At 46.6% G+C, this 72,089-nt stretch overlaps 2 protein-coding genes across 2 annotated transcripts; both read right to left on the bottom strand.

Annotated features, from left to right (window-relative positions):
• Positions 1–11,536: 11,536 nt before the first annotated feature.
• LOC123124760 (protein ACCELERATED CELL DEATH 6) lies at positions 11,537–14,222 on the bottom strand. The gene is made up of 3 exons (XM_044545320.1): positions 13,491–14,222; positions 12,546–13,165; positions 11,537–12,438 (listed from the first exon to the last, which is right to left on the bottom strand). The coding sequence occupies exons 1-3, from the start codon at positions 14,158–14,160 to the stop codon at positions 11,710–11,712; spliced, it is 2,019 nt and encodes a 672-aa protein (XP_044401255.1). The 5' UTR covers positions 14,161–14,222; the 3' UTR covers positions 11,537–11,709.
• Positions 14,223–20,216: 5,994 nt separating this feature from the next.
• LOC123121431 (zinc finger BED domain-containing protein RICESLEEPER 3) lies at positions 20,217–23,575 on the bottom strand. Its single transcript, XM_044541396.1, has 4 exons — positions 23,419–23,575; positions 20,690–22,732; positions 20,547–20,613; positions 20,217–20,461 (listed from the first exon to the last, which is right to left on the bottom strand). The coding sequence occupies exons 2-3, from the start codon at positions 22,728–22,730 to the stop codon at positions 20,573–20,575; spliced, it is 2,082 nt and encodes a 693-aa protein (XP_044397331.1). The 5' UTR covers positions 22,731–22,732; positions 23,419–23,575; the 3' UTR covers positions 20,217–20,461; positions 20,547–20,572.
• Positions 23,576–72,089: the final 48,514 nt, after the last annotated feature.

The raw sequence follows: 72,089 nt of genomic DNA on the forward strand, positions 1-72,089 counted from the left end.
AGGAAGGCCAACCGCCGGCCTCCCATGATCCCTAGTAATGATGATTTTTTGCAAGGAACGGGGTGTTGTCAAGTCGAACGGTTGCCAAGGCAACGTGGGGAAGTGCAGGCGCCCACGTCCCATCAAGGGCCACATGTCGACCCAGTCCGCAGGCGATTGGGGCCCGCGGCGCTTTGCCCTTTCCCTTTGGCATCGCCCCGAAGCCAAGTCCGAGCACGCCTTGGACCCGGGGGCTACTGTCGGTGTTCTAGGAACCAGGGTACCCAGACTTTCCTGCCTGCAGCCCGTGGTGTGACTCCATTAACAGCCTGGTATGGCCCATCTTCAACATCGAAAAGGCAAGACCCTCATGAGGGTCCAAGCCTCGCGAGGTGGACGACGCCAAGACCTCCAGAGGGAGCGGTCTCCCTGGCCTGGCTCCTGAGGAGCGGAGATTCCTATGCAGGCGCTCACTTCATGAGGTTAAGGTGACGTAAGCCATGACGACAAAGCCAGGCGGGCGCCAGCGGGCGCGGAGCAGCAGGTTTCCTCATCGGTGCTAAGGAGGCAAGCGCAGGCGCGGAGTCCCGAGGAATCAGCCAAAGGTTTCCATTCCCGTGCTACAAGACCAAGACCGCCAGGGCGGCAGGATGGAGGTCATCGCCGAGCCCACCATGGTGTCACAAGCAGAAGCTTTGCAGGCAAAGACCACCTTTCGTCAGGATAGGATGTACTTCTTGTCCCCCTTCAAACTGGTCGTTGTGGGATCCCTTCCCGCCTTCGTTTTGGAGGAAGAGGACCGAAGCCACTATAAATATAACCTAGCCACCACCATAGGAGGGGATCGAACCCGAACACTCACTAGCTCACACCAACACAAGAATTGACCTCCTGAGGTTGTTCTTCCTCTGTACTAGTTCATCCTCAGCCCCTCGCAAGGCCAATCCACCCCAAAGCATGAGTAGGGTCTTACACGGCAAGGTGGCCCGAACCTGGGTAAATTGCTGCATCCCCTTTCCTTTCCTGTTCATTGAGCTAGGCTGTGAGAGCAACGAGTTGGTAGGCTAGAGAGGTTGAGTTCTTCGCACGCACCCCAGAGTTTTAACCTTTTCGGGTCTGCGGAGCCCTGAATCCGACACAAGTATAGTAGGACACACTCAGCAGACTATAAGCCATCACATGTCACTAGAATCCCAGCTGGAGGGGAGAGAATGGAGGAAAGATAAGGGAGCGGGCGCTTCACTAGTCGCCCGACTACAGGGCAACAAACAAGAAAATGTAACCTATATGCATAGTGGCATGAGAGCTAAAAAGCAAGCTCTTCCAATCAAATGTGTTTCCTTGCCTTCTTTTACATGCAGACATTAAATGTTACATCCAATCTACTCCCTCAGTTCTTAAATATTTGTCTTTTTAGAGATTTCAAATGGACGACCACATATGGATGTATGTAGACATATTTTAGAGTGTAGATTCACTCATTTTGCTCCGTATGTAGTCACTTGTTGAAATCTCTATAAAAACAAATATTTAGGAACGGAGGGAGTAATAGCTACCTTACAGTCAATGTATTACACTAATGGGCTTTTATGAAGGCTTTAAGTGACATGGCACTGATATATAGCCAGCAGTGGGCTTTCTTATTAGCCATGTTGTAAGCTATTCGAGGCACAGACACGAACCAAGCAGGGTGCATCCAAACTTGCCTGGTCATGCAAAAAGGAGTGCCTCCTCCGGCTACTGTCTGACACATTTTTTATTCAAGCATGTCGATTAGGTCACCAACCAAACAACCCCGGACAGATGGGAATGGATCTAGGCGCAAGCGGGTGTCGTCGTAAGTGAATCCTGAGCAACATCATCATCGGCGGTGGTGGCGGAGGTCGTACAGAGAGCACTCGATGCGGCACTACTCGACGATGTCGAGAGGTCACCATGTTGATGTAAGCTACTCCCACCATTCCCCTCAGGCCTTCCACTATGTAGTCGATGCCCAATGCATTAAAATATTACCGGCTAGGTAGCGATGCCTTGAGGATTTTATTTGGCACCATCTCACAATGTTGCGCTTGTAGCCTGATAAAAAGTGGGGCCCAGCTGCCTATTCACCTGACTTTCTTCAACCTGGTTAGCTCCTGTAGTGGGCCATGAGCTACTTGCTTTGGCTCCCTGATTTTTTTATGACACCACCTGAGCAATGGAGGGCACCGGTGCCAAATGAATCAAAAATGGATTTGGCACCACTTTTGGCCTACATAGTGAAGGGCCTTACTATGCCCCAATCACAAGTTTCGCTACATTTTTTCCGATTAGGGGTTGCCCTCCAATTTCATTACTAAAATTGATAAGACATGGTTTTACTACATCTCCTAGAAATTTTTCTATGACATGGCCCCACCTCGCTCACCGCCGGTCGTCGCGATGGGCTTCTGGCTTTTGGAAGTGGGTGTCAGGCAAGAAGGCCAAGCACGACCACGAGGCAGGCTCGTCGTCCGCCTTGTCGGGAAGCGCGACCACTCACTCCACCTCGCCGGCGGCATTTTCGATCTCCCCTCCCGCGGCTCTGAGGTGCTTCCGGTCGTGTACGTCTGCCGCCGATACTGGCAGACTGGCACCCTGTTGACGTGGTCCGATGCCCACCTCTCTAATGGGTGGTATCTGAGCATGGATCGGGTGCCGACCCCCCCCCCCCCGTGCCGGCGAGCGGCCGCGCCCGCCTGGAGGAGATCACCCGCCGGCACGCCCACATCCCGCGCCAGTACCTCAGTACCTCGCCGACCGACGCTACGACATCGACTCGCTGCTCTGGGACACTTGGTTCCAATACAAGCATGACATGCGCCACCAAACCTAGTTTGCAGGCCGTGCTCGTAGCCCGCCCCGCGCGTCGTGTCTGCGCGCGCCGAGCCCACCCAAAGTGCGCGGCCTAACTCGTGTGCGCGGACTCACGCCGACACCCTCTCCCTCCTCCTCCTCGTTGCCGCCACCGCCGGCTTCCACCATGATAGCCGAGGAGAAGCGGCTGGTGTGGGTCGTCATGGAGGACTCCGAGAGGGAGTACAAACGTTGCGAGGAGGCGCAGTGGGTGGATCTTGAGGAGATGCTGGTGCTCTCAGCCGCCAGGTATGTATACGTGTCGGAGCTGGACGTTAAGAAGGAGATGAAGGAGGAGGTGATGGAGGACCGGTCGCCCACCCCGGTGTGGAACAAGGCGGTGTACGAGCAGTTGTGGTCGTGGATGCGGCACTGCTCGACGATGCCGAGAGGTCGCTATGTTGATGCAAGCTACTCCCACCATTCCCCTTACTATCGAAAACATATAATAGAACACCTGCACCCAGACCCTCCCTATCTAGCCATCCATTCTGCGCATCGCGATTCGTGCAAACACATTTCTCTTTTTTATTTCTCTCGCATAAAACATGCTTTGAAGGTCAAACCTTTGCAGTGTGGCAAAGTTTTCTATCTAGAATCTAGGATAAATCTTTCAGATTTTTTGGTCAAATATAAATATACAAATTATGATTTTTCTAGATTAAAAAAACATATTTTGTATATTTATGTTTGACAAAAAATTCTGAAAGATTTATCCTAGATTCTAGATCGAAAGCTTTGCCACGCTGCAAAGGTTTGAACTTCAAGACATGTTCTATGTGAGAGAAGCAAAAAAGAGAAAATTTTATATAGAAAGTTAGTTGTGTTGCACAGATCTTAAAGCAATATTGAACAGCCAGGATAGCAGGGCCCGGGTGCAGATGTTTTAAAAATCCACGTCCCCTTTACTATGCCCCAATCACAGGTTCCGCCACAACTCTTTTTTCGAATTGAGGGGTTACCTTGCCCCTTAATTGATAAGACATGGTTTCACTACATCTCCTAGCAATTTCTCTGAGATCTGTCTCTTGTCACATCTCCTAGAAATTTCATTGTGAGATGTAAATCCATTTTGACCTCGGATTTCGAATTTCACCCATAAAAAAGACTCCCTTTTTTCTGAAACTGAGACGGCTACTAATTCCAGCCGGCACTGGGTTTGATCCGATTCCTAGTCTGAGTCACCGGGCTTATATATTCGCGACCGCTGCTCGTTCCAATTCTAATCAGGGCTTTCCTTGATAAGGATCTGAAGGGCACAAACATGGCAGTGCGCAACAAGAAGATCAACACTGATAGGGTGCTGCACAGGCACCGCACCATCGCGAATAAGACGGGGTTCGGGTCAGACAAGAGGTTGTGCAGGCCAGCCCTCCCTGAGATGCCAGACGAGCTTGTTTTGGAGATCCTCCTCCGTCTCCCAGTGAGATCACTCCTCAAGTTCAAGTGTGCATGCAAGTACTGGCACGGCACCATCTCAGGCCCATCCTTCATCCGGATGCACCTTGAGCGCTCCGTGTCCAGCCAGCAGCGGCAATCCTGCTACCTCATCACCCCGCATTTGCTGGATCATGCCAGCAATGATCTATGGCCGAAGACATTCTCAAACAACATCCGCTTCTACAGATGGCAGCACGAGAGTTGTCAAGCCAGCGCCAGTCTAGTGTATGCAAGGAACTTTCAGATTCGGGTCGGTCTACAGGTTTGCACATTGCGACGGCCTTGTGCTGCTGCCCACGGATAATAAGATGTATGTGATAGACCTTTGGATCGAAGTAGGCTAGTAGATCCGGTGAACCTACCTTGTCCAGCAGCGGATGAACTCGAGCCGGAGGTCATCGTGATGCTAGGGCACACGGCGATGGCAGAGAGTAGGCGACGGTGGTGGAGCTTCCCGTGAGCACCGCGCTAACCCTAGATCGGTAGGGATTGTAGGTGGGGATTGTGGCAGCGATTAACCTCGTGAGTCGTGCCCCGGCCCCCACCTCTGTTTATATAGCGCGGGTCACAGGAGCCCACCAACCATGGTTTGGTTGGGCGCCCCCGATCAGGGCGCGAGTCAGGGGCCCGTTCGACCCGTTGGGTTCGAACGGAAGAGAGATCAACCTAACATTCTCCCCCTTGATCTCAACTTTACTTTTAACTTTATACTTTCTAGTTTATCTGTTTCATCACATATTGGTACATAGAGCATGTTTCATCGTCACGGCTTAATTGCCGTTAGAATCATACAGCTACAACATACGTTATGTTCAGAAACAAATTCTGTTCCTTTTGGGTCTATCCAGAAATCATAAGGCTTTCCCTTAAACCCATGCCGGCTAAGTGTTCCTTGAACACATTGGGTGGTAAGCCTTTCGTTAGCGGATCCGCAAGCATATCCTTTGTCCTTATATGCTCGAGACTTATAGTTTGATCCTGGATTTTATCTTTCACAACATAATACCTTATCTCTATTGTTTTGGCAGCATTACTCGACTTGTTGTTGTGAGCATAGAATACTGCGGGCTGGTTATCACAGTACATCTTTAGTGGTTTGTGAATGCAATCTACCACTTTCAAGTCGGGTACAAATTTCTTTAGCCATATCGCCTGCCCCGTGGCTTCGAAGCATGCTATGAATTCTGCATACATCGTGGATGATGCAACTATCGACTGTTTGGAGCTTTTCCACGAAATAGCTCCCCCAGCGAGGGTGAATATGTATCCTGACGTGGATTTTCTATCATCTCTGTCCCCCGCAAAATCTGCGTCTGAATACCCTTTTATCTCTAGGGAATCACTTCTCCTGTATATTAGCATGTAGTCCTTCGTGCCTTGCGCATAACGCAATGCTTTCTTTACCATCTTCCAGTGCTCTAGGCCTGGATTCTCTTGATATCTACCGAGTACCCCGGTGATAAAAGCTAAGTCAGGGCGAGTGCACACTTGTGCATACTGTAAGCTGCCAACTGCCGAAGCATATGGTACTGCTTTCATTTGATCGATCTCATACTGGTTCTTGGGACATTGGAATTTCCCAAAACTATCGCCCTTGACTATTGGAGCAGGTGTGGCTTTACTCGCATGCATATTATACTTTTTAAGAACCTTTTCTAAATATGCTTTCTGAGATAGTCCTAAGACTCCATTGTTCCTATCTCGGTGAATTTCTATGCCCAAAACATATGATGCTTCACCAAGATCTGTTATGTCAAAATTTGAGGATAAGTATTTCTTTGTTTCTTGTAGTAGACTAACATCACTACTAGCAAGCAGGATATCATCCACATACAAGATTAGGAAAATATATTTCCCATTTTTAAACATTGCATAAATGCAATTATCCTCAATATTTTCTTTAAATCCAAAACTTTTAATCGTTTGATTAAACTTTAGATACCACTGCCGAGAGGCTTGTCTTAATCCATAAATGGATTTCTTCAGGCGGCATCCCATATTTTCCTTGCCTTCCATGATAAAACCCTTGGGTTGTTTCATGTAGACCTTTTCTTTTAAATCACCATTCAGAAATGCCGTCTTAACATCCATTTGATGTAACTCTAAATCAAAATGAGCAACTAATGCCATTATGATTCTGAAGGAATCCTTACATGAGACTGGAGAAAATGTCTCATTGTAATCTATCCCTTCTCTTTGTGTAAATCCTTTTGCCACGAGTCGTGCTTTATACTTTTCTATATTCCCTTTAGAGTCATACTTAATTTTGTAGACCCATTTACAGCCTACTGTTTTGGCTCCTTTGGGAATTTCCTCTAAGTCCCAAACATCTTTGGAACTCATCGATTTCATCTCGTCTTCCATTGCCTTCATCCACTTCGATGAATGAGGGCTTCTCATGGCTTCTTCATATGAGGTGGGATCTTTTTCCATATGAACCATTTCTGTGTTATAAACTTTAAAGTCAGTAGAAATAGCTGACTTTCTTGGTCTTGTAGACCTTCTAAGGGCCTCAGTTTCTGGCACATTTTGTGCCTCAACTTCTGGCACTTCTTCTAAAATTTGCTGTTGCACCTCCCTTTCATGCTCAACAACGGGTTCAGTCGGCTCCTGACGGACAGGTTCCGGGTCTTCCCCCATAGCTGTCATGGGTGGAGTTGCAACTGGTAGTGAGAAAAATGGCTCCTGAATCATCGGATTAGGTGCATGCACCCTCTTCTCCTCAAGATCAATTTTCCGAGCTACCAAGCTCCCCCTCATCATTTCGTCCTCTAAGAAGACTGCATGTCTCGTTTCTACAAACTTTGTATATCTGTCAGGGCAGTAGAAACGAAAACCTTTTGATCTGTCTGGATAGCCAATGAAGTGGCAACTTACTGTTTTGGGATCTAACTTTGCAATGTTTGGATTAAACATTTTGGCCTCAGCAGGGCACCCCCACACCCTGAAGTGTTGTAGGGAGGGCACCCTTCCTGTCCATAGCTCGTACGGTGTTTTGGGCACCGACTTGCTTGGTACTCTATTGAGAATGTGAATGGCGGTTTTAAGCGCCTCCATCCATAATCCCAATGGCAAGTTGGAATAACTCATCATGCTGCGCACCATATTCATAAGTGTACGGTTGCGCATTTCAGCTACTCCATTCTTTTCTCTCAGAGTGGGATACATTAAAAGCACATGAGTTATCATATCTTTCTCTTGCCAGAATTTCTCCCGCCATACGGGATTTTTGACATAATATTATGTCAGCTTTACCCCGTTACGCAGGTATTTTCCCAGACTTTTCCCGCCATGCAGGTTTTATCATAATCATCTTTTCCCGCCATGCGGGTAATTCCCTGTAAGGGAACATAAATGCCAGAATTAGCTCTTTTGACTGCATATTCAATCATCAAATTTAGGAATAAATCCGAATGCTCTTTGACACACATGCTTGATCCGACGTTGGTCAAATTAAACACGCATGTTGCTTGTTTCATCTCAAATCATGTTGACTGAAAAAACTTCTTCATAGAGAGTACATGAAAGACATTCATCAACCAAGACTCTCAATGATCTATCTCTTTTCTTTTGATGCCATTCTTTAGAGAGAACATACTCCCTCACGTTATGACCTTTCTTGGTCATCTTTCGGGTCACAAGTACCCAGCCATTCGCTTTCACGAATGAAAGCATGGAAAACTTTTAGTCTGAGAAAACTTAGCCAATAATCAACAATAATGGGCATAAAAATAACCCTACGTTGGTCTGGTTAAAAGAAATGCACATTAAATTTTTGAAACTTTCTTTTATATTCTAAATCACTATTGTGGCAGAATTAGAATAAACATCATCCTTATACATTAATTCCATATCACCGTTGGGCGGAAATGGAAATAATGCATATAACTTATAAACAATGTGATGATAGTATTTCTATTAAACAACTTTACTAAGAATTAATCTTCACCATCAACTTTATTGCAGCGGGAACAAGAAATATACATTTCTCTAGTTCAAGAGCATTTCTTGATCTTTATCCGTTCTCTGAAAATTGACCACTTTGATACAAAACTTATCAGAGATTTAAACTTTGAACATAAGACTCATAGAATTATAGCATTGTTATCATCAACGTTGGTCAGAAAATAACAATACCACATTTTAACTTTAAAACAAATATCTTTCTTTTGTCGTAGTGGAAACTATCTGCATCTTATTTCACCCACAGGGGAAAAACATTGCTAAGAACATTTCTTCCAATTAAATTTTCCCGTTGGTTCCAATTTAATTGGAGGATAAAACTTTTACTTTGCAGCGGAAACTTTATAATATTCTATTCAAAAATAATTCTGTACTCTTTTACTCTCTAAGCAATTTTAACCGGTTGGTTCAAAAATGCATTAGAGAAGCAACAATTTAATATCTTACTTTAGTTCGATTCACTTTTAAAAGAGCACCTTTAAATTTCAATAATAAAACATGATCATGTTATTAACAACGTTGGTCATAAAAATAACATAATCATTTTCATTTAAATAATTCACTTTAACATGCTCTTAAAAACTTAATTCTATTTAAACTTTTATTTTCTTTGTAAAAGAGCACTATTAATTATTTACGCAGCGGAAAAACATGAATAAAAATTCACGAACTTTTTACTTTTACAGAAACTTTTCTATGACCGAATAAAAAATCAAGAACTTTTTTAGTTCTACAGAAACTTTTACTTTATAAAATACATAAAATTTTCTTTTTCTGAAAATTTTCTATTCTCTGACTAAACAGTATTAGCTGCAGCAGAGAAAAATGCAGCTGGCCCGGCCTACCGCAGCCCAGCCGCCCTTGGCTCAGCGCGGCCCAGCCGCGCGGCGGCGCCCGCAGCTGCTGGGCTCGGCCTAGCGCGCGTGGCGGCCTTGCCGCAGCCGGCCTCCTGCCACTTACGGCCCAGAGGGCCCGTGGCCAGCTAGGGTTTGACTCCTGGCCGTCGGATTCAATCCGACGGTACAGCGCGCGGATCGGGCGAACAAAAACGCCCCCCGTCGATCCGGCCGTAACCCTAGCGCAGTCCGCCCCCACGCGCCTCTCTCGCTCGCTCTGGTGTGAGCACGGAGCTGCGCCCCGGCCTTCCTGTCCGGCCGCCGGCGGCGGCGGCGAAAGCCACCGCGCCACCGCGCCGCGCGCGCGTCCTCTTCCTTCCCCTTTCTCTGTTTCTCCCCATCTCCCGCAACAGAGAGCGTGAGAGAGAGCAGAGAGGCGCATGCCGGCCTTCCCGATGCGGCGGGTGGAGCCACGCCGGCCACCGGCGACGGCGTCGAGCCGCGCTGTGCGAGCCTTCCCTTTCCCCCTTCCTTTCTCTTTCTCTTTCTCTGTTTCACCCATCCACCACCTCCTTCTATTAGAGAGAGAGAGCCGTGAGCTGCGGTGCGCGATACGGCGGCGCCCTCCCTGTCACCTTTGCCGGCGTGCGCGAGCACCTCGATGGTGAACGCGCCGCCGTCAAACGGCTCGGTGGTGGTGCCTGTACTTTGCCCCTGTGGGGGGGTTGGTTCTTCGTCCCTGTCGCCTCGGCTTGCCGATGCGCGACGGGATCGAGAGGAACAGGCGCGGCCTTACGGCGGCGCTCTTTTCTTCTTTGCCCTTCTAGGGTTCTTTGGGGAAGGGGGATCTCTTTTTCTGTTTCTTTTTCTGTTTTTGTTTCTTTGTACCGAAATTAACTAGCCCGGTCTGGCTGATACCATTGATAGACCTTTGGATCGGAGTAGGCTAGTAGATCCGGTGAACCTACCTTGTCCAGCAGCGGATGAACTCGAGCCGGAGGCCATCGTGGTGCTAGGGCGCACGGCGATGGCGGAGAGTGGGCGAGGTGGTGGAGCTTCCCGTGAGCACCGCGCTAACCCTAGATCGGTAGGGATTGTAGGTGGGGATTGTGGCAGCGATTAACCTCGTGAGTCGTGCCCCGGCCCCCACCTCTGTTTATATAGCGCGGGTCACAGGGGCCCACCAACCATGGTTTGGTTGGGCGCCCCTGATCAGGACGCGAGTCAGGGGCCCGTTCGACCCGTTGGGTTCAAACGGGAGAGAGATCAACCTAACAGTATGTTGTCAACCCCGCCACAAGGGACCTGCTTACTTTGCCCGAGAGCCCCCGGCGTATGCTCGAGCCATCCTCCTTCTACCGTGGGAATGTTGGTTTCGGTCGTGACCCTTGCACAAACAAGTACAAGGTAGTTCAGTGCTTTCGCCATTCCACGGATAATGGCCTAGGGAGCTACAGCACTGGAATGGAGGTTTTTACAATAGGAAGCAACATGAACAGCGGTTCTGCAGCATGGAGGGACGCCATGCCACCGTACCCTGTTGGTAATTGGAGAAACGCGACTTTCTTCAAGGGGTCTCTGTTCTGGATCCTCCGCAAGCTCCGTCAGAGGGAGCCCCCGGAGACCCGTCTACTTTGGTTCTGCCTGCAGCCTGAAACGTTTAGCTTCACCCCGCACCCTCCGTGCCCTGCGCTTGACCACCAGAACTTTGCCATGAGTGAACTAGATGGTGAACTGTGCCTTGCTCAATATGAATCTTCACATCGGGTCGTGATCTGGATGACGAGCGATGGTGAGGATCCGAAATGGAACCGGCGATACGTCCTTGATGTGGAGCCATGCGTCACAATAGCTATTTCGCAGTCTGGACTTCTTTTGAAGAGAGTGAACCATATCATCTCACGGTACAACTTCCAGAATCAGAGCGTGGAGGATGTGGCTGGGTTGGAAGCTCTGGGGTACCATGGACCCGGGGCGCGTACTGTGGAGTACAAGGGAGCAAACTTGTTCTTCTTCGATATGATTCCGTACACAGAAAGTCTCATTCCCCTACACCATGCAAGATGAAGTGCGACACTGAATTTATGTAACAGTTATCTTGTGTATTATCCTCTCTTTTTTTCAAACATGTATGAATGGAAGTTGTATTTGAGCCACTGCGCACTAGTGGCAAATCCCTGACTGAATAAATGTTTGAGCGGCATATTACTTCTATTTACCTATGCTCATATTGATGTCCATTTAGAGTGGCAAAAGCAAAATGGACAAAAACCAGTGTGGCCAAAACAATAAATTTCCCATCACAAGTCACCTTGTAGATACTACAGGAGGTTATTATTAGCTCTGGGAGCATCGTATAAGATTGAAAAAGAAAACAAGAAAGACGTTACGGGGAAACCACAAATAATAAAATTAGTAGAACCAACCTCAACACAAGGAGTCCAAAAAACAAGCGATAATCTTGCTTATTAATATATAATATCATATTTGAGTAAAAAAAATACATAGCCTCCTCTTCTTATAATCCAGTGGCCAGCTGGGTTTTGAATGCGCTGCAACTTCTTAAAAGTAGAAATCATGCCCACAAGACCCCTTGTGGATCGACCATGCTTCAAGCTCAAGTGACCAGTTTCTCTGCTACAGGTACATAATGCCACATGTGTCGCCATGCGTATTCTTGCCATCCAAAGATTACCATGAGGGGCCAAATTGTAAGCAACATTACCTTCGGCATCTCCGATCTTAGCATTACTGGCAATATTCCTACTCTACCACATACCACTATCATGAATTTGACAAGCTTCTCAACTAATGATGGCATGTAGAGGATTTCTAATGAAGAAAACACCACCATGACCATAATAGCAGTTCCAGAAATAACTGGGGTGATCATGATGTATATAGCCAATACGAAGGCCGTCCCCAAAGATAAGACTCCATTGAAAGATAACCATATGGATATATTGTAGTGCATGTAGCGCATGGGTATTTCAACTGTAGGTGTTCCTGCAAACACAAGGCTTAGGACGGCCAAAGACGAGCATATAAATGCCAGTGCATTCGCCATCAAGAATCGTTGGAATACTTTTTCGGTAGACAGAGTTGGTGTTCCTCCCTTAAGGTGGTCATCTGCTCTGTAACCCCCAGGTAAGGCGAAAGCAGCACCAAAAGCCATTGTTGTAATTAATACTAAGCCAAGGCCGAGAAATTGCGTTGAGTTTGATATTACCGCATCAATCTTAGCGTCAGATTGGGTACTAGGTCCCTTTTTCATGATATCTCGCCGACAGATATGAAGTGTAGCATCGGCAGATATGAGAGCTTGTTGTATCAAAATCCGCGAGTGCTGCAGATCAGAAAAAAAAGAAGCAATATCAAGTTATCAACTTTCTATTTTTCTCTCTCTGAATCTAGGAAATAAGGTACTGAACGAAAGGAATGGACGTGGTTTACCAACAGGCAGTACAACCCGGTGGGAGTACTGCTAACTGAAATTTCTCGCGGGGTATGTTGCTTGTTGTTTGGTAGATTCAAATCTACTTCTTTGTTTGCGAAGAGACAAGTGAAACTCCACCAGTCCCCAACCTCCACAGCTAGATGTAGTGCAGTGTTTCCTTCATTATCTTGCTTGTTCATAATTGACGAAAACATGGGTGTCTGGCAGGCATACCGAACTATATCATATCTTTTCTTCATGACAGCAACATGGAGAAAAGTTCTTCCATGGGTGTCACGTAAGCTGGCGCAACCTGGGCACTTTAAAAGTAAGATGATGACAGATGAAAGTCTCCCCGCTAAAGCAGCGACATGTATGGGGAATGACCCTTGTTCGTCCGGTTGATATGCTGAATATGCATCCGCCTCCAATATTAGCATGGTAAGGTCCATTGGTGTTTCCACCACGTTCAGAAAACTTGTAATACTAGTTCCATTTATCACTGGCACGGCATATTGGGGAAGCATACCACGTGTCCCCGTTTCTAATGATACCGCAAAGTGTAGAGGTGTGTTTCCAAGTTGGTCTCGCTTTTTAGTAAGCTCCTTGTTCCAGTTCAGTAATAATTCTGTCATATCTGCAATTTGATCCTCTCTGTGTCAAACAGCGCTATAGGCAAAAATGCATGTGTAAAGGTACATTTGGAAATGTTTGATCATTGAGTAGAACTCTTTATTGTTATATGTAGAAGAATGACTTTGATAAATAAATATTTACCCTAGGTGTGAATAATTGCTATGCACTCAAGTGAAATTAATGCGTGTGTGAAAGAAAATCGCACACCCCTAAACTTGATCATTTTTTATGATCACAGCAGTGGCATAGAACAAACATGGCTATGCTTGATCATTTCGGTATGACGGAGGAATCTAATGCGCCAAGTTGGGAAGTGATTAAGGTACCTCTGCTTCGAAGAACTGCAGCATGAAGCGCATTCTGTCCATCTGGCCCGGAGTATGACAGCTTCTTGTCTCTCTCGTGGAGCTCCCGCGCAATTTCCTCATGTCGCAGAGAGACGGCGAGGAACAACGGCGAGGTTCCGTCGTCCGGGACGCGAGCGAGGAAGGGGTCCGCTGCCATTAGCTCAGCCACCGTGGGCATCTGACCGGCGCGTATCGCCTCGTGCAGGGCCGTCTCCCCGAGCCCGTTCTGCATCCTCACCAGCGTCTCCACCCTCCCGTCTTCGCCGGCGACCTCTTCCCCTCTCGCCAGCTCAACGAGGAGGGCGGCCATCGCGGCGTGGCCGGCCCTGGCGGCGCGGTGCAACGGCGTGCCGCCGCCGCCGTTGCGCGCGCCCAAGAGGTGCGGCGCCTTGTCGTAGACTGCCCTGGCTTTCTTCAGGTACCCGTAGGCTGCTACGATGTGGAGTGCGGAGTCCCCGTCTGGGGTGACCCCTTCCAGGAGCAAGGACGACGCCGGTGGGCGCGCGGGGCGGTCGACGTCGACGACGACCTCAATAGGCACGTCAGCCGCTCCTCCGTTCAGAAGGTTCGTCAGTTCGCTGCAGCTGCCATGGCATGCCGCCTCCAGCAGCTCGGGATGCATGCTAGGTGCGTTTGCCACAGCAGCCATGCTGCCGGTGTGTGTGTGTGTGTGTGTGTGTGTGTGTGTGTGTGTGTGTCACTGTCACCACAGTGACGACTCTAGGTAAGGAATTGCACAAAAGCAATCTAAATCAGGAGAGCATTCCTTTATGCTTGGCTTGCAAGGCCTTGTTTGCATCCGCCAACACTCAATGAATGGGCAGCAAAAAAAAATGAATGGGCAGCAAAAAAGTGGTTTATGCAGCCACTCAAAGTATCAGTCTGGCTCTGGTATGGTCATTCTGATTAATGAAAGAGCTTTGCTACACCTAGATAATTTATGACTGAGCTGGCCTGGCCTGATTGGATTGGTAGAAAAAAGGCCCAGAAAATGGTATCTGATCCAGTAACAATGCATACAGCTTCCTTTGCATGTTGTCTTCGTAACAATGGATGCTCTTTACCAAAAAGGCTTTCACCCCGCTTTATATAGACCATCTCCTCAAAATTATGCAGCTACGAGAAAACCAGCATTTGATGAACAATCACATGTCAAAGTCTGTTTCAATTAAAAAGAATCGTTCCAAAGCTCTAAAAAGGAGATGGTCAAGCAAGTTAATCACGTTAAGAAAGATGGTCGCAAGAGTGCTAATGCAGATTTGATTTTAAAAGATAAAGAGCCAAATTAAAGAATTGACATTGGTTACAAAAGGCAAAGAAGTGAAGCAATTGATTGTTGAACATCAAGATGCCAAAACTGAAGAAAATAAGTTGAGAGTGCATAGTGTCAGAAAGGAATTGTTATTGCTTGAAAAAGAATCACAGTCGAGGTGCCCACTCGGCTTATCAAATTGATGACATCAGCAGATGACGTGGCTTCACCAAAACGCAGGAAAAACCATGTAGTGGGGGCTCCTATTTAGATATAGAAGATGTCTATTCAAAGAGAAGATTCATATGATAAAACACATTATACATCAATACTAACAAATATGCAATAGTCGGCTTAAAAAAAGCAATGCACAGAGAAACAAGTAATCGAAAATATGCAGTAAAAAAATTATGGCATTCAATAGTTACTTAGTAAACCATGCAATAGATGAAGACATGTGGTACAACATGCAATATTAACATAATGAAACATATAGCAGACATATACCAGAAACACCAGACATGATATAAACCAGAGAGCAACATGAGCAGGCCCTGGCTCCTCCTCCCTTTTCGGTGGTCAGGAGGACCGCGTCTCCTACGACGACGACGACCCATTCTTCGCCGAAGGGTGGGGCGGGAGGAGGGCTCGGGCAGGCGGCCCCCGCCATCCTCTCTCCCAGCGTACCCGTTGCTATGGGTCGCACTTGTCCGAGGAGTATGGGAGCCCGCAGCCGCCTACTCCGGTAACCTTGGTTGACCCTTCGCGGGTTTCAGCGCGAGGAGTTACTAGGGAGGAGGTCGTTGCTTTTGGCAGGATCCCGGACCCGGCCTCGACGGGGAGGCGGATGAGTGCTCGCATTCAGGAGCTTCCGGAGGTCGATGACATGCAGCAGAGGTGCGCTATGAGGGCGGCCAAGCTTCATGATGCTGAGATCTCTACTGGTATGTCCGTCAACATATCTGATTCTTTATTGCATTTTTCTAATGAGGAAATTATAAATAATGCAAACCAATTAGGAGTTTCACTAGGGGCTACTGATAGTGAGATTTCCAATTCGGTGAATGATTTGTTAGATTTGGAGGCGGAGCGTGCCTTAGAGACTATTCGTAATCTTGCCGCGGTTAAACCCATGAATGATAATGAGATTGATGCATTAGGGGTTAGAGTGCTCGATAATATGTGTGTGGATCTAGCACCATCCAATCATGAGTCTGAGGACGATGATATGCCCATAGATAATGCAGTTGTTTGTTCCGCTGAGCCCGGTTATGAGGATCGGGAGTCAGGACCTAGTAAACCAAAGCGCAAGTGGAAACGGAAAATTTATCCCGATTCTGCAGTTCGTAGGAGTGCTAGGATTCGGACTACTAAAAAATTTCATGATGAGTGATGAAAGGAATCTTTTGGAATAGCAGAGGTCTGAAAGACTTGGCTAAAAGAAGGTTTCTTGCTGAGGCATCTCTGGAGCATCGTTTAGATTTTATTGCTCTATCGGAAACTGGTAGAGACAACTTTGCGCCCCAGTTTCTTTCCTCTCTTGCGGGTGGTGTTGATTTTGATTGGCATTGCCTCCCTCCGCGAGGAAGAACGGGTGGTATCTTGCTGGGTGTGAGATGCGATTCGCTTGAAGTCCGTAGTGTAGTGATGGGCGACTTCGCGGTTAAGTTTCGAGTCAGGTCTAAGGTTGATGGTTTCAACTGGGCGTTGGTGGCGGTTTATGGTGCCGCACAGCCCGAGCTTAAACCGGAGTTTTTGGCGGATCTTGTTCGGATTTGTGGGTCCGAGCAGCTTCCAATCTTAGTTGGGGGTGATTTCAATATCATTAGGAGGAGAGAGGAGAAGAATAATGATAACTTTGACGGCAGGTGGTCGTTCATGTTCAATACTATTATTGAAAGCTTGGATCTGAGGGAGATAGAGCTTTCTGGTAGAAAGTTTACCTGGGCTAATTCTTTGCCCAACCCGACTTACGAAAAGCTTGATCGAGTTCTCGCGAGTGTGGAGTGGGAACAGAAGTTCCCGCTTGTGACGGTTCAAGCTCTTTCGCGGGGTTTTCCGATCACACACCCTTGTTCGTCGACTCAGGGGAGCCGAACCACGTGGGAAACAAAAACACCTTTTCTTTCGAGATGGCCTGGTTCGAACGCGAAGGGTTCTTGGACCTGATCGCTAGGGGATGGGCGAAGGGTGTAGGAGGTAGGACTGCGGTCGAGCGTTGGCAAAATAAGATTAGGAATTTGAGAAGCTTCCTACGGGGTTGGGCTAAGCACCTTAGTGGGGTGTATAAGATTGAGAAGGACAGGCTCCTCTCTCTTATACAGACTCTGGACATTAAGGCCGAATCCACGATTTTGATGCCTGCTGAGCTCCAGGTTAAAACTGAGGCAGAGAAGAGGTTGAAAGAACTTCTCCGCGAAGAAGAACTGAAGTGGGTTTTGCGGGCTAAGGTCCGCAAAGTGGTCCAAGGGGACGCGAATACTCAATTCTTTCATCTGATTGCTAATGGTAAGCACAGAAAGAAGAGAATATTCCAACTTGAACAAGATGAGGGCACTATTTTAGGACAGGATAACCTAAAAACCTATATAACCGAGTATTATAGGCAGTTATTTGGACCTCCGGAGGATAATTGTGTATCCCTCGATGAGTCCAGGACTGAGGATGTGCCTCAACTTTCGGCTGCTGATAATGATATTCTGGTTGCCCCGTTCTCGGAGAAGGAGGTGTTTGATGCTATAGCACAGTTGAAAAATAATAAGGCTCCCGGACCGGATGGATTTCCGGTTGAGTTCTACAAGAAGTGCTGGCATATTATTAAGGGGGATTTGCTACCTATGTTTCATGATCTGTTCTCTGGACAGCTTCAATTATTTCACTTGAATTTTGGAACTATCACACTGCTTCCTAAGAAAACGGATGCTGTGAGAATTGAGCAGTTCAGGCCGATCTGCCTTCTCAATGTTAGTTTTAAAATCTTCACCAAGGTCGGGACTAATAGGCTCACACAGATTGCGCATTCTGTGGTGCAGCAATCCCAAACTGCCTTCATGCCGGACAGAAACATCCTTGAAGGGGTGGTCGTCCTTCATGAAACGCTCCATGAAATCCATTCCAAGAAATTAGATGGTGTAATTTTTAAGGTGGATTTCGAGAAAGCGTACGATAAGGTCAAATGGCCATTTCTCCAACAGGCATTGCGTATGAAAGGTTTTGATGAAGCCTGGCGCCGCCAGGTTGAATCATTTACGCAAAAAGGGAGTGTGGGAATTAAAGTGAATGACGATATTGGTCATTACTTCCAGACACATAAAGGCCTAAGACAAGGAGATCCGATGTCCCCTATCCTGTTTAACATTGTGGTTGATATGTTAGCCATCTTGATAGGAAGGGCTAAGGAGAATGGTCAAGTAGGTGGCTTGGTACCTCATCTGGTTGATGGAGGTGTATCCATCCTTCAGTACGCTGATGATACAATCATCTTTATGGAGCATGACTTGGCCAAGGCGAGAAATATGAAGCTGGTGTTATGCCTTTTCGAACAATTGACCGGGTTAAAGATTAACTTTCATAAGAGCGAGTTGTTCTGCTTTGGTAGAGCCAAAGACGAACAGGAGGCTTATAGGCAATTGTTTGGGTGCGACTTGGGGGATTTACCTTTCTCTTACCTAGGTATTCCAATCCACCATCGAAAGCTGACTAATAGAGAATGGAAGTGCATCGAAGACCGGTTTGAGAAGAAACTGAGTTGCTGGAAGGGCAAGCTCATGTCATACGGAGGCCGATTAATTCTGATTAATTCGGTGCTCACGAGTATGCCTATGTTTCTCTTATCGTTCTTTCAAGTCCCAGTTGGTGTTAGGAAAAGACTGGACTTTTATCGATCGCGTTTCTTTTGGCAGGGTGATGATCTAAAAAGAAAATACAGACTTGCAAAATGGGATATCATCTGTAGACCGAAAGACCAAGGGGGTCTTGGTATTGAAAATCTTGAAGTTAAGAACAGATGCCTTCTTAGCAAGTGGCTGTGGAAGCTTTCTTTTGAGACTGATGCCATGTGGGCCCAAATCCTTCGCAGCAAGTACCTACAGACAAAATCCTTGTCCCAGGTCACAGTCAGGCCAACTGACTCGCCTTTCTGGAAAGGACTGATGAAAGTCAAACAATCTCTGTTTAATAGGACAAAGGTTGTTATTGGCAACGGCGCTAGTACACGCTTCTGGGAGGATACTTGGCTCGGCGAGACACCCTTGGCCATTCAATATCCGTCTTTATATCGCATTGTTCAACGACGTGAGGTGTTCGTTGCTACGGTGTTTCAATCTATCCCCCTTAATATTCAGTTCAGACGGTCGTTAGTGGGCAATCGTTGGGAAGATTGGCTCCTTCTAGTTCGGAGACTAATGGATGTACATCTTTCTCAACAACCCGATGAATTACGCTGGAAACTGACTAGGTCTGGAGTATTCACGGTTAAATCAATGTATATTGATGTAATTAATTCGAGCTCCATTCCTACCTCCAAGCATGTTTGGGCTGTCAAAGTTCCTTTGAAAATAAAAGTGTTTATGTGGTTTGTCCATAAACAGGTTATTTTAACCAAGGATAACTTGATTAAGCGTAATTGGACAGGACCTACGAGGTGTAGCTTCTGTGATCGGGACGAGACGATCAAACATCTCTTTCTTGATTGCCCGTTTGCCAGAGTCCTTTGGCGGACGGTTCACATTGCCTTTAATATTACTCCACCGAATTATGTCACTACGTTATTTGGGACATGGCTCACTGGGATTGAGCCTGACTTAGCGAGACATATTCGTGTTGGAGTTTGCGCTTTGTTGTGGACTATCTGGACTTGCAGAAATGATTTGGTTTTTAACAGAACATCACGTATTCACTTTTTGCAGGTTATTTTTCGAGCCATGGCCGTGATCCGTTCATGGTCGCTACTCACTCCGATGGAGGCCAAGGAGCATTTGGTTACTGGATCTATCCGCTGCGAGATGGTAGCTCGGGATATCTTCAACCGGTTTGGATGGCGGTCATGTAATAGGATAGGCAATTAGTTTACCTATCTATCTTTAGCCAGCCGGTTGTGGCATCTTATCTTGGCTAGTTTGTGTTCTAGCCTCTTTAGCTCTGTGTGAGCTGTCTTTTTAGTACTTTTCAGTCGGAGATTTTGGAACCTTATTGGAACCTTTTATTTAGTTAATAAGATGGCCGTATGCATCACTCTGATGCAGAGGCCGGGGCGATCCCCCTTTTCGAAAAAAAAGATGAGCAGGCACGCTGGTGAATCATAGTTTCAGAAGAAGTCTGACCTTGCTCGACGAACAAGCCAAACTGGCGCACAAACCACCAAATGGTATTCTAGTCAAAGTAAACTAATATAGGGCTGGAGAAAATGGAATGAATGCAATGCGCTTGAAGAGGATACGAGTAAGCATCCAAACAAAACAGCCAAGGATAACCAGATGAAATGTATACAAGGAATAGTGCTCTAACTTTTGCACCAAAATAAATCATCAGATGGCGTACAAAGGCCTGACCACTTCCATTTGTAACTAGAACTACTAATATATGAACTTAGCATGCTCCAAAGATTCCAAGTTATCGGATGAACTTATCAGACTGCCGCAAAATTGTCTGAAGTCTAGACAAAAGTCATGTGAGAGGATTCCATTGCCGTTCTTGAATACTGCAGTGGAAAGGCAACACTGAGCCATTGCTAGTAGCACATGTTACATTCATAAATTAGGAAAAAGAGAAGGAAATCAGCTTACATGGAACATTCGGAAGGTCGGAGTATTCACTCAAAAAGAGCACCGTTTGGCATTTCGCTTAAAGAACCTATGATAACATAAAGGCTGAGGTTAGTGCAGGCCTGTAATCAGATAACAATCGGAAAAGCAAGTGTATGTCGTACCATAAGATGTGAGCCAATCCTGAGTACAGACAGTCTCCTCAACCCAGTGTTTACTAGACTGACAAATTGTTCGTCTTGCAGTCCTTATTGCTACACCGCATTCAGTACTGGCTGGTATTGCCAATATATCACGTGCCATCCGAGCGATTGTGGGGTAGGTCAGACTATGTTCCTTCCACCATTGTAGAACGGTTTGCTCAGCCGTACAGGGACCTGGCTCTTGCAAGTACTGATGAAGCTCTATCATTGGACGCGTGCTAAATGGATAGGTAATATGATGATAATATTGCATCAGCATATCATCTCCCTTCACAACAATGTTCCTGCTAGTTTTAGGCCCAGATGTGATGCTAGTGTCTTCCACCTGATCAGAATATTCATAGAAGAGGTTGATCAACATGTCATGCACTTCCTGAAAATAATCTTCTATATCCTTGTCCAATTCGTGCCTCAAGCAATAATTGTACAACTTCGGACGCAGACAAGACTTGATGCATTCCAGACGCTTTGAAGGATCCATGATCACAGGTAGACAGATATTTAAGCAATAGAGATTCCAGCATTCTGTAAATTTCTGTTGCATCTCTTTTAGCTCTTTCGAAACTGTTTTGTCCCCATAAAAACTATCCTCTGGATGTAGAGCTCGTTTTGCACCCCATAACTGGTCAAGGAGGTCGGCTGGGCAATGACAAGTGTTCATCTCATCCATGTATATATGCAACCTCTGCAATATCTTACAGATACGTTGCGCGTTGCTCCACTCTTCAGCTGAAGGTGCATATCCACAGTTCAGAAACCGTACGGCTGAAGGGATGTGGCCCTTTGTGTACTTGGAACACTTTGTTGACTTCTCCATGACTTTGTGCAGTTCATCCACCCCCACATGTATGACCTTATTAACTAGATGAGTTGGAGACCGTGCCACAAACAAGCTACGGTTTGCAGACATAGATGAGGTATGTTTTGCAGACATACACGAGCTCCGGTTTGCCAAGCGAAGGTTCCATTCTTGGAGACTGGCTTTCAGATCTGAAGCAACTGAATCGTCCAGAAATGCATCGTCCAGTGTAATGCTGAAAACCTTGTAACGAAGACCCCAATCTCCAATAGCATTCAGTATATCCTGGCTCAGTTGTTTTGCATTGCAGGAAGGATCAACAGAACGAAACCTGATGATATGTGTCTGCTTCTCCCATTCATCATCAATGTAATGAACACTCAAGCATAGGAACGCTGAGAACAGATCATAGTGCCACACATAAGCACTCAAGCAAACCCGACTGCGTAAACTTGCCAACTTCTCCTTCAGCTTGGTCTTTTCTTTGTCAAACAGTTCCCTGGAGTACCTGTACATGTCAACTTTGGCTGGCATCTTCACCATAGGATTCAAGCTAGCAACAAACTTACAGAATCTATCATGGATCTGTATCGATGGCGGGTACCCGTGGACAGAAAATATCCTGACAAGTTCCTCATGGGGCTCAATCTGACCAACCTTCAGATTCTTCTGATTCATGTTAGCGAGAATGTCCTGGTCAGGCACTGCAGGTTCCTCATGGGACTGATTCTTCCGATCTTTGTCAGTGGGAGTGTCACATGAAGCAAGATTCTTCTGCTCATGTGTCCCAAGCTCCCCGTGAGACAAATTCTGATCAACCTTCTGACTTTCCTCATTCGTATCGATGAGAATGTCAATCAGGACAGGAAACTTCTCCTGGGGCAATGCCTTTGCTGCGTCTGAGGATTTATGTTGGCCCGCCGACAAGAACGGGGGCTTGTGTTGCATTGGCCTCTTCTGGGCTCTGGGAGTGCACTTGGCCTGGTGCTTTCGCAGGTTGCCGGTGCCGCTGCTGAAGACCTGGTGGCAGTGCATGCACTCGGCCCGCGCGAGCTTCCCGTCGATGTAGATGGGCGTGAAGTCGTCCCACACCTTGGATCGGAGCCTTTTCAGCTTCAGACCCGAGAACACTGGGCCAGGGGCGCTGCCTGTGCTCTCCTCTTGTTCATCCATGGCATTGGAATTGTCAGGCTCTTCTTCCATGCCTACGCATCAAGAAAGGCAGAACCCATGAGTAACGGAGTCGCCTGAGTAAACTGTCCTAGCTTAATTGCACAGAAATGTTGCAAAGAGAATGTGACTCGCTGAACAGACAGACACAAACCAAATGCGGCGCAAGATTATTTTCCACGAGTGGGGCAACACTAATAGAATCGGTGCATATGGAGTGCAGGGGACTCGAACAGATCGGACTCATGAGGGAAGTAGACAGGTAACATCAGAACCGCAGGGCGACAGGCACTACTTACAGTATTACAGAGCACAGCAGCTACCAACGCCGTTCAAGCAGCAAACGGGAATAAACAGACATATTTGGAGAAGGCATGCTACAAAGACATGATATCTACTACGAGTACTTGCTTCAACCCGGATGCTGTAGCGTCTAGATACATCCATTTCCGAGACAAGTAATTCCGAACGGAGGGAGTAGAACATTACCATTTCACTAATGACTAATCTCTCCCCTTCCTTTCCGGCGCGGCCGGGACCGGGACCAGGACCATCACACTCCTCATCCAAACCAAACGGTTCATCGCAATTTTTCTCCAAGCGCATCGCATTCGACAGGAACGATCGAACGGAGAAACCAGAAGTACGATCCGACGAAGGGGGAAAAAAGCAAGTAGCGGTGCATTATCTAGCAAGAAAAGGGAAACTAAGAAGAGCGTACCGGTGCTCGCAATCCCAGGGTACGGGAGAGACTCCGCCGATCGGATACGACGCGACGGTATCGCTCCGCCGCGGCCTGCTTCTCCCCGGACCTCGGAATCCTAAACGAGACGAGGAGGGGGGCTGAGGGGAGGGTAATCGATTTTATTTTTTTGATCTATCTTCGTGGGGGACGAGGATCCCCTGCCGTGCGGCAGGGTGCCGTTCCGTCGCTGACTCATGGGCCCGACTGAAACTTGATCCACCTGTCAGTGGCCTAACGGCAGGCGCCGTACGTCAGAGGAGCTTCCTCCCTTGGTGGGCGGTGGCGGCAGAAACGAGAGGGAAACTGAGGGAGTGGCGAAACATTCGCGCCGCCGCTTTTCCTTTCCTCCCCGGCGAGTGCGCACATTCTGGGCTCAAATTCCTCGTGAGCCCATACCTCAAACCTTGAACAGGAAGCCCGGCACTTCGGCTCGGGCCGGACCGGCTGGACCTTGTGCTAACTGCACAGAACACAAAAAGAATATTTTTTAGAGCAACTCCAAAGGGCCGACCCATTTCGTCCGCCTGCGTCTGTTTGGGTCGGCGCGGATAAAAGTGGCGGCCCAACGCGCCGACCCAAACCCAGATCACGTCCGCGTCGCGTCCGCGCCGACGCATTTGCGGCCCAAATTTGCGCCCCAAATGCGTCGGCGCGGACGCCGAATGGACGCTTCGCGCGTCTTCTCGCTATCCGCCGCGTCCCCACATGGCGGCCGTCCAACTACCCGCTGTCCACGCGGTCAGCTTAATTTATGACGACCGGCCTACGCGTCAGCGACGGCGCTCGTCCTTTTTTAAGCCGACCGTGCGGCGGGGCCTGTTGGGGATCGTAGCAGAATTTTAAAATTTTCCTACGCTTATCAAGATCCATCTATGGAGTATACTAGCAACGAGGGGAAAGGAGTGCATCTACATACCCTTGTAGATCGCGAGCGGAAGCGTTCCAATGAACGTGGATGACGGAGTCGTACTCGCCGTGATTCAAATCACCGATGACCGAGTGCCGAACGGACGGCACCTCCGCGTTCAACACACGTGCGGTGCAGCGACGTCTCCTCCTTCTTGATCCAGCAAGGGGGAAGGAGAGGTTGATGGAGATCCAGCAGCACGACGGCGTGGTGGTGGATGTAGCGGGTCTCGGCAGGGCTTCGCCAAGCTTCTGCGAGAGGGAGAGGTGTAGCAGGGGAGGAGGAAGGCGCCCAAGGCTGTAATACTACTGCCCTCCCTCCCCCCCCTTTTATATAGGCCCCCTGGGAGGGGGGGCGCCGGCCAGAACCCATCTGGATGGGGGGGCGGCGGCCAGGGGGGTAACTTACCCCCCAAGTCAAGTGGGGCGCCCCCCCCCCCCCACCCTAGGGTTTTCAACCCTAGGCGCAGGGGGGAGGCCCATGGGGGGCGCCCCAGCCCACTATGGGCTGGTTCCCTTCCCACTTCAGCCCATGGGGCCCTCCGGGACAGGTGGCCCCACCCGGTGGACCCCCGGGACCCTTCCGGTGGTCCCGTACAATACCGATAACCCCCGAAACTTTCCCAGTGGCCGAAACTGGACTTTCTATATATAATTCTTCACCTCCGGACCATTCCGGAACTCCTCGTGACGTCCGGGATCTCATCCGGGACTTCGAACAACTTTCGGGTTTCCGCATACTCATATCTCTTCAACCCTAGCGTCACCGAACCTTAAGTGTGTTGACCCTACGGGTTCGGGAGACATGCAGACATGACCGAGACGCCTCTCCGGTCAATAACCAACAGCGGGATCTGGATACCCATGTTGGCTCCCACATGTTCCACGATGATCTCATCGGATGAACCACGATGTCGAGGATTCAATCAATCCCGTATACAATTCCCTTTGTCAATCGGTATGTTACTTGCCCGAGATTCGATCGTCGGTATCCCAATACCTTGTTCAATCGATAAGTCTCTTTACTCGTACCGCAATGCATGATCCCGTGACTAACGCCTTAGTCACATTGAGCTCATTATGATGATGCATTACCGAGTGGGCCCAGAGATACCTCTCCGTCATACGGAGTGACAAATCCCAGTCTCGATCCGTGCCAACCCAACAGACACTTTCGGAGATATCCGTAGTGCACCTTTATAGTCACCCAGTTACGTTGTGACGTTTGGCACACCCAAAGCACTCCTACGGTATCCGGGAGTTGCACGATCTCATGGTCTAAGGAAAAGATACTTGACATTGGAAAAGCTCTAGCAAACGAAACTACACGATCTTTTATGCTATGCTTAGGATTGGGTCTTGTCCATCACATCATTCTCCCAATGATGTGATCCCGTTATCAATGACATCCAATGTCCATATTCAGGAAACCATGACTATCTGTTGATCAACGAGCTAGTCAACTAGAGGCTTACTAGGGACACGTTGTGGTCTATGTATTCACACATGTATTACGATTTCCGGATAACACAATTATAGCATGAACAATAGACAATTACCATGAACAAAGAAATATAATAATAACCATTTATTATTGCCTCTAGGGCATATTTCCAACAGTCTCCCACTTGCACTGGAGTCAATAATCTAGTTACATTGTGATGAATCGAACACCCATTGCGTCCTGGTGTTGATCATGTTTTGCTCTAGGGAGAGGTTTAGTCAACGGATCTGCTATATTCAGGTCCGTATGTACTTTACAAATATCTATGTCTCCATTTTGAATACTTTCACGAATGGAGTTGAAGCGACGCTTGATATGCCTGGTCTTCCTGTGAAACCTGGGCTCCTTCGCAAGGGCAATAGCTCCAGTGTTATCACAGAAGAGAGTCATCGGGCCCGATGCATTGGGAATCACCCCTAGGTCGGTAATGAACTCCTTCATCCAGACTGCTTCCTGTGCTGCCTCCGAGGCTGCCATGTACTCCGCTTCACATGTAGATCCCGCCACGACGCTTTGCTTGCAACTGCACCAGCTTACTGCTCCTCCATTCAAAATATACACGTATCCGGTTTGTGACTTCGAGTCATCCAGATCTGTGTCGAAGCTAGCGTCGACGTAACCCTTTACGACGAGCTCTTCGTCACCTCCATAAACGAGAAACATATCCTTAGTCCTCTTCAGGTACTTCAGGATATTCTTGACCGCCGTCCAGTGTTCCATGTCGGGATTACTTTGGTACCTTCCTACCAAACTTACGGCAAGGTTTACATCAGGTCTGGTACACAGCATGGCATACATAATAGACCCTATGGCCGAGGCATAGGGGATGACACTCATCTTTTCTCTATCTTCTGCCGTGGTCGGGCATTGAGCCGTGCTCAACTGCACACCTTGCAATACAGGCAAGAACCCCTTCTTGGACTGATCCATATTGAACTTCTTCAATATCTTGTCAAGGTATGTACTCTGTGAAAGACCAATGAGGCGTCTTGATCTATCTCTATAGATCTTGATGCCTAATATATAAGCAGCTTCTCCAAGGTCCTTCATTGAAAAACACTTATTCAAATAGGCCTTTATACTTTCCAAGAATTCTATATCATTTCCCATCAATATAATGTCATCCACATATAATATGAGAAATGCTACAGAGCTCCCACTCACTTTCTTGTAAACACAGGCTTCTCCATAAGTCTGTGTAAACCCAAACGCTTTGATCATCTCATCAAAGCGAATGTTCCAACTCCGAGATGCTTGCACCAGCCCATAGATTGAGCGCTGGAGCTTGCATACTTTGTTAGCATTCTTAGGATCGACAAAACCTTCCGGCTGCATCATATACAACTCTTCCTTAAGGAAGCCGTTAAGGAATGCCGTTTTGACGTCCATCTGCCATATCTCATAATCATAGTATGCGGCAATTGCTAACATGATTCGGACGGACTTCAGCTTCGCTACGGGTGAGAAAGTCTCATCGTAGTCAACCCCTTGAACTTGTCGATAACCCTTAGCGACAAGTCGAGCTTTGTAGATGGTCACATTACCATCCGCGTCCGTCTTCTTCTTAAAGATCCATTTGTTTTCTATGGCTCGCCGATCATCGGGCAAGTCAGTCAAAGTCCATACTTCGTTTTCATACATGGATCCTATCTCGGATTTATGGCTTCTAGCCATTTGTCGGAATCCGGGCCCGCCATCGCTTCTTCATAGTTCGAAGGTTCACCGTTGTCTAACAACATGATTTCCAGGACAGGGTTGCCGTACCACTCTCGTGCGGAACGTGTCCTTGTGGACCTGCGAGGTTCAGTAGTAACTTCATCCGAAGCTTCATGATCATCATCATTAACTTCCTCCCCAGTCGGTGTAGGCACCACAGGAACATTTTCCCGCGCTGCGCTACTTTCCGGTTCGGAAGGAGTGACTATCACCTCATCAAGTTCCACTTTCCTCCCACTCAATTCTTTCGAGAGAAACTCCTTCTCTAGAAAGGACCCGTTCTTGGCAACGAAGATCTTGCCTTCGGATCTGAGGTAGAAGGTATACCCAATAGTTTCCTTAGGGTATCCTATGAAGACGCATTTCTCCGACTTGGGTTTGAGCTTTTCAGGTTGAAATTTCTTGACATAAGCATCGCATCCCCAAACTTTTAGAAACGACAGCTTATGTTTCTTCCCAAACCATAATTCATACGGTGTCGTCTCAACGGATTTCGACGGAGCCCTATTTAAAGTGAATGCGGCAGTCTCTAGAGCATAGCCCCAAAATGAGAGCGGTAAATCGGTAAGAGACATCATAGATCGCACCATATCCAATAGAGTGCGATTACGACGTTCGGACACACCATTTCGCTGAGGTGTTCCAGGCGGCGTGAGTTGTGAAACGATTTCACATTTCCTTAAGTGTGCACCAAATTAGTGACTCAAATATTCTCCTCCACGATCTGACCGTAAGAACTTTATTTTTCTGTCACGTTGATTCTCAACCTCACTCTGAAATTCCTTGAACTTTTCAAAGGTTTCAGACTTGTGTTTCATTAGGTAGACATACCCATATCTACTTAAGTCATCAGTGAGAGTGAGAACATAACGATATCCTCCGCGAGCCTCAACACTCATTGGACCGCACACATCGGTATGTATGATTTCCAATAAGTTGGTTGCTCGCTCCATTGTTCCGGAGAACGGAGTCTTGGTCATCTTGCCCATGAGGCATGGTTCACACGTGTCAAATGATTCATAATCAAGAGACTCCAAAAGTCCATCTGCATGGAGCTTCTTCATACGCTTGACACCAATGTGACCAAGGCGGCAGTGCCACAAGTATGTGGGACTATCGTTATCAACTTTACATCTTTTGGTATTCACAGTATGAATATGTGTAACATCACGTTCGAGATTCATCAAGAATAAACCATTGACCAGCGGGGCATGACCATAAAACATATCTCTCAAATAAATAGAACAACCATTATTCTCAGATTTAAATGAGTAGCCATCTCGAATTAAACGAGATCCAGATACAATGTTCATGCTCAAAGCTGGCACTAAATAACAATTATTGAGGTTTAAAACTAATCCCGTAGGTAGATGCAGAGGTAGCGTGCCGACGGCGATCACATCGACCTTGGAACCATTCCCGACGCGCATCGTCACCTCGTCCTTCGCCAGTCTCCGTTTATTCCGTAGTTCCTGTTTTGAGTTACAAATATGAGCAACCGCACCGGTATCAAATACCCAGGAGCTACTACGAGTACTGGTAAGGTACACATCAATTACATGTATATCACATATACCTTTTGTGTTGCCGGCCTTCTTGTCCGCTAAGTATTTGGGGCAGTTCCGCTTCCAGTGACCACTTCCCTTGCAATAAAAGCACTCAGTCTCAGGCTTGGGTCCATTCTTTGACTTCTTCCCGGTAACTGGCTTACCGGGCGCGACAACTCCCTTGCCGTCCTTCTTGAAGTTCTTCTTACCCTTGCCCTTCTTGAACTTAGTGGTTTTATTCACCATCAACACTTGATGTTCTTTTCTGATCTCCACCTCCGCTGATTTCAGCATTGAATATACCTCGGGAATGGTCTTTTCCATCCCCTGCATATTGAAGTTCATCACAAAGCTCTTGTAGCTTGGTGGAAGCGACTGAAGGATTCTGTCAATGACCGCGTCATCCGGGAGATTAACTCCCAGCTGAGACAAGCGGTTGTGTAACCCAGACATTCTGAGTATGTGCTCACTAACAGAACTATTCTCCTCCATTTTACAGCTGAAGAACTTGTCGGAGACTTCATATCTCTCGACCCGGGCATGAGCTTGGAAAACCATTTTCAGCTCCTCGAACATCTCATATGCTCCATGTTTCTCAAAACGCTTTTGGAGACCCGGTTCTAAGCTGTAAAGCATGCCGCACTGAACGAGGGAGTAATCATCAGCACGCTGCTGCCAAGCGTTCATAACGTCTTGGTTCTCTGGGATTGGTGCTTCACCTAGCGGTGCTTCTAAGACATAATCTTTCTTGGCTGCTATGAGGATGATCCTCAGGTTCCGGACCCAGTCCGGATAGTTGCTGCCATCATCTTTCAGCTTGGTTTTCTCTAGGAACGCGTTGAAATTGAGGACAACGTGGGCCATTTGATCTACAAGACATGGTGTAAAGATTTTAGACTAAGTTCATGATAATTAAGTTCATCTAATCAAATTACTCAATGAACTCCCACTCAGACAGACATCCCTCTAGTCATCTAAGTGAAACATGATCCGAGTTAACTAGGCCGTGTCCGATCATCACGTGAGACGGACTAGTCAAGATCGGTGAACATCTCCATGTTGATCGCATCTTCTATACGACTCATGCTCGACCTTTCGGTCCTCCGTGTTCCGAGGCCATGTCTGTACATGCTAGGCTCGTCAAGTCAACCTAAGTGTATTGCGTGTGTTCCGAGGCCATGTCTGTACATGCTAGGCTCGTCAACACCCGTTGTATTCGAACGTTAGAATCTATCACACCCGATCATCACGTGGTGCTTCGAAACAACGAACCTTCGCAACGGTGCACAGTTAGGGGGAACACTTTCTTGAAATTATCATAAGGGATCATCTTACTTACTACCGTCGTTCTAAGCAAATAAGATGCAAAAACATGATAAACATCACATGCAATCAAATAGTGACATGATATGGCCAATATCATTATGCTCCTTTGATCTCCATCTTCGGGGCACCATGATCATCTTCGTCACCGGCATGACACCATGATCTCCATCATCATGATCTCCATCATTGTGTCTTCATGAAGTCGTCACGCCAACGATTACTTCTACTTCTATGGCTAACGCGTTTAGCAACAAAGTAAAGTAATTTACATGGCGTTATTCAATGACATGCAGGTCATACAAAATAATAAAGACAACTCCCATGGCTCCTGCCGGTTGTCATACTCATCGACATGCAAGTCGTGATTCCTATTACAAGAATATGATCAATCTCATACATCACATATATCATTCATCACATCTTCTGGCCATATCACATCACATAGCACTTGCTGCAAAAACAAGTTAGACGTCCTCTAATTGTTGTTGCAAGTTTTTACGTGGCTTGTATAGGTTTCTAGCAAGAACGTTTCTTACCTACGTAAAACCACAACGTGATTTGCCAATTTCTATTTACCCTTCATAAGGACCCTTTTCATCGAGTCCGTTCCGACTAAAGTAGGAGAGACAGACACCCGCTAGCCACCTTATGCAACTAGTGCATGTCAGTCGGTGGAACCTGTCTCACGTAAGCGTACGTGTAAGGTCGGTCCGGGCCGCTTCATCCCACAATACCGCCGAAACAAGACAAGACTAGTAACGGCAAGAAGAATTGGCAACATCAACGCCCACAACTGCTTTGTGTTGTACTCGTGCATAGTAACTACGCATAAACCTGGCTCTTGATGCCACTGTTGGGGATCGTAGCAGAATTTTAAAATTTTCCTACGCTCACCAAGATCCATCTATGGAGTATACTAGCAACGAGGGGAAAGGAGTGCATCTACATACCCTTGTAGATCGCGAGCGGAAGCGTTCCAATGAACGTGGATGACGGAGTCGTACTCGCCGTGATTCAAATCACCGACGACCGAGTGCCAAACGGACGGCACCTCCGCGTTCAACACACGTACGGTGCAGCGACGTCTCCTCCTTCTTGATCCAGCAAGGGGGAAGGAGAGGTTGATGGAGATCCAGCAGCACGACGGCGTGGTGGTGGATGTAGCGGGTCTCGGCAGGGCTTCGCCAAGTTTCTGCGAGAGGGAGAGGTGTAGCAGGGGAGGAGGGAGGCGCCCAAGGCTGTAATACTACTGCCCTCCCTCCCCCCCTTTTATATAGGCCCCCTGGGAGGGGGGGCGCCGGCCAGAACCCATCTGGATGGGGGGGCGGCGGCCAGGGGGGTAACTTACCCCCCAAGTCAAGTGGGGCGCCCCCCCACCCTAGGGTTTCCAACCCTAGGCGCAGGGCGGAGGCCCATGGGGGGCGCCCCAGCCCACTATGGGCTGGTTCCCTTCCCACTTCAGCCCATGGGGCCCTCCGGGACAGGTGGCCCCACCCGGTGGACCCCCGGGACCCTTCCGGTGGTCCCGGTACAATACCTATAACCCCCGAAACTTTCCCGGTGGCCGAAACTGGACTTTCTATATATAATTCTTCACCTCCGGACCATTCCGGAACTCCTCGTGACGTCCGGGATCTCATCCGGGACTCCGAACAACTTTCGGGTTTCCGCATACTCATATCTCTTCAACCCTAGCGTCACCGAACCTTAAGTGTGTAGACCCTACGGGTTCGGGAGACATGCAGACATGACCGAGACGCCTCTCCGGTCAATAACCAACAGCGGGATCTGGATACCCATGTTGGCTCCCACATGTTCCACGATGATCTCATCAGATGAACCACGATGTCGAGGATTCAATCAATCCCGTATACAATTCCCTTTGTCAATCGGTATGTTACTTGCCCGAGATTCGATCATCGGTATCCCAATACCTTGTTCAATCGATAAGTCTCTTTACTCGTACCGCAATGCATGATCCCGTGACTAACGCCTTAGTCACATTGAGCTCATTATGATGATGCATTACCGAGTGGGCCCAGAGATACCTCTCCGTCATACGGAGTGACAAATCCCAGTCTCGATCCGTGCCAACCCAACAGACACTTTCGGAGATATCCGTAGTGCACCTTTATAGTCACCCAGTTACGTTGTGACGTTTGGCACACCCAAAGCACTCCTACGGTATCCGGGAGTTGCACGATCTCATGGTCTAAGGAAAAGATACTTGACATTGGAAAAGCTCTAGCAAACGAAACTACACGATCTTTTATGCTATGCTTAGGATTGGGTCTTGTCCATCACATCATTCTCCCAATGATGTGATCCCGTTATCAATGACATCCAATGTCCATAGTCAGGAAACCATGACTATCTGTTGATCAACGAGCTAGTCAACTAGAGGCTTACTAGGGACACGTTGTGGTCTATGTATTCACACATGTATTACGATTTCCGGATAACACAATTATAGCATGAACAATAGACAATTACCATGAACAAAGAAATATAATAATAACCATTTATTATTGCCTCTAGGGCATATTTCCAACAGGGCCATCCTTATCCAAACTCGCCGTCCACGTCTGCCCACCTTTGCTCCCTCGTCGCCGGCAAACCCTAGCCACCACAACCACAGTGAGATGGGCCTCTTCTCCGGCGCCAGCGGCAGCAAGGCCAAGGGCAAGTCCCCCGCCAACCCTTTCCTCTCAGAGTTCCTCCCACCTCCGCCGGCGCCTCGCCGGCAGAGGCAGCGCGTGAACGTGCCAGTGCACCAGGCGGAGTGGCACTGGCAGAACCGCCAGCCTCTGCCGTATCCGGACGTGACGCTGCCGCACGACTGGCATCTGGATCCAGATAGGATCCCAGTGCCGGCGGCGCCGCGGACGGCTCGTGCTCATGCGGAGGAGGTGCTGCGCCGGAGCAGCGCCTCGACAAGGCCTACGCAACCGACTCGCCCAACTGGGCGAGGTGGTTCGCCTTCGAGCACGAGGAGGCGAGGCGACGGGGCGTGCGCGAGGTCGACCGGAGGCCAACGCCGCTCGTCGTCCGCGAGGAGGACCAGGCGGCCCTTGCGGCCGTCTACCGGGAGAGCGAGGAGGACGAGCGGAGGCGGAAGAGGAGGCCCAGTACGAGGCGGCAATGGCGCAGGCCCTTGCTCTCTCCGCGGCGGGCGACAGCGTGGTGCCGCCGGTGGCCCCGCCATCCCCCATCAAGCCGGAGCCGCAGCCGGAGCCCGAGCCCATCGCGCGCTTCTCCTGGAGGGGAGTGGTGCGCGAGTGGGTGTCCGCGCCACCGGTTTGGCTGGGGGCGACGCCGGCGCAGGAGCAGGCGTACCTCGAGATGTGGCGCCAGCGCCGGCTGGCAGAGGAGCGCCGTCGCGGCGAGTACGAGGAGATGCTCGAGCGCGACCTCGAGGAGGAGGCGCGCCAGGCCGCGGCTGCACAGGCGGCCGCACACCCCCCCTGCCCCGGCACTGCCTGCGCCGGCACAGCCCGACATGGCGGCGCTCTGGAACACGGCGTTCGCCTGGGCCGGGCCGGCGACGACGCTCATCGACCTCACGGACCCCGAGGACGACGACGGCGCCGCCTAGGGCAGCGCGCCGCCTCGTAGTTTAGGCTATTTTTTTAATGTAAATGTGGACGCGTGGACTCTCGCCGGCCTTCGTGGCCGGCTTTAATGTTTAATTAATGCTGTTTTTTTTTTAATATGCATGCGTTCATTTTTTTTGACGCCGTCAAAATGGGTTTCAGGCCAGCGTTGGGCGCACGCGCCAACTCAAATGCGGAAGCGGGCATCCGTGTTCGTCTGGCCGACCCAAACGGACAAAAAGCGGACGAAATCGCTGTCCGTTTGGGTCGGGCCGTTGGAGTTGCTCTGATGTCACAATTTTTTTATTACTCTCTATTTTTCCCAAGTGTAGGAACAAATGCACGAGTTAGGTAGCACAGTGGACAGCGGAGTACTATAGTACGTAGGGACTGCGATGCACTCTAGCCGGTCAATACTACACACAGTACTACCTGGCGACACCGCCTGTCGCGCTTTCCTGGGGCAGCTCACGCTGGCAGCTGCCATGCCATTGCCACATCCATCCACTCGTCGTAGCAGTCGGCAGCTACAGGCCGAGGCTACAGCCCACACGCATCTTGATCTCGTCGCAGCAATAAAGCAGATGCGGCACCGCGGAGTACTGCACGGGGATCTGAGTCAGTCTGTCTGTCCGACGCGCGAATTCCACCTCACGTCTCATCTCCTAGTGCGCGCCCGGCCAAGATTTCCCCGGCTTTCCTGCGTACGGGCCGGCCCGTCAGCCAGCTGATTAATTAGCGTGCGCTGCATGCCATTATGATGACCTGCATCGCGGATCGGTCGACGGATTATCTTCGTGCCGGGGCTCCCCCACGGGAATCAGAGCGTCTTCAACTTTAATCTCTCGTGGCGGCCAAAGGAGCGGAAAGGAAAGGGGAAAGGGGGGGAACGAAAGCGGGGTGGCGTCGTGGTCGTGGGGTTCCGGGGTGGCGTCGTGGTCGTGGGGTTCCGGGGCGGCCTCGCCGTGCGTCTCCGACCCCGAGCGAGTGATGCCCTGATGATCGAGACGGAGACCCTTGCCTTTTGTACACCATGCCGTGTGTAGTATCGTGGTGTGTATCTTTGCTCCACTCATCTTTCTAGGTGGTTTCCATGATTGGTTCTGATGGGGATACGGGGGCACGTACTGCTACGTATTGGGCCGCACGCGCGACGGTACCGGTGCTCGTGTCTCTACGCCAGGGTGCAAAACGTGACCGTTCCTCCGGGCGTTTTGTAGTAGCCGCGGTGCGCTTAGGGCATCTACAATGCAGGCACTTACGATGGACGCCAGGGTTTGATTCCTGATAGTTTCGCTTTAATCCCGTTCGATCCCAGGATTTAGGCTGGCATCGACGCCAAACCAGTCGTTGAGCGCTTTGTTTCTTTTTTTTCCACGCTAGCCCCTTTTTGCAGCAGCGAAAGCAAATTGGAGCGTTAAAAAAAAATCAGCAAATCCAATTGGAGCGCCCGTGGAAGGCTCCCTGCGTTGGAAACTCAGACTCTTGTAGCGATGCTATGGGTTAAATATTAAAAAATAATCTTTAAGCGCCTCATTAAGCGTCTATGCATTGTAGATGCCCTTAGATGGCGATCTGGGCGACGACGGTCTGCGCGACGGTTTCCTTGCAGAACGCCGGTGAAGCCACGGCCTCCGCCCCCTCTGTCTGCTACTCTGACGGCGAATGAAGGGGGAGGATCCCATTATTCTTCCATGGTGTTCTGTAGATAGGGTCTATGAGCATAATTGGTTTGATGCCAAAAATTGGCATGCCAAATTTTGGCCAGAGATTGGTTGCTTGCCAATTTTCATTGCCAATCTTAAAAAAAGTTGTCAAATATTGGCAACTTTTGATTTTGCCAAATGTTGGCTTGCCAAATGTTGGTAGCAAACCAATTATGCTCTATGTTTCTTTGGTGGCGCTGGAGTGAGGACAACGGCGCCGCGTCAAATAAATCTGATTCGCCTTCTTCCTCTCCATGACGACGATCTTTATGACGACGTCGAGAAGCCGGTAGCCTCGTCTTCTTGCCGGCTATTTCAGACGGTGAGATCGATTGTTCTTTGTGTTGTTTGTGGCTTCCGTCTCTCGCGGCGGTGCCATCGGTCAGGACAAGATAATGATCCAGAAACAAGTTTTGTGGTCCGATGGCGGCAGTTCCAACGTTCTCCCCCGACTTTATCGGGGGGATCGATGGATCCGGGTCTAGGCCAGCATGGGGATGTTCCCCGACCTACATGCCACAGCGACAAGTGCCTTGCTGCATGCAGCAGGTCTGTTCATCGGTTTGAAAGCCATTTTGGCGATGATGCTGCCCTGGATCTTGAGATGTTGGAGGTTGTGTTTCTCTTCTAGTGAGCGCTTTGGTGACACTGGAGTGTGGAGGCAACTGTTGGTGATCTCTGGGAACTTTTTGTAAATTTTATTTTCTTGGGATCCTTGCTGTATAATTTTTGGGACATATGTCTTCGTCTAATTTGTCTAGCGGTCTTCACGTGTGTTTGTACTGATTGTACTATGTATATTTAATATAATGCTTGGTTGTCAAAAAAAAGATGCTGATTAAAACCAACCACACCAAAATTTTGGTGACGGTCAGAATTTCTCCTCTTGTTTGGATGGTTGTCAATATTTTGACGTCGATTTTCAGAACACACAATCTTGCAAATTTTCGAAACACACAATTGATTGTTTTTGGGTCGTTGCTTGATTTGAACCTAATATATGTTTGCGATTCGGAAAATACTAAAAAAATCAAATGTGTAATGATTATGAGGGTGTGACCATCAGATAAGGGCATTCCTTCCCCATCATGGTTCCAGTGACAACCCTATTGTAAACCCTACCGAGTTTCATTGCACATATATTGTTGTCAGCATATTTATCTCAGTCGAGGCACACCTTTGTCTACGCTATCGCTGAAGGAAATATGCCCTAGAGGCAATAATAAAGTTATTATTTATTTCCTTATATCATGATAAATGTTTATTATTCATGCTAGAATTGTATTAACCGGAAACATAATACATGTGTGAATACATAGACAAACATAGTGTCACTAGTATGCCTCTACTTGACTAGCTCGTTGATCAAAGATGGTTGAGTTTCCTAGCCATAGACATGAGTTGTCATTTGATTAAAGGAGATCACATCATTAGGAGAATGATGTGATTGACTTGACCCATTCCGTTAGCTTAGCAATTGATCGTTTAGTTTACTGCTATTGCTTTCTTCATGACTTATACATGTTCCTATGACTATGAGATTATGCAACTCCCGAATACCGGAGGAACACTTTGTGTGCTACCAAACGTCACAACGTAACTGGGTGATTATAAAGGTGCTCTACAGGTGTCTTCGATGGTGTTCGTTGAGTTGGCATAGATCGAGAATAGGATTTGTCACTCCGATTGTCGGAGAGGTATCTCTGGGCCCTCTCGGTAATGCACATCACTATAAGCCTTGCAAGCAATGTGACTAATGAGTTAGTTACGGGATGATGCACTACGGAACGAGTAAAGAGACTTGCCGGTAATGAGATTGAGCTAGGTATTGAGATACCGACGATCGAATCTCGGGCAAGTAACATACCGATGACAAAGGGAACAACGTAGTTGTTATGCGGTTTGACCGATAAAGATCTTCGTAGAATATGTAGGAGCCAATATGAGCATCCAGGTTCCGCTATTGGTTATTGACCGGAGACGTGTCTCGGTCATGTCTACATAGTTCTCGAACCCGTAGGGTCCGCACGCTTAAAGTTCGGTGACGATCGGTATTATGAGTTTTTGTGTTTTGATGTACCGAAGGTAGTTCGGAGTCCCGGATATGATCACGGGCATGACGAGGAGTCTCGAAATGGTCAAGACGTAAAGATCGATATATTGGACGACTATGTTCGGACACCAGAAGTGTTTCGGGAGGTTTCGGACATATACCGGAGTACCGGGGGGTTACCGGAACCCCCCGGGGAGTATATTGGGCCTAATGGGCCCTAGTGGGAGAAGAGGAGGGGCGGCCAGGGCAGCCGCGCGCCCCCTCCCCCTCTAGTCCGAATTGGAGAAGGAGGGGGTGGTGCCCCCCTTTCCTTCTCTCCCTTCCTTCTCCTCTCCTACTCCTACTTGGTAGGGGGGGGAGTCCTACTCCCGGTGGGAGTAGGACTCCTCATGGGGCGCGCCATAGGAGGCCGGCCCCCTCCCCCTGAAGGAAATATGCCCTAGAGGCAATAATAAAGTTATTATTTATATTTCCTTATATCATGATAAATGTTTATTATTCATGCTAGAATTGTATTAACCGGAAACATAATACATGTGTGAATACATAGACAAACATAGTGTCACTAGAATGCCTCTACTTGACTAGCTCGTTGACCAAAGAGGGTTGAGTTTCCTAGCCATAGACATGAGTTGTCATTTGATTAAACGAGATCACATCATTAGGAGAATGATGTGATTGACTTGACCCATTCCGTTAGCTTAGCAATTGATCGTTTAGTTTATTGCTTTCTTCATGACCTATACATGTTCCTATGACTATGAGATTATGCAACTCCCGAATACCGGAGGAACACTTTGTGTGCTACCAAACGTCACAACGTAACTGGGTGATTATAAAGGTGCTCTACAAGTGTGTACGAAGGTACTTGTTGGGTTGGCATAGATCGAGATTAGGATTTGTCACTCCGATTATCGGAGAGGTATCTCTGGGCCCTCTCGGTAATGCACATCACTATAAACCTTGCAACCAATGCAAGTAATGAGTTAGTTGCGGGATGATGCATTACGGAACGATTAAAGAGACTTGCCGGTAACGAGATTGAACTAGGTATTGAGATACCGACGATCGAATCTCGGGCAAGTAACATACCGATGACAAAGGGAACAACGTATGTTGTTATGCGGTTTGACCGATAAAGATCTTCGTAGAATATGTAGGAGCCAATATGAGCATGCAGGTTCCGCTATTGGTTATTGACCGGAGACAAGTCTCGGTCATGTCTACATAGTTCTCGAACCCGTAGGGTCCACACGCTTAACGTTCGGTGACGATCGGTAATATGAGTTTATGTGTTTTGATGTATCGAAGGTAGTTCGGTGTCCCGGATGAGATCCGGGACATGACGAGGAGTCTCGAAATGGTCGAGACGTAAAGATCGATATATTGGATGACTATATTCGGACTTCGGAAAGGTTCCGAGTGATTCGGGTATTTTTCGAAGTACCGGAGAGTTACGGGAATTCGCCGGGGAGTATATGGGCCTTATTGGGCTTTAGGGGAAAGAGAGAGGGGAGGCTGCGCGCCCCCAAGGCTTAGTCCCAATTGGACTAGGGGGAGGGGCGGCGCCCCCTCCTTCCTTCTCTTCTCTTTTCCCTTTCCTTCTCTCCTACTCCTACTACTTGGAAGGGCTCCTAGTTCTACTAGGAAAAGGGGAACCTACTCCCGGTGGGAGTAGGACTCCCCTAGGGCGCGCCATAGAGAGGGCCGGCCCTCCCCCTCCTGCACTCCTTTATATACGGGGGAGGGGGGCACCCCATAGACACACAAGTTGATTGTTCCAAGCCGTGTGCGGTGCCCCCCTCCACCATAATCCACCTCGGTCATATCGTAGCAGTGCTTAGGCGAAGCCCTGCGTTGGTAGCATCATCATCACCGTCATCACGCCGTCGTGCTGACGGAACTCTCCCTCGAAGCTCTGCTGGATCGGAGTTCGTGGGATGTCATCGAGCTGAACGTGTGCTGAACTCGGAGGTGCCGTGCGTTCGGTACTTGGATCGGTCGGGCCGTGAAAACGTACGACTACATCAACCGCGTTGTTCTAAACGCTTCCGCTTTCGGTCTACGAGGGTATGTGACAACACTCTCCCCTCTCGTTGCTATGCATCACCATGATCTGCGTGTGCGTAGGATTTTTTTTGAAATTACTACGTTCCCCAACAGTGGCATTCGAGCGAGGTTTTATTCGTAGATGTTATATGCACGAGTAGAACACAAGTGAGTTGTGGGCGATACAAGTCATACTGCCTACCAACATGTCATACTTTGGTTCGGCGATATTGTTGGATGAAGCGGCCCGGACCGGCATTACGCATACGCTTACGCGAGACTGGTTCTACCAACGTGGTTTGCACACAGGTGGCTAGCGGGTGTCAGTTTCTCCAACTTTAGTTGAACCGAGTGTGACTATGGCCGGTCCTTATGAAGGTTAAAACAACACTAACTTGATGAAATATCGTTCTGGTTTTGATGCGTAGGTAAGAAGGGTTCTTGCTCAGCCTGTAGCAGCCACGTAAAACTTGCAACAACAAAGTAGAGAACGTCTAACTTGTTTTTGCAAGGCATGTTGTGATGTGATATGGTCAAGACATGATGCTAAATTTTATTGTATGAGATGATCATGTTTTGAAACCGAGTTATCGGCAACTGGCAGGAGCCATATGATTGTCGCTTTATTGTATGAAATGCAATCGCCATGTAATTGCTTTACTTTATCACTAAGCGGTAGCGATAGTCGTCGAAGCAATAGTTGGCGAGACGACAACGATGCTACGATGGAGATCAAGGTGTCGCGCCGGTGAAGATGGTGATCATGATGGTGCTTTGGAGATGGAGATTAAAGGCACAAGATGATGATGGCCATATCATATCACTTATATTGATTGCATGTGATGTTTAACTTTTATGCATCTTATTTTGCTTAGATCGACGGTAGCATTATAAGATGATCTCTCACTAAATTTCAAGGTATAAGTGTTCTCCCTGAGTATGCACCGTTGCGAAAGTTCGTCGTGCCGAGACACCACGTGATTATCGGGTGTGATAAGCTCTTCGTTCACATACAACGGGTGCAAGCCAGTTTTGCACACGCAGAATACTCGGGTTAAACTTGACGATCCTAGCATATGCAGATATGGCCTCGGAACACTGAGACCGAAAGGTCGAGCGTGAATCATATAGTAGATATGATCAACATAGTGATGTTCACCATTGAAAACTACTCCATCTCACGTGATGATCGGACATGGTTTAGTTGATATGGATCACGTGATCACTTAGATGATTAGAGGGATGTCTATCTAAGTGGGAGTTCTTAAGTAATATGATTAATTGAACTTTAATTTATCATGAACTTAGTCCTGGTAGTATTAGCATATCTATGTTGTAGATCAATAGCTCGCGTTTAGCTCCCCTGTTTTATTTTTGATATGTTCCTAGAGAAAATAAGTTGAAAGATGTTAGTAGCAATGATGCGGATTAGATCCGTGATCTGAGGATTATCCTCATTGCTGCACAGAAAAATTATGTCCTTGATGCACCGCTAGGTGACAGACCGATTGCAGGAGCAAATTGAGACGTTATGAACGTTTGGCAAGCTCAATATGATGACTACTTGATAGTTTGGTGCACCATGCTTTACGGCTTAGAATCGGGGCTTCAACGATGTTTTTGAAATGCCACGGAGCATATGAGATGTTCCAAGAGTTGAAATTAGTATTTCAGACTCATGCCCATGTCGAAAGGTATGAGGCCTTTGACAAGTACTTTGCCTACAAGATGGAGGAGAATAGCTCAGCTAGTGAGCATGTGCTCAGAATGTCTGAGTACTACAATCACTTGAATCAAGTGGGAGTTAATCTTCCAGATAAGATAGTGATTGACAGAGTTCTCTAGTCACTATCACCATGTTACTAAAACTTCGTGATGAACTATAATATGCAAGGGATAATGGAAATGATTCCCAAGCTCTTCGTGATGCTGAAATCAACGAAGGTAGAAATCAAGAAAAGCATCAAGTGTTGATGGTTGACAAGACCACTAGTTTCAAGAAAAGGGCAAAGGGAAGAAGGGGAACTTCAAAAAGAACGCCAAGCAAGTTGCTGCTCCCGTGAAGGAGCCCAAAGCTAGACCCAAGTCTGAAACTGAGTGCTTCTACTGCAAAGGAAATGGTCACTAGAAGTGGAACTGCCCTAGATACTTGGCGGATAAGAAGGATGGCAAAGTGAACAAAGGTATATTGGATATACTTGTTATTGATGTGTACTTTACTAGTGTTTATAGCAACCCCTCGGCATTTGATACTGGTGCAGTTGCTAAGAGTTGTAACTCGAAACGGGAGTTGCAGAATGAACAGAAACTAGTAAAGGGCGACGTGACGATGTGTGTTCGAAGTAGTTCCAAGATTGATATGATCATCATCGCACACTCCCTATACTTTCAGGATTAGTGTTGAACCTAAATAAGTGTTATTTGTTGTTTGCGTTGAGCATGAATATGATTTGATCATGTTTATTGCAATACGGTTATTCATTTAAGTTAGAGAATAATTGTTGTTCTGTTTACATGAATAAAACCTTCTATGGTCATACACCCAATGAGAATGGTTTGTTGGATCTCGATCGTAGTGATACACATATTCATAATATTGAAGCCAAAAGATGCAAAGTTAATAATGATAGTGCAACTTATTTGTGGCACTGCCGTTTAGGTCATATTGGTGTAAAGCGCATGAAGAAACTCCATGCTGATGGGATTTTTGAATCACTTGATTATGAATCACTTGATGCTTGCGAACCATGCCTTATGGGCAATATGAATAAGACTCCGTTCTCCAGAACAATGGAGCGAGCAACTGACTTATTGGACATAATACATACTGATGTATGCGATCCGATGAGTGTTGAGGCTCACGGCGGGTATCGTTATTTTTTGACCTTCACAGATGATTCGAGCAGATATGGGTATATCTACTTGATGAAACATAAGTCTGAAACATTTGAAAAATTCATATAATTTCATAATGAAGTGGAAAATCATCGTAACAAGAAAATAAAGTTTCTACGATCTGATCGTGGAGGAGAATATTTGAGTTACGAGTTTGGTCTTCATTTGAAACAATGCGGTATATTTTCGCAACTCACGCCACCTGGAACACCACAGCGTAATGGTGTGTCCGAACATCGTAACCATACTTTATTAGATATGGTGCAATCTATGATGTCTCTTACCGATTTACCACTATCGTTTTGGGGTTATGCATTAGAGACAGCTGCATTCATGTTAAATAGGGCACCATCTAAAACCGTTGAGACGACACCATATGAACTGCAGTTTGGCAAGAAACCAAAGTTGTCGCTTCTTAAAGTTTGGGGTTGCGATGCTTATGTGAAAAGGTTTCATCCTGATAAGCTCAAAACCCAAATCGGAGAAATGTGTCTTCATAGGATACCCAAAGAAGACAGTTGGGTACACCTTCTATTACAGATCCAAAGGCAAGACATTCGTTGCTAAGAATGGATCCTTTCTAGAGAAGGAGTTTCTCTCGAAAGAAGTGAGTGGGAGGAAAGTAGAACTTGATGAGGTAGTTGTACCTTCTCCCTTATTGGAAAGTAGTTCATCACAGAAATGAGTTCCAGTGATTTCTACACCAATTAGTGAGGAAGCTAATGATGATGATCATGTAACTTCAGATGAAGTTACTACCGAACCTCATAGGTCAACCAGAGTAAGATCCGCAGCAGAATGTTACGGTAATCCTGTTCTGGAGGTCATGCTACTTGACCATGACGAACCTACGAACTATGAGGAAGCGATGATTTGCCCAGATTCCGCGAAATGGCTTGAGGCCATGAAATCTGAGATGGGATCCATGTATGAGAACGACTTGCCCGATGATCGGCAAGCCATAGATAATAAATGGATCTTCAAGAGGAAGACGGACGCTGATAGTAGTGTTACTATCTACAAAGCTAGACTTGTCGAAAAAAAGTTTTGCCAAAGTTCAAGGTGTTGACTATGATGAGATTTTCTCACTCGTAACGATGCTTAAGTTTGTCCGAATCATGTTAGCAAATTGCCACATTTTATGAAATCTGGCAAATGGATGTCAAAACTACATTCCTTAATGTATTTCTTAAAGAAGAGTTGTATATGATGCAACCAGAAGGTTTTATCGATCCTAAAGGTGCTAACAAAATGTGCAAGCTCCAGCGAATCATCTACGGACTGGTGCAAGCATCTCGGAGTTGGAATATGCGCTTTGATGAGTTGATCAAAGCATATAGTTTTATACAGACTTGCGGTGAAGCCTGTATTTACAAGAAAGTGAGTGGGAGCACTACAGCATTTCTCATAAATATATGTGAATGACATATTGTTGATCGAAAATAATGTAGAATTTTCTGGAAAGCATAAAGGAGTATTTGAAAGGAGTTTTTCAAAGAAAGACCTCGGTAAAGCTACTTACATATTGAGCATCAAGATCTATAGAGATAGATCAAGACGCTTGATAAGTTTTTCAATGTGTACATACCTTGACAAGATTTTGAAGTAGTTCAAAATGGAACAGTCAAAGAAAGAGTTCTCGTGAAAGTGCGTTATATCGACTAGAGGGGGGGTGAATAAGCGATTTTTATAAATTCTTCACTGAGAAATTTGTGGGTGAGGAAATTCCTTAGCGAAGAACTACTTGCAGCGGAATAAGTACTCAAAAGTATGCATAGCCGAACACAAGCATAGTCATCATGATGAAATGAAAACAAGCACATAGTACAGAAAGCGTAAACACAGGATAACACAGGATGAAGACAAACAGAGTGAGGAAATTGAACTGAGGAGATTGAGAATGTCTTCAGTCAAAGTCTTCAAACATAGATATGAACTATTGAACAACATAGGAATGAGGAAATGAAAGAGTTGAGGAAATAGAACCAGTTGGGTTGGTGAAGACAATGATTTGGTAGACCAGTTCCAACTGATGTCTCAGTTGTACGTCTGGTTGGAGCGGCTAGGTATTTAAACCTGAGGACACCCAGTCCTGGACACACAGTCCTTATCGTATTCTCCTTGAACTAAGGTCACACAGACCTCGTCCAATCACTCAGGTAAGTCTTCAGGTGACTTCCGAACCTTCACAAACTCGGTCACTCGGCGATCCACAATTTCCTCTTGGATGCTCTAGACCATGACGCCTAACCATCTGGAAGAAGCACAATCTTCAAAGGTAACAAGCGTCGGGTCCACGCAGGATCAATCTCTTCAGTGATGCTCAATCACTTTGGGTTTGTAGGTGTTTGGGTTTGGGGGTTTTCCTCACTTGATGATTTTCGCTCAAAGTCCTCGGAGGATGGGATGCTCTCAAATGACAGGTGTCAGTTTCTCTCGGAGCAGCCAACCAGCTAGTGGTTGTAGGGGGCGGCTATTTATAGGCTAGGGAGCATCCCGCATGATAAGACATAAATGCCCTTCAATGATATGACTGTTAGGTGGGTAGATATTTTGGGACAGCTGGCGCACAGCACAGCAACGGTCGGAAATTTGAGTATCAAATTCCTCAGGGCTATCATGTTCCTCACTGTGTAGGCAATCCGCACTGGCGAATTCCTAACTCCTCAGTCAGAACAAATTCCTCAGAGACCAGAAGAACTTCGTCTCTGTCACTGAAGAATATAACTGAACTGTATGAGATTTCCAATGGCTTCACTCGAAGGGATTGGTAGGTGTAGGATTTGAGTTGAGCATCACATGGAAATTTTTCCTTAGTATTTCCTCGACCCCCTTTAACAGTACGGTGTTTCCTATGACTCAAGAAAGAGAAAATGAAACTACGAAAACAAAAGTCTTCACGCTTCATGTTCCTCAAATGAATACCAAGTCTTCAAGGTCACACCAATTTCTTCACTTTCAAAGTCTTCAGAAAGTCTTCAGAAATCCAAAGTCTTCAGTCGAAGAACTTCATTTTTAGGGGTCGACTTTCTCTGTAATTATCAAACTCCTCATAGACTTATAGATCTGTGTACACTCACAAACGCATTAGTCCCTTAACCTATAAGTCTTCAATACACCAAAATCACTAAGGGGCACTAGATGCACTTACAATCTCCCCCTTTTTGGTGATTGATGACAATATAGGTTAAGTTTTCAACGGGGATAAACATATGAAGTGTAAATACTGATATTGAGGAATTTGATTGCAAGATATAGAAGAACTCCCCGTGAGGATGTGCATAGTGAGGAATTTGCTTTTGAAGCAATGCACACTTGAAGAGTTGAATCATGGAGATCTCCCCCTATATCTTGTAATTCATACACGCATTTGACATAATATATGAAGAATTTGAAATGCATGATGAAATATGGTGACTGATGTAATTCAGTATGCGTGCAATAACATTAACGAGGAATAAGCATGCAGAAGAAACAGCAAAAGTATCAGGTCACCATAGAGTTTAAGTTTACAACTCGATCCAGCAAAGTCTTCAAAAGAACGAGAGTTGCAACTTAGAAAAAAACGCCCATATAATAGACCCGCTTGAAGACTAACTCAAATTCCCCCCCCCCCCTTTGTCATCAAATGACCAAAAGGGTCGAAAATGAGGACTAACGCCCCTGAAGAATATCAAGGTGATGAAGGAGCGTCAACGTTGTTGGGGTCGGTTGTTGGAGTAGGGCCTGCCGCAGTGTCGTCCAAATCTTCATTTTCATCAGTGTCACGTGATGAAGAATAGGAGCTGGCCACCAAGGTAGGAACCTTGACCTTCTTGTACTTCTTCGGAGGAGGTGCAGCCCAGTCAAGATCGTCCTTGAGACCCATTGTCTTCAGATCTTCTTCACTATAGACTTGAGACAGAACAGCCCAGGTGCGGTTGAGGATTTCATGAAGGTAGTAGTGGTTTTTCTTCACTGCATTGTGGGTAGCAGTCATGTTGTGAAGAATTGAACCAAACTGACGCTTGACCCACTTATGATTGCGATCAACCTTCTGGTGAGGACTGAGGAGTAGCTCACGGTCAGTCATCACCCTGGGTGTTGTGCCTTGAGGATTTTGCTTGGGTGCATTGGCGGCAGAATCATGGGTGGCAGAGTCATCATTGGTGGAGTTGGATGCAGCCTTGCGAAATTGTCCATCCAATGGACGACTGCCTTCATCAATTACAGCAGTAGCCTTGCCCTTTTCATCAGCTGAGGAAAATGTCCATTTGAGGACTTCAATTGGGGGCAAGTAGCTGCAATGGTTCAGTGTATCAGCTTTATAGTTGAGTGAAGACCTTGTCCTGATGAATCTCATAATCCAAGGTGCATAAGGCTTCAACTCAAATGGTGACATGGCGACATTAGCCAGAGTCCTCATGAAGAAATCATGGAAGTTGATGGGAATGCCATGAATGATATTGAAAAGCAGATTCTTCATGATGCCAACGACTTCTTCTTCATTTGAGTCGTGGCCCTTGATTGGACTCAATGTCTTCGTCAGAATGCGATAGACAGTCCGAGGCACATACAACAATTCCTTCACAAGGAATTTTGTTCTTGAGGTCTGACCTGGCTTCAAAGGCTTCATCAGCACTTGCATGTAGTGATCGGTTAGCTCAGGTTCATTGTAGACGCAACAAGCACTTTTAAGGGGCGGACTGAGAGGTAAGGCACGAAGCAATTCAGTAGCTGGTGCCTTGTAGTGAGTGTTTTCAGACATCCAGTCCAGCACCCATGAATTCACATCTTCAGAATTTCCGATGATGTGCAGCGTTGCATAGAATTGAAGAATAAGTTCTTCATTCCAATCAGAAATGTCAGTGCAGAAATTTAACAGTCCAGCGTCATGAAGAATACTGAGGACTGGCATGAAGCACGGCAGAGATTCCATATCCACGTGAGGAATGTGCTCATGATCGAAGACTTTGTCTTTGTTGAACAGCACTGAGGAATAGAAATTTGCCTGGCTGGCAGTCCAGAAACGCCTCTTCCTTATGCGAGCAGAGTCATAAGGGTTGTAATCAGTGAAGAATACATGCTCGCCAAAGAAGGCATCAGTCTTGAAGTTTTGCTTCCTGGAGAAAGGATCCTTTGGTTTGGGCAGAGGAGTGTCAGTGAGTTGCATCACAACCTCAGGAATCACAATATCAGGTTCTTCAGGCTGAGGAATTTCTGGTTCCTCTTCAGTGGCAGCATGGTTCTGGAATTCTTCATTTTTAGTTTCTTCAGCACTAGCGGCTGGAATGTCTTCATGAGCTTCATCAGATCCCATTTGAACTGTAGTGACTGGGGACTGAGGAATTTGCTGCAGTGGAGTGAAGAGTGGAGAATTGGGGTGCTGACTTTCCCAAAAGTCGTCATTCATCAAAGGGGTGGTACAGCCAATGTCCACATCTTCATCTTCAATTTCTTTAACGCCGGCCTCTTCAGCAGTAAACTGAGGCACAGGCGAGGAAACTGCTGGGGTTGAAGGGATTTCATCCACTTCAATTTCTTCATCCATCTGCTTTGACGTAGCAGCAGAAGGAGTTTCTTCATCAGATCCGCTAGGGATCACATATTCTTCACCAAAAGGAACAAGGTCCTTTGATGGCATGGTTGAGATTGGAATAGCATCAATCGGGTTTGCAAAAGAGCTGGTCATAGGCTTCATTTTCTTCGGAGCAGAAGAATCTGAAGAAGCTGATGCTTTCCTTTTCTTCACAGCTGCACGCTCTGCAGCCTTGGTCTTCTTCACATCAGATGCAGATGGAAGGATTGGAGTTGGAGTAGGCGCAGGAGGACCAGAGGAATTTGGTTCATTTTCTTCAGGCACAACTGATGCAGTTGCCCTGACCTCTTCATTTTCTTCAGGCGCACCGCTAGTGGGTGCCCTGGAACTCAAATTATCTTCAGCAGCCTGATTGTCATCAGCAGTGCTGGCATGTTCTTCAGTTTGCTGAGCAGATGCCTCAGCCTGAGTGACTTCAATATGCATAGGAGGAGCGGCACTTGAAGTGAGTGTCTTCATCAGATTGACGAACCTGACCCTGTCTCCTTTCCAATCAGCATAGTAAGCGTTGAAATCATCGCTAAGGATTTTGATTTCAGACTGGAGCTTTACAAGTTCATCAGTTGTCATAGAGACAACGTTGTTCTTCAGGAACTTCTCCTTCCTGTACTGTGCTTTCTTTAGTTGCCTGGCCTTCTCATATTTCCATTTTTCTTCGCTGATGAAATGGGTCAGCATGTGACTTTGGCCAGGTGTCAACTTGAAATCAGGCATAGGAGTGTTTGGGTCCTTGTGCCAGAGATCAATATAGTTGAGGATCAGCTTTGGATCCAAAAGCAGTGGCACTTCTGGCCCTTGGCTCTAGCGGCCCTGACTTGCCTGTCTGTGATGATTTCAGCAAGTTCTTCATCATCAGCTTCGTCTTCATCAGACGGTACTTGGAAGGCGACCTGCTTCTTCTGAGGACTTGGGCGAGAGCCTCGTCCAGCAGTTGTCTTTGTCTTCAGCAGAGAGGGTCCTATTGAAGACTTTGGTGCAGCTGAGGAACTAGCTGAAGCTCCTGAGGCAATAGAGATGCCTGTAGTCCTTTGGCACGTGGCAAGATGTACAGGTGCTGAGGATTTTGTCGGAGCAGCTGAGGACTTTGGAGGAGCAGGAGCGGCTTGAGGAATTGGCCGTGAGGGCTGAGCTGAGGAAATTGGCCGTGAGGGCATTGAAGAAGAGGCACTTGGCTTGTGCGCAGGCTTCTTTGCCATGGATTTCTTCGCCCGTACAGAGGCCTCAGCAGCAGCAGCAGTGGAATCTTCATTGAATTTCTTCACTACATCTTTTGCCTGTTTGGCCAACTTGGCTTGGCACTTGGCCCATTCTTCAGGAAAATCCTCACCGCGCTTGATGCTAGTGGGATCTGCCTCTTGGCCAGGTGCCAATGGAGGTCTTGAGCATGGAGGAGTAACAGCGAATTTCTTCATGTACTTTGGAGTCACATACATGTACTCCCTCCACTCTTTTGCCCATCTCCTTTCTATCCTCTGAATGCGCACCTTGCGCTGATTCTTATCTTCCTAAGGGGGTGTGCAGTACCCCGCATAAATGTCCTCAGGGATTTCAAAGGCAGTATTGACCTCAGGCTTCTTTCCTCCTTTCTGTGGCCTCTTTTCAGTAGCCATTTTCTTCAGTTGAGGAATTTGAACAATTGAACTCTCTGAAGAAGTATGCAACTTTTCTTCAAGGAATGCTGCAAATGAGTTAAGTTGATGAGAACCTAGTGATTCAGCAGCGGACATGAGTACCTGTGAACAGAGTATAGTTGCGAGGAATTTGGAGAGGTCATATGCGTTCTCAGAAGGTTTTTTCAATAAGAACAAGTTTGAGGAATTTGACCAGATGAGTCTTGAAGAATTTCACTAAGCGTTCTTTGTCTTAGGTTCCAGAGTTGTATAGATCGAAGATCCACACAATTGAGGAATCTTGAAGAAAAGTGATGCTTAGAGAAACGAATCAAGAGCAGATGACATGTGAGGTGTTTAGTGTGTGAGGATTTGAAAAAAAAAACACCTTTGAAGATTTTGTGGTAAACTTTTGAATCAAAGTGGGCAGTAAAGGTAACTTTTAATTACCCTGAACGAAGAACACGACAAACTGGGATGTGGAGAAGTGAAGCTCGTCTGGGCAGATCTTCCACGCCCTAACTTGGCGGAGGAAGACGGCTACGGCGGCGGCGGAGTGAAGATTTCCGCGACCGGCGTGAGTACGGCGGCGACGAGGTCGAGGCAGTGAAGCTCTTCCTCACCGGCGACGATGATTTAGCGGTGGCGCTAGGGTTTGAGAAGCTCGAGCTGGAGAGAGGTCGAGCGGAGTAAAAGAAGTGAGGAAGGGGAGAGGGGGTATTTATAGCCACGGTGAAAAACGGTTCGCCCGAAGAAATTGGACAAACGTGCCCCTGACCCTTCTCATTCGCACGACATGTGTCACCCATGTACTGAGAGGTGGAGATCGTGTTAGATCGTGGGTGAATAGATAAGTATATTGTGGGAAGCGGAACGGTTTGACCGGCAAAGCCGAAAATTTGGATAGAATAAGTTAAAAGTTCTGTTCGCAAATTCTTCAGCTGACAAGGACACAGTGAAGATTTTGAACGAGTTTCAAATAGAACGCACATGAAGAATTTGTGAATAGATTGGGTTGAGTATAGCATAGAGGGGGAAGGGTCCGATCACATTCACTTAGCAGAAATAGCAACTTGAAGAATTAGCCATAAGTGAATGCTATAGAGGACATAAACTCGTATATATCTATATGGCCAATGAAGAGAAACGACGGAAACAGTGAAGATTTTGCAAAGTTGAAGAATATGAACAACTGAGGAATTTCAAAACTGAGGAAAAACTCAAATTGAAGATTTTCAACTTTTGTGTTGGCGTGACCCACCGTATAAAAATGATGATTTTAGACACCGCGTACAATTGTCGTAGGGTTCTGAGAATCAAATTCTTCATTAATTTCTTCACACTTAGAGTGTTATTCTTCATTGATTGAAGAAAAACGTTTCTTCATGTGTTGCACATCTAAGTCATCAATTTTGCATAAGTGTTAGGATGAGTGTCCTTTTCAAAGAACATTCAAAGATTCTAAGATATTTAGCTCACACCGCAACTTGCTAAATCTCTTCTCATCCAAGGGCTTTGTGAAGATATCGGCTAGCTGTTCTTCAGTCTTCACATGCTCAATAGAAATGTCGCCCTTCAACACATGATCGCGAAGAAAATGATGACGGATCTGAATGTGCTTTGTCTTCGAGTGCTGAACTGGATTGTGAGCAATCTTGATGGCACTCTCATTGTCACAGAAGAGAGGCACATTCTTCACGTTGACGCTGTAGTCCTTGAGAGTTTGCTTCATCCACAGCAATTGAGCACAACAAGAACCAGCAGCAATGTATTCAGCTTCAGCAGTAGACAGTGATACGCAGTTCTGTTTCTTCGAGGACCAACAGACCAAAGATCGTCCGAGGAAATGACATGTACCATATGTTGACTTGCGATCCACATGATCACCAGCATAGTCAGAGTCAGAATACCCAACGAGATCAAAAGCCGAGCCCTTGGGGTACCATAATCCTAGTGTTGGTGTGTGAGCTAGATATCGAAGAATACGCTTCACAGCCTTATGGTGTGATTCCTTCGGTGTAGCTTGAAATCGGGCACACATGCAAACACTAAGCATAATATCTGGCCTAGATGCACATAAGTACAATAAAGAACCAATCATGGAGCGGTATACCTTTTGATCGAAGTCAATACCATTTTCATCAGTGCACACATGGCCATTTGTGGGCATAGGAATTTTGACGCTTTTGCAATCTTGCATGCCGAATTTCCTCAGTACATCCTTGAGGTATTTCTCTTGAGATATGAATATGCCATTGCGTTGTTGACGAATTTGAAGACCTAAGAAGAATTTCAACTCTCCCATCATAGACATTTGATATTCTTCACTCATCATATAGGCAAATTCATCAATATAACGTTGGTCACTACAGCCAAAAATGATGTCATCAACATATATTTGGCATACAAACAATTCATCATCATATGATTTAGTGAAAAGAGTAGGGTCGAGTGAACCGGGTTTGAAGCCTTTCTTCATGAGGAATTCCTTCAACGTATCATACCACGCCCGAGGGGCCTGCTTGAGACCATAGAGGGCCTTATTTAGTCTGAAGACTTTGTCAGGATGCTTAGGATCTTCAAAACCTGGGGGTTGAGCAACATATACTTCTTCCTCAAGCTTACCATTGAGGAATGCACTTTTCACATCCATTTGATATAAGGTGATATCATGATGGTTAGCATAAGCAAGTAATATGCGAATAGCTTCAAGTCTAGCAACAGGTGCAAAAGTTTCATCGAAATCAATTCCTTCAACCTGTGTGTAGCCTTGAGCTACTAGCCGTGCCTTATTCCTCACCACAAGGCCATTTTCATCTTGCTTGTTGCGGTAGATCCACTTTGTACCAATGATATTGTGTTTGCGAGGATCTGGACGATTGACCAGTTCCCAAACGTTGTTGAGCTTGAACTGATGTAATTTTTCTTGCATGGCCTGAATCCACTCAGGCTCCAGAAATGCTTCATCTACCTTAGTGGGCTCTGAGATAGAGACAAAAGCATAGTGCCCACAAAAGTTAGATAAATGTGAAGCTTTTGAGCGTGTGAGAGGACCTAGTGCTTCAATGTCATCGATGATCTTCTCAACTTGCACTTCTTTTGCAACGTGAGGATGAGTAGGTTGTCGTTGAGGAATTTGATCAGCATTTTCTTCAGCACCATTTTCTTCAGCAATTTCTTCAGGTGCATTAGCTCGACGTTCTTCACGTTTGGAATGAATTCTTCAGCAGATTCTTCGGTAGAAATGACATCCTCAGTAGCCTTGAACTTGATAGTTTCCTCAGGTGCTGGTTCATCTATCACAGAGGGTAGATGCTCTCTTTGTGAGCCATTAGTTTCATCGAACCGCACATCTACAGTTTCAACAACCTTGTGGAGAATGGTGTTGAAGACTCTGTAGGTGTGCGAGTCCTTTCCGTAACCAAGCATAAATCCTTCATGTGCTTTCGGTGCAAATTTAGCATTGTGATGAGGATCTCTAATCCAACATTTAGCACCAAAGACTTTGAAATAACTCACATTGGGTTTCTTGCCAGTGAGGAGTTCATAGGCAGTCTTCTTGAAGAATTTGTGAAGATATACCCTGTTGATGATGTGGCACACAGTATAAATTGCCTCAATCCAGAAGTGACGAGGCATCTTGTACTCATCAAGCATAGTGTGAGCCATCTCAACAAGAGTTCTGTTCTTGCGCTCCACGACGCCATTTTGCTGAGGAGTGTAAGGAGCAGATAAATCATGAGTAATACCAAGTTCATCAAGATAGTCATCAAGACCAGAATTCTTGAACTCAGTTCCATTGTCACTTCTGATGTGCTTGATCTTCACACCAAAGTTGGTTGAAGCCCTCGAGGAAAATCGTTTGAAGACTTCCTGCACTTCATGTTTGTAAGTAACAATGTGTACCCATGTGTAACGAGAGTAATCATCAACAATAACAAGCCCATAGAGAGATGCGTCATTTGTGACAGCTGAGTAATGGTTTGGACCAAAGAGGTCCATGTGAAGCAATTCGAATGGTCGAGTAGTGGTCATGATAGTCTTTGCTGGATGCTTAGCATTGGTCATCTTTCCAGCTTCACAAGCTCCACACAGGTGATCCTTGAGGAATTTGACATTCTCAATGCCAATGACATGCTTCTTCTTCGCAAGCATGTGCAAATTCCTCATGCCTGCATGACCAAGTCGTCGATGCCATAGCCATCCTTCTGAAGCTTTTGCAAGTAGGCACACGGCTGGTTGCGGTCCTGTAGAGAAATCAACAATATACAAGTCTCCTCTCCTAAAGCCTTCGAAGACTTTGGAATTGTCAGCTTCCATAACCACAACACAACGATACTTGCCAAAGACAACTACCATATCAAGATCACAAAGCATTGAGACAGACATGAGGTTGTATCCTAAGGACTCGACAAGCATGACTAGGTCCATGTGTCGATCCTTTGTGATCGCAACCTTACCTAGACCCAATACCTGCCTTTTGCCTTTGTCAGCGAAGATGATATGCTTCAGATGCGATGGTGATAAGGGAGCATCAATCAATAGATTCTTGTCACCAGTCATGTGATTTGTACATCCACTATCGAGGACCCACTCAGTGGCTTTGGGTTGATCATCCTGCAGGTGAATTAGTGCAGCTTACGAACTTCATATACTTCATCAATGAAGAATATGACATCAATTCATCAGATCAATTTCATCAAGCAATAGAACAGATAAAGCAGTATGAGGACGTGAGAAATGAAAGTTCATTTCTTCATGATTAGCCTACGTCCTTTCAGGCATTTTGTCAGGTCCCCAGCAAATTCTTCAGACGTTAAAGTACGTCTGGAGACCTGACCCTGCATAAGAGATTAGTTCTTTTTCTTCACCACCCACATGTGAAGGGGTGGCAAAGAGTTCATCACTCTACGAGCTCCATATGAGAAAGGTGGCATAGAAGCCAATCCATTTCGTTTCACATAAGAGGAGTTAGGGTAAACATATGAATAAGTAGAGAAATTCTTTGAGGACTTATGAACATAATGATTAGAAGAATAATGCTCATATTCATAGCCCTTGGCTCGTCCCTGCGAAACAGAGTTGTTAGCACAATGATTTTCATATGAGGACTTTGATCCTTTTGAGGAATTTGATCCATGTGAGGAATTTGGTCCATATGAGGACTTGGATCCATATGAAGAATTTGGTCCATATGAAGAATGTGATCTGGGGTTCCTATTCCTCACAGTTGGTGTCATGAGGACATTCACCTGAAGACTTTCAAGGCACCTTTTAGGAACCCATATTTTCTTCATAGGGGAACCGTTTCTGCAGTTAGTGCCAACATATCTAGCAAATACTTCACCATTCTGATTTTTGAACAGTTTATAGTTGGAGTCAAATGACTCATCAGAAGAATGAGAAGATTCACATGTAAAGCCAGATAAATTAGATGGATCAACTGGAGGTCCCTTTGCAGCAACCCATGAGGTTTTGGGGTACTGCTCAGGCTTCCAATATGTACCATCAGCATTGAGTTTTCTCTCAAAGGCAATACCCTCTTTCCTAGGGTTCCTGTTGAGGATCTGCTTTTTAAGCACATCACAAAGAGTCTGATGCCCTTTGAGGCTTTTGTACATGCCTGTCATGTACAATTCCTTCAGCCCTGCATTGTCAGTGATACTAGCAATGTCCTCAGATGAGGAATTAGTGATAGCAGAGACAATTGAAGAATTTGTAGCATTAGAAGCATTTGAACATTCAGGTGAAGAATTAGCAGATTCACGTTCAATGCATTTCAAACATGGAGGAACAAATTCTTCCTGAGCAGCGCTGATTTGTTGAGCAAGTAATGAATCGCGCTCCTTCTGAAGATCTTCATAACTCACTCTTAGCTTCTCAAGATCTTGCTTTCTTTGAAGAAATTCATATGAAAGCTTCTCATGATCAGATAAGAGAGTGTTATGATGACCTTGAAGGTTGTCATACCTAGTCTCAAGTCTCTGAAGATTTTCGGTCAAGGTTTTAGTGCGATCCATTTCTTCACCCAACATATCATCACTCTTGTCTAGCATGTTTTGAAACTTTTCAAGAGCCCTTTGTTGTTTCACAGCAATCTTAGCAAGTTTAGAATAACTAGGCTTAAGGTTTTCATCAAATTCATTTTCACTTGATTCAGATGAGGCATATTTGAGTACCTTGGCACCCTTTGCCATGAAGCAATAGGTGGGAGCGTAGTCATCATTGCCTTCATCAGCCTTGTTGGTGAGATAATTTTCTTTAGAGTTGAAGATAGACTTGCTGACGAATGCAGTAGCGAGGGCTAGGCTCGCCACACCGGATTCGGAATCCTCAGATGCCTCCTCTTCCTCATTTTCTTCAGATTCAGCCTCAGAGTCCATTTCCTTGCCAATGAATGCCCGAGCCTTCTTGGAGCTACTCTTCTTGTGAGATGAAGACTTTGAGGATTTTGATTATGAAGATTTTGAGAATTTCTTCTTTTTCTTCGTATCATCAGAACTGTAGTCCTTGTAGTTCTTCTTCTTTGATTCCTTTTCCCACTGAGGACAATCTTGAATGTAGTGTCCTGGTTTCTTGCATTTGTGACAAAGCCTCTTCTCGTAGTCACTGGATGAGGAATCATTGCTCCTTGAGGGTCTTCCAAAGCGACCACGTCTTGAGAGTTTCTGGAATTTCTTCACAAGTAGTGCTAGATCATGACTCAGTTCTTCAGGATCACCAAGACTGCTTTCAGAGTCTTCATCTTCAGATTCAGAAACTGCCTTGGTCTTCAGTGCACGTGATCTGCCATAGCGCGAACCATAGAGATCTCTCTTTTCAGCAAGCTGGAACTCATGAGTGTTTAGCCTTTCGAGGATATCAGCGGGATCAAGTGACTTGTAATCAGCACACTCTTGTATCATCAAGGCCAGAGTATCAAATGAGGAATCAAGCGATCTCAGCAGTTTCTTCACCACTTCGTGGTCGGTGATGTCAACGGCACCAAGTGCTTGAAGCTCATTTGAGATGTCAGTGAGGCGATCGAAGGTTTGTTGAACATTCTCATTGTCGAGTCTTTTGAAGCGGTTGAAGAGATTGCAAAGAACATCAACTCGAGAGTCACGCTGTGTTGAGACTCCTTCATTTACTTTGGACAGCCTATCCCAGATAAGCTTAGCAGTTTCCAAAGCACTCACTCTTCCATACTGTACTTTGCTCAGATGGCCACATATGATATTCTTCACTTGAGAATCGAGTTGCTTGAATCTCTTCACATCGGCAACGTTCAGTGAGGGTGAGACTGAGGAAACACCTTTTTTCCACAACATACCAGAGATCGTCATCAATTGCCTCAAGATGCATTCGCATCTTATTCTTCCAGTAAGGGTAGTCCGTCCCATCAAAGGTAGGACACCCAGCAGAGACCTTGATCATACCTGCGGTCGACATAACTAAAACTCCAGGTGGTTAAACCAAAATCACACAGAACAAGGGAGTACCTTGCTCTGATACCAATTGAAAGTGCGTTATATCGACTAGAGGGGGGTGAATAGGCGATTTTTATAAATTCTTCACTGAGGAATTTGTGGGTGAGGAAATTAGCGAAGAACTACTTGCAGCGGAATAAGTACTCAAAAGTATGCATAGCAGAACACAAGCATAGTCATCATGATGAAATGAAAACAAGCACAGAGTACAGAAAGCGTAAACACAGGATAACACTGGACGAAGACAAACAGACTGAGGAAATTGAACTGAGGAGATTGAGAAAGTCTTCAGTCAAAGTCTTCAAACACCGATATGAACTATTGAACAACACAGGAATGAGGAAATGAAAGAGTTGAGGAAATAGAACCAGTTGGGTTGGTGAAGACAATGATTTGGTAGACCAGTTCCAACTGCTGTCTCAGTTGTACGTCTGGTTGGAGCGGCTAGGTATTTAAACCTGAGGACACCCAGTCCCGGACACACAGTCCTCACCGTATTCTCCTTGAACTAAGGTCACACAGACCTCGTCCAATCACTCGTGGTAAGTCTTCAGGTGACTTCCGAACCTTCACAAACTCGGTCACTCGGCGATCCACAATTTCCTCTTGGATGCTCTAGACCATGACGCCTAACCGTCTGAAAGAAGCACAATCTTCAAAGGTAACAAGCGTCGAATCCACGCAGGATCAATCTCTTCAGTGATGCTCAATCACTTTGGGTTTGTAGGTGTTTGGGTTTGGGTTTTTCCTCACTTGATGATTTTCGCTCAAAGTCCTCGGAGGATGGGATGCTCTCAAATGACAGGTGTCAGTTTCTCTCGGAGCAGCCAACCAGCTAGTGGTTGTAGGGGGCGGCTATTTATAGGCTAGGGAGCAGCCCACATGATAAGACATAAATGTCCTTCAATGATATGACCGTTAGGTGGGTAGATATTTTGGGACAGCTGGCGCACAGCACAACAACGGTCGGAAATTTGAGTATCAAATTCCTCAGGGCTATCATGTTCCTCACTGTGTAGGCAATTCGCACTGGTGAATTCCTAACTCCTCAGTCAGAACAAATTCCTCAGAGACCAGAAGAACTTCGTCTCTGTCACTGAAGAATATGACTGAACTGTATGAGATTTCCAATGGCTTCACTCGAAGGGATTGGTAGGTGTAGGATTTGAGTTGAGCATCACATGGAAATTTTTCCTTAGTATTTCCTCGACCCCCTTTAACAATACGGTGTTTCCTATGACTCAAGAAAGAGAAAATGAAACTACGAAAACAAAAGTCTTCACGCTTCATGTTCCTCAAATGAATACCAAGTCTTCAAGGTCACACCAATTTCTTCACTTTCAAAGTCTTCAGAAAGTCTTCAGAAATCCAAAGCCTTCAGTCGAAGAACTTCATTTTTAGGGGTCGATTTTCTCTGTAATTATCAAACTCCTCATAGACTTATAGATCTGTGTACACTCACAAATGCATTAGTCCCTTAACCTATAAGTCTTCAATACACCAGAATCACTAAGGGGCACTAGATGCACTTACATCTTGCCTGTGTTACAAGGTGTGAAATTGAGTAAGACTCAAAGCCCGACCACGGCAGAAGATAGAAAGAGAATGAAAGTCATTCCCTATGCCTCAGCCAGAGGTTCTATAAAGTATGCCATGTTGTGTACCAGATCTATTGTATACCCTATACTGAGTTTGGCAAGGGAGTACAATAGTAATCTAAGGGTAGATCACTAAACAACGGTCAAAATTATCCTTAGTGGAATAAAGATATGTTTCTCGATTATGGAGGTAACAAAAGGTTCGTCGTAAAGGGTTACATTGATGCAAGTTTTGACACTGATCTAGTCTCAATCTGGGTACATATTGATAGTGGGAAAAATTAGCTAAAGTAGCTTCATGCAGAGCATTGTAGACATAGAAATTTACAAAATACATACAGATCTGAATTTGGCAGACCCGTTGACTAAACTTCTCTCACAAGCAAAACATGATCACACCTTAGTACTCTTTGGGTGTTAATCACATGGCGATGTGAACTAGATTACTGACTCTAGCAGACCCTTTGAGTGTTGGTCACATGGCGATGTGAACTATGGGTGTTAATCACATGGTGATGTGAACTATTGGTGTTAAATCACATGGCGATGTGAACTAGATTATTGATTCTACTGCAAGTGGGAGACTGAAAGAAATATGCCCTAGAGGCAATAATAAAGTTGTTATTTATATTTCCTTATATCATGATAAATGTTTATTATTCATGCTAGAATTGTATTAACCGGAAACTTAGTACATGTGTGAATATATAGACAAACTAAGTGTCACTAGTATGCCTCTACTTGACTAGCTCCTTGAATCAAAATGGTTAAGTTTCCTAGCCATAGACATGAGTTGTCATTTGATTAAGGGGATCACATCATTAGAGAATGATGTGATTGACTTGACCCATTCCGTTAGCTTAGCATTCGATCGTTTAGTATATTGCTATTGCTTTCTTCATTACTTATACATGTTCCTATGACCATGAGATTATGCAACTCCCGAATACCGGAGGAACACTTTGTGTGCTACCAAACGTCACAACGTAACTGGGTGATTATAAAGGTGCTCTACAGGTATCTCCGAAGGTACTTGTTGGGTCGGCAAAGATCGAGATTAGGATTTGTCACTCCGATTATCGGAGAGGTATCTCTGGGCCCTCTCAGTAATATAAGCCTTGCAAGCAATGCAACTAATGAGTTAGTTGCGGGATGATGCATTACGGAACGATTAAAGAGACTTGCCGGTAACGAGATTGAACTAGGTATTGAGATACCGACGATCGAATCTCGGGCAAGTAACATACCGATGACAAAGGAAACAACGTATGTTGTTATGCGGTTTGACCGATAAAGATCTTCGTAGAATATGTAGGAGCCAATATGAGCATGCAGGTTCCGCTATTGGTTATTGACCGGAGACAAGTCTCGGTCATGTCTACATAGTTCTCGAACCCGTAGGGTCCACACGCTTAACGTTCGGTGACGATCGGTAATATGAGTTTATGTGTTTTGATGTATCGAAGGTAGTTCGGTGTCCCGGATGAGATCCGGGACATGACGAGGAGTCTCGAAATGGTCGAGACGTAAAGATCGATATATTGGATGACTATATTCGGACTTCGGAAAGGTTCCGAGTGATTCGGGTATTTTTCGAAGTACCGGAGAGTTACGGGAATTCGCCGGGGAGTATATGGGCCTTATTGGGCTTTAGGGGAAAGAGAGAGGGGAGGCTGCGCGCCCCCAAGGCTTAGTCCCAATTGGACTAGGGGGAGGGGCGGCGCCCCCTCCTTCCTTCTCTTCTCTTTTCCCTTTCCTTCTCTCCTACTCCTACTACTTGGAAGGGCTCCTAGTTCTACTAGGAAAAGGGGAACCTACTCCCGGTGGGAGTAGGACTCCCCTAGGGCGCGCCATAGAGAGGGCCGGCCCTCCCCCTCCTGCACTCCTTTATATACGGGGGAGGGGGGCACCCCATAGACACACAAGTTGATTGTTCCAAGCCGTGTGCGGTGCCCCCCTCCACCATAATCCACCTCGGTCATATCGTAGCAGTGCTTAGGCGAAGCCCTGCGTTGGTAGCATCATCATCACCGTCATCACGCCGTCGTGCTGACGGAACTCTCCCTCGAAGCTCTGCTGGATCGGAGTTCGTGGGACGTCATCGAGCTGAACGTGTTCTGAACTCGGAGGTGCCGTGCGTTCGGTACTTGGATCGGTCGGACCGTGAAGACGTACGACTACATCAACCGCGTTGTTCTAAACGCTTCCGCTTTCGGTCTACGAGGGTATGTGACAACACTCTCCCCTCTCGTTGCTATGCATCACCATGATCTGCGTGTGCGTAGGATTTTTTTTGAAATTACTACGTTCCCCAACAGTGGCATTCGAGCGAGGTTTTATTCGTAGATGTTATATGCACGAGTAGAACACAAGTGAGTTGTGGGCGATACAAGTCATACTGCCTACCAACATGTCATACTTTGGTTCGGCGGTATTGTTGGATGAAGCGGCCCGGACCGGCATTACGCGTACGCTTACGCGAGACTGGTTCTACCGACGTGGTTTGCACACAGGTGGCTAGCGGGTGTCAGTTTCTCCAACTTTAGTTGAACCAAGTGTGACTATGGCCGGTCCTGATGAAGGTTAAAACAACACTAACTTGATGAAATATCGTTCTGGTTTTGATGCGTAGGTAAGAACGGTTCTTGCTCAGCCCGTAGCAGCCACGTAAAACTTGCAACAACAAAGTAGAGAACGTCTAACTTGTTTTTGCAGGGCATGTTGTGATGTGATATGGTCAAGACATGATGCTAAATTTTATTGTATGAGATGATCATGTTTTGAAACCGAGTTATCGGCAACTGGCAGGAGCCATATGATTGTCGCTTTATTGTATGAAATGCAATCGCCATGTAATTGCTTTACTTTATCACTAAGCGGTAGCGATAGTCGTCGAAGCAATAGTTGGCGAGACGACAACGATGCTACGATGGAGATCAAGGTGTCGCGCCGGTGAAGATGGTGATCATGACGATGCTTTGGAGATGGAGATCAAAGGCACAAGATGATGATGGCCATATCATATCACTTATATTGATTGCATGTGATGTTTAACTTTTATGCATCTTATTTTGCTTAGATCGACGGTAGCATTATAAGATGATCTCTCACTAAATTTCAAGGTATAAGTGTTCTCCCTGAGTATGCACCGTTGCGAAAGTTCATCGTGCCGAGACACCACGTGATTATCGGGTGTGATAAGCTCTACGTTCACATACAACGGGTGCAAGCCAGTTTTGCACACGCAGAATACTCGGGTTAAACTTGACGAGCCTAGCATATGCAGATATGGCCTCGGAACACTGAGACCGAAAGGTCGAGTGTGAATCATATAGTAGATATGATCAACATAGTGATGTTCACCATTGAAAACTACTCCATCTCACGTGATGATCGGACATGGTTTAGTTGATATGGATCACGTGATCACTTAGATGATTAGAGGGATGTCTATCTAAGTGGGAGTTCTTAAGTAATATGATTAATTGAACTTTAATTTATCATGAACTTAGTCCTGGTAGTATTAGCATATCTATGTTGTAGATCAATAGCTCACGTTTAGCTCCGCTGTTTTATTTTTGATATGTTCCTAGAGAAAACTAAGTTGAAAGATGTTAGTAGCAATGATGCGGATTGGATCCGTGATCTGAGGATTATCCTCATTGCTGCATAGAAAAATTATGTGCTTGGTGCACCGCTAGGTGACAGACCGATGACAGGAGCAAATGCCAACGTTATGAACGTTTGGCAAGCTCAATATGATGACTACTTGATAGTTTGGTGCACCATGCTTTACGGCTTAGAATCGGGGCTTCAAAGACGTTTTTGAAACGCCATGGAGCATATGAGATGTTCCAAGAGTTGAAATTAGTATTTCAGACTCATGCCCATGTCGAAAGGTATGAGACCTTTGACAAGTACTTTGCCTACAAGATGGAGGAGAATAACTCAGCTAGTGAGCATGTGCTCAGAATGTCTGAGTACTACAATCACTTGAATCAAGTGGGAGTTAATCTTCCAGAGAAGATAGTGATTGACAGAGTTCTCTAGTCACTATCACCAAGTTACTAAAACTTCGTGATGAACTATAATATGCAAGGGATAACGGAAACGATTCCCAAGCTCTTCATGATGCTGAAATGGATGAAGGTAGAAATCAAGAAAAGCATCAAGTGTTGATGGTTGACAAGACCACTAGTTTCAAGAAAAGGGCAAAGGGAAGAAGGGGAACTTCAAAAAGAACGGCAAGCAAGTTGCTGCTCCCATGAAGGAGCCCAAAGCTAGACCCAAGCCTGAAACTGAGTGCTTCTACTGCAAAGGAAATGGTCACTGGAAGTGGAACTGCCCTAGATACTTGGCGGATAAGAAGGATGGGAAAGTGAACAAAGGTATATTGGATGATCGGGTGTGATAAGCTCTACGTTCACATACAATTGGTGCAAGCCACTTTTGCACACGCAGAATACTCGGGTTAAACTTGACGAGCCTAGCATATGCAGATATGGCCTCGGAACACTGAGACCGAAAGGTCGAGCGTGAATCATATAGTAGATATGATCAACATAGTGATGTTCACCATTGAAAACTACTGCATCTCACGTGATGATCGGACATGGTTTAGTTGATATGGATCACGTGGTCACTTAGATGATTAGAGGGATGTTTATCTAAGTGCGAGTTCTTAAGTAATATGATTAATTGAACTTTAATTTATCATGAACTTAGTCCTGGTAGTATTAGCATATCTATGTTGTAGATCAATAGCTCGCGTTTAGCTCCCCTGTTTTATTTTTGATATGTTCCTAGAGAAAACTAAGTTGAAAGATGTTAGTAGCAATGATGCGGATTGGATCCTGATACATCTCCGTCGTATCTACTTTTCCAAACACTTTTGCCCTTGTTTTGGACTCTAACTTGCATGATTTGAATGGAACTAACCCGGACTGACGTTGTTTTCAGCAGGATTGCCATGGTGTTATTTATGTGCACAAACAAAAGTTCTCGTAATGACCTGAAACTTCACGGAGATTATTTTTGGAAATAATAAAAAATACTAGCAAAAGAATCAAGGCCAGGGGGCCCACACCCTTTCCACGAGGGTGGGGGGCGCGCCTGCCCCCTGCCTCATGGGCCCCCTGGAGCTCCACCGACCTCAACTCCAACTCCATATATTCGTGTTCGGGGAGAAAAAATCAGAGAGAAGGATTCATCGCATTTTACGATACGGAGCCGCCGCCAAGCCCTAAAATCTCTCGGGAGGGCTAATTTGGAGTCCGTTCGGGGCTCCGAAGAGGGGAATCCGTCGCCATCGTCATCATCTCCCATCCTCCATCACCAATTTCATGATGCTCACCGCCGTGCGTGAGTAATTCCATCGTAGGCTTGCTGGACGGTGATGGGTTGGATGAGATCTATCATGTAATCGAGTTAGTTTTGTTAGGGTTTGATCCCTAGTATCCACTATATTCTGAGATTGATGTTGCTATGACTTTGCTATGCTTAATGCTTGTCACTACGGCCCGAGTGCCATGATTTCAGATCTGAACCTATTATGTTTTCATGAATATATGTGAGTTCTTGATCCTATCTTGCAAGTCTATAGTCACCTACTATGTGTTATGGTCCGGCAACCCCGAAGTGACAATAATCGGGACCACTCCTGGTGATGACCGTAGTTTGAGGAGTCCATGTATTCACTATGTGTTAATGCTTTGGTCCGGTACTCTATTAAAAGGAGGCCTTAATATCCCTTAGTTCCCGTTAGGACCCCGCTGCCACGAGAGGGTAGGACAAAAGATGTCATGCAAGTTCTTTTCCATAAGCACGTATGACTATATTCGGAATACATGCCTACATTACATTGATGAATTGGAGCTAGTTCTGTGTCACCCTATGTTATAACTGTTACATGAATGATCGCATCCGGCATAATTCTCCATCATCGATCAAATGCCTACGAGCTTTTCACATATTGTTCTTCGCTTATTTACTTTTCCGTTGCTCCTGTTACCACTACTATCATACTAAATACTTTGCTGCAGATATTAAGTTATCCAGGTGTGGTTGAATTGACAACTCAACTGCTAATACTTGAGAATATTCTTTGGCTCCCCTTGTGTCGAATCAATAAATTTGGGTTGAATACTCTACCCTCGAAAACGGTTGCGATCCCCTATACTTGTGAGTTATCAAGACTATTTTCTGGCGCCGTTGCCGGGGAGCATAGCTCTATTCTTTGAGTCACTTGGGATTTATATCTGCTGGTCACTATGAAGAACTTGAAAGACGAGAAAACTTAAATTTATCCCTCAACTACGAGGGGAGGTAAGGAACTGCCATCTAGCTCTGCACTTGATTCACCTTCTGTTTTGAGTAAGCTTGCGACACCTAAATCTGCTTCTGCTATTAATTCTGATATGTCGCATGTTATTGATGATGCCACTTCTGCTATGCATGATACTTATGATGAAACTACTTCTATGCTTGATACTACTGTGCCACTTGGTGAATTCCTTGATGACCAACTTGCTAGGGCTAGAGAGAATGAAATTATTGAAACTGATAATATTGATGATGAAAGAACATGCGGTGCCCCCATGTTTGGTTTTGGTAATTGATGACAATCTTTATGGACTAATGGTTGCCTTGAGTTATATTTGAAGGTTTTGTCCATAGGCTTTTCTTGGAGTACATGTGTTGGTTTTAAGGAGAGTTTTTGTCGACCAAGGTGCTATTCGAGGAATTATCCAAAGATTGGTCATGTGAGTGTTGAGCTTATTGCAAGCATGTCTTGGAGAAGAAGATTGTGTGATCATTCATGTATATCTTCAAGACATCATCCAAATGAAGAGAGTTGGAAAGATTCAAGGTTGATCAAGACTAAGTCAAGAGTGAATCAACTTGATCAACTCACAAAGCGTAGAAGATGTACCGAGAGGGATCAAGCGATCCCATGGTATGGTAAGCATTGTCAATTACACTTTGTGTACTAACCCATGATCTTCGTGAGAGTTCTTTGTGGGGTTAGGTTGCGGTGTGCAAGGTCAAGTGAAGCATCATGAAGAGATCAAATGCTTGAAGCCTGCCGTCCATTGTGGTGACAATGGACTTGTGAAGATGTGCGGAAGAGTGGCTCACCCATAGTGGAGTATGGGGGAGCAATCAACTAGTCTTCATCGAGCCAACGCAACCAAGAAAGGTGGTCCAACTTGAGGGAGTCAAGATCGTCATCATCTAGCTCAAGTGGACCATGTGCAAGGCAAAGGTTTGCCCTTGATAGGTTTTCTATTTTACCGGTCTCATGATGGTAGTTGGGAGACCGGGTTATAGGATCGATTGCCGTACTATCAAGGGGGGATCTCGATGAGTAGCTTGATCGTATCATTCGTAGAGAGCTCAAACCATTGCATCCTTGCATCATCTTTCTTGGTTCTTCTTTGCTTCTCTTTGTGAGTTTTGGATCTTTTGGTCATCTTGTTGACAAGCTCGAGTTCATCGAAAACGGAGTTCACTTGCATCTTCTATGATGTTTTCGATGTTGGAGGTCATGTTCGTTCTTCTCTGTTGGAGGTTTCACTCCTCCATTTGTTAGGCATACCTCCCCTATCGCTGTTTTGATGCTACTCGTCGTCTTGTTTCCAACAAGCTTGAGTTTGCTCAATTCGGAGCTCATATGCAGAAGTTATGGCAGTTTTGGTTTTCCGTGGAGTATACTTGTTTTCGTGGAAGTGGCTTTAGGATGGCGCCAGCGGTAGTACCGCTGGGCCGGAGCGGCAGTACCGCGTATCGCCACAAGCGGTAGTACCGCTGTCCCACAGCGGTAGTACCGCCCATGGCCATAAGAGGTAGTACGTCTCCGGTTGCGCGCTGGTACCGCCTCGACTCGAGACGTGGTTTTCTCGTGTGGAGTTCAGCGGCAGTAGGAGCGGTAGTACCGCGGCTACCACCGCCCCTAGTGCCGCTCAATGGCCCTCCTCTCTGTTCCTTCTCCCTGTGCTCGTGGTAGGCGTTGTGCACGGTCCCAGCGGTAGTACCGCTGGGCCAAGCGGCAGTACCGCTGCGGCCAACGGTAGTACCGCTGGCTCCAGCGGTAGTGCCGCTCATACGGCTCTGCCTCGCCCTCTGTTTTGCTCCGCTCTCCGTGTTCTACCGCCCGGGCGGTAGTACCGCTTGTGCGCGGACTAAGCACATAACGGTTGGATTCGGGAGCCCCTATAAATGGGGGTCTTCTTCCCCATTCAACCTTATCCCTTGAGCTTGTGTTCTTCCCCCATTGTTGACCTTGTTCGAGCTTGCTAACTCTCAATCCCTCCATGGATTCTTGCTAGTTTTTGGGGGAAAAGAGAGAGGAGATCTAGATCCACATTTCCACCAATCACTTTCTCCTCCATGTGAGGGGAACCCTTTGGATCTAGATCTTGGAGTTCTTTGTGTTCTCTTCTTCGTTCTTCCTCTCATTTTCCTCCCTAGCATTAGTTGCTTCGGTGGGATTTGGGAGAGAAGGACTTCGGCACTCCGTGTGCCCGTGCCATTGCATTTGGTGCATCGGTTTGAGTTCTCCACGGTGATACGTGGAAGTTACAAGTTGAGAAGCTTATTACTCTTGGGTGCTTGGTACCCTTGAGCTTGTTCCTCTTGGGTGCTTGGGCACCCTAGACGGTTGGTGGTGTTCGGAGCTCAATCATTGTGGTGCAAAGCTCCGGGCAAGCGTCGGGGTTGTTGGGAATCGTAGCATAATTTTAAAATTTTCCTACGCTCACCAAGATGCATCTATGGAGTGTACTAGCAACGAGGGGAAGGGAGTGCATCTACATACCCTTGTAGATCGCGAGCGGAAGCGTTCCAATGAACGTGGATGACGGAGTCGTACTCGCCGTGATCCAAATCACCGATGACTGAGTGCCGAACGGACGGCACCTCCGCGTTCAACACACGTACGGTGCAGCGACGTCTCCTCCTTCTTGATCCAGCAAGGGGGAAGGAGAGGTTGATGGAGATCCAGCAGCACGACGGCGTGGTGGTGGATGTAGCGGGTCTCCGGCAGGGCTTCGCCGAGCTTCTGCGAGAGAGAGAGAGAGGTGTTGCAGGGGAGGAGGGAGGCGCCCAAGGCTGTGTGTTGCTGCCCTCCCTCCCCCCCACTATTTATAGGACCCCTGGGGGGGCGCCAGCCCTTGGGAGATCAGATCTCCAAGGGGGGGCGGCGGCCAAGTGGGGGGAAGGGGGTGCCTTGCCCCCCAAGGCAAGGGGGAAGCTCCCCCCCTAGGGTTCCCAACCCTAGGCGCATGGGGGGAGGCCCAAGGGGGGCGCCCCAGCCCACTAAGGGCTGGTTCCCTTCCACTTTCAGCCCACGGGGCCCTCCGGGACAGGTGGCCCCACCCGGTGGACCTCCGGGACCCTTCCGGTGGTCCCGGTACAATACCGGTAACCCCCGAAACTTTCCCGGTGGCCGAAATTGGACTTCCTATATATAATTCTTCACCTCCGGACCATTCCGGAACCTCTCATGACGTCCTGGATCTCATCCGGGACTCCGAACAACTTTCGGGTTTCCGCATACATATATCTCTACAACCCTAGCGTCACTGGACCTTAAGTGTGTAGACCCTACGGGTTCGGGAGACATGCAGACATGACCGAGACGCCTCTCCGGTCAATAACCAACAGCGGGATCTGGATACCCATGTTGGCTCCCACATGTTCCACGATGATCTCATCGGATGAACCACGGTGTCGAGGATTCAATCAATCCGTATGCAATTCCCTTTGTCAATCGGTATGTTACTTGCCCGAGATTCGATCGTCGGTATCCCAATACCTTGTTCAATCTCGTTACCGGCAAGTCTCTTTACTCGTACCGCAATGCATGATCCCGTGACTAACGCCTTAGTCACATTGAGCTCATTATGATGATGCATTACCGAGTGGGCCCAGAGATACCTCTCCGTTTACACGGAGTGACAAATCCCAGTCTCGATCCGTGCCAACCCAACAGACACTTTCGAAGATACCCGTAATGCACCTTTATAGTCACCCAGTTACGTTGTGACGTTTGGCACACCCAAAGCACTCCTACGGTATCCGGGAGTTGCACGATCTCATGGTCTAAGGAAAAGATACTTGACATTGGAAAAGCTCTAGCAAACGAAACTACACGATCTTTTATGCTATGCTTAAGTTGGGTCTTGTCCATCACATCATTCTCCTAATGATGTGATCCCGTTATCAATGACATCCTATGTCCATAGTCAGGAAACCATGACTATCTGTTGATCAACGAGCTAGTCAACTAGAGGCTTACTAGGGACAGGTTGTGGTCTATGTATTCACACATGTATTACGATTTCCGGACAATACAATTATAGCATGAATAAAAGACTATTATCATGAACACAGAAATATAATAATAACCATTTATTATTGCCTCTAGGGCATATTTCCAACAGATCGTATCTTCTATACGACTCATGCTCGACCTTTCGGTCCTCCGTGTTCCGAGGCCATGTCTGTACATTCTAGGCTCGTCAAGTCAACCTAAGTGTATTGCGTGTGTTCCGAGGCCATGTCTGTACATGCTAGGCTCGTCAACACCCGTTGTATTCGAACGTTAGAATCTATCACACCCGATCATCACGTGGTGCTTCGAAACAACGAACCTTCGCAACGGTGCACAGTTAGGGTGAACACTTTCTTGAAATTATTATAAGGGATCATCTTACTTACTACCGTCGTTCTAAGCAAATAAGATGCAAAAACATGATAAACATCACATGCAATCAAATAGTGACATGATATGGCCAATATCATCATGCTCCTTTGATCTCCATCTTCGGGGCACCATGATCATCTTCGTCACCGGCATGACACCATGATCTCCATCATCATGATCTCCATCATTGTGTCTTCATGAAGTCGTCACGCCAACGATTACTTCTACTTCTATGGCTAACGCGTTTAGCAACAAAGTAAAGTAATTTACATGGCGCTATTCAATGACACGCAGGTCATGCAAAATAATAAAGACAACTCCTATGGCTCCTGCCGGTTGTCATACTCATCGACATGCAAGTCGTGATTCCTATTACAAGAATATGATCAATCTCATACATCACATATATCATTCATCACATCTTCTGGCCATATCACATCACATAGCACATGCTGCAAAAACAAGTTAGACGTCCTCTAATTGTTGTTGCAAGTTTTTACGTGGTTTGTAGGTTTCTAGCAAGAACGTTTTCTTACCTACGTATGACCACAACGTGATTTGCCAATTTCTATTTACCCTTCATAAGGACCCTTTTCATCGAATCCGTTCCGACTAAAGTAGGAGAGACAGACACCCGCTAGCCACCTTATGCAACTACTGCATGTCAATCGGTGGAACCTGTCTCACGTAAGCGTACGTGTAAGGTCGGTCCGGGCCGCTTCATCCCACAATGCCGCCGAAACAAGAAAAGACTAGTAGCGGCAAGAAGAATTGGCAAACTCAACGCCCACAACTGCTTTGTGTTCTACTCGTGCATAGTAACTACGCATAGGCCTGGCTCATGATGCATCTATGGAGTATACTAGCAATGAAGGGAAAGGAGTGCATCTACATACCCTTGTAGATCGCGAGCGGAAGCGTTCCAATGAACGTTGTTGACGGAGTCGTACTCGCCGTGATTCAAATCACCGATGACCGAGTGCCGAACGGACGGCACCTCCGCGTTCAACACACGTACGGTGCAGCGACGTCTCCTCCTTCTTGATCCAGCAAGGGGAAGGAGAGGTTGATGGAGATCCAGCAGCACGACGGTGTGGTGGTGGATGTAGCGGGTCTCGGCAGGGCTTCGTCGAGCTTCTGCGAGAGGGAGAGGTATAGCAGGGGAGGAGGGAGGCGCCCAAGGCTGTAATCGTTGCTGCCCTCCCTCCCCCCTCCCCCTTTATATAGGCCCCATTGGGAGGGGGGGCGCCAGCCAAACCCATCTAGGGTGGGGGGGCGGCGGCCAGGGGGGTGCCTTGCCCCCCAAGGCAAGTGGGAAGCCCCCCCACCCTAGGGTTCCCAACCCTAGGCGCAGGGGGGGAGGCCCATGGGGGGCACCCAGCCCACTAGGGGCTGGTTCCCTTCCCACTTCAGCCCACGGGGCCCTCCGGGATAGGTGGCCCCACCCGGTGGACCCCCGGGACCCTTCCGGTGGTCCCGGTACAATACCGGTAACCCCCGAAACTTTCCCGGTAGCCGAAACTTGACTTCCTATATATAATTCTTCACCTCCGGACCATTCCGGAACTCCTCGTGACGTCCGGGATCTCATCCGGGACTCCGAACAACTTTCGGGTTTCCGCATACACATATCTCTACAACCCTAGCGTCACCGAACCTTAAGTGTGTAGACCCTACGGGTTCGGGAGACATGCAGACATGACCGAGACGCCTCTCCGGTCAATAACCAACAGCGGGATTTGGATACCCATGTTGGCTCCCACATGTTCCACGATGATCTCATCGGATGAACCACGGTGTCGAGGATTCAATCAATCCCGTATACAATTCCCTTTGTCAATCGGTATGTTACTTGCCCGAGATTCGATCGTCGGTATCCCAATACCTTGTTCAATCTCGTTACCGGCAAGTCTCTTTACTCGTACCGCAATGCATGATCCCGTGACTAACGCCTTAGTCACATTGAGCTCATAATGATGATGCATTACCGAGTGGGCCCAGAGATACCTCTCCGTCACACGGAGTGACAAATCCCAGTCTCGATCCGTGCCAACCCAACAGACACTTTCGGAGATACCCGTAGTGCACCTTTATAGTCACCCAGTTACGTTGTGACGTTTGGCACACCCAAAGCACTCCTACGGTATCCGGGAGTTGCACGATCTCATGGTCTAAGGAAAAGATACTTGACATTGGAAAAGCTCTAGCAAACGAAACTACACGATCTTTTATGCTATGCTTAGGATTGGGTCTTGTCCATCACATCATTCTCCTAATGATGTGATCCCGTTATCAACGACATCCAATGTCCATAGTCAGGAAACCATGACTATCTGTTGATCAACGAGCTAGTCAACTAGAGGCTTACTAGGGACAGGTTGTGGTCTATGTA

This window comes from Triticum aestivum, chromosome 5D (genome assembly GCF_018294505.1).
Source record: "Triticum aestivum cultivar Chinese Spring chromosome 5D, IWGSC CS RefSeq v2.1, whole genome shotgun sequence".
NCBI lineage: Eukaryota > Viridiplantae > Streptophyta > Magnoliopsida > Poales > Poaceae > Triticum > Triticum aestivum.

Excerpts from the sequence above, each read along its gene's own strand:
- LOC123124760 (XM_044545320.1), bottom strand. The coding sequence starts at position 14,160 with ATGGCTGCTGTGGCAAACGCACCTAGCATGCATCCCGAGCTGCTGGAG. Across the intron at positions 13,166-13,490 it reads TGCAGTTCTTCGAAGCAGAG|ATATGACAGAATTATTACTG; the intron begins GTACCTTAATCA and ends ATCAAATTGCAG. Across the intron at positions 12,439-12,545 it reads CCGGGTTGTACTGCCTGTTG|CACTCGCGGATTTTGATACA; the intron begins GTAAACCACGTC and ends TCTGATCTGCAG.
- LOC123121431 (XM_044541396.1), bottom strand. The coding sequence starts at position 22,730 with ATGGAAGAAGAGCCTGACAATTCCAATGCCATGGATGAACAAGAGGAG. Across the intron at positions 20,614-20,689 it reads GGATTGGCTCACATCTTATG|GTTCTTTAAGCGAAATGCCA; the intron begins GTACGACATACA and ends ATGTTATCATAG.